Source organism: Solanum lycopersicum, chromosome 11 (assembly GCF_036512215.1).
Source record: "Solanum lycopersicum chromosome 11, SLM_r2.1".
NCBI lineage: Eukaryota > Viridiplantae > Streptophyta > Magnoliopsida > Solanales > Solanaceae > Solanum > Solanum lycopersicum.
In genome coordinates this window covers 39534950-39607038 of record NC_090810.1, presented here as the reverse complement: position 1 = coordinate 39607038, position 72089 = coordinate 39534950, and the positions used below count along the sequence as shown (strand labels likewise).

At 34.6% G+C, this 72089-nt stretch overlaps 1 protein-coding gene and 1 pseudogene across 1 annotated transcript; one reads left to right on the top strand and one right to left on the bottom strand.

Annotated features, from left to right (window-relative positions):
• Positions 1-15970: 15970 nt before the first annotated feature.
• LOC101268059 (SCY1-like protein 2 B) lies at positions 15971-47715 on the top strand. The gene is made up of 14 exons (XM_004250671.5): positions 15971-16722; positions 21272-21376; positions 26397-26504; positions 31520-31702; positions 32843-32969; positions 34658-34719; positions 34840-34926; positions 35074-35160; positions 36908-37021; positions 41018-41146; positions 43760-43822; positions 44659-44820; positions 44915-45033; positions 46396-47715. The coding sequence occupies exons 1-14, from the start codon at positions 16222-16224 to the stop codon at positions 47351-47353; spliced, it is 2805 nt and encodes a 934-aa protein (XP_004250719.2). The 5' UTR covers positions 15971-16221; the 3' UTR covers positions 47354-47715.
• A 6048-nt stretch (positions 47716-53763) lies between these two features.
• Positions 53764-56857, bottom strand: LOC101262279 (translocase of chloroplast 120, chloroplastic-like; annotated as a pseudogene).
• Positions 56858-72089: the final 15232 nt, after the last annotated feature.

The following is a 72089-nucleotide window of genomic DNA, read 5'->3' as shown; positions in this document are numbered from 1 at the left end:
AGGGGTTATTTAATAATTTAGGGGTTAAGCAAGGCCTAATTAAGTTAATTAACAACCTATATAAAGATCCTAACCTAATTAAACTAACCTAAGCCCTCATAATTCCCGAACCTAAATTCTCTTCCTTCTCTCTTCTTTCACTCTCCCAAGTTGAATAACACCATAGAAGGTCAAAATCAAAGGGGTTCTAGGGATTAAATCACCAAAGTTTATCCATCAATTTTCATCAAACATTAAGGTATGATATTCCTTTCACCTTTGGGACTTCTTTCCCCAAAGGGTTCCTTCAAATTGATTTCAAAAGATGAATTTTCATGAGGGTCTTTTCCAATCTCGAAATTGATCTTTCAATTTGATTTTTTTTATAATTTCCTTTGGATAATATGAATATATTAACATTTATTATAACTCAACTATATTATTTCTTGATGGATTGGTCTAATTTGTAGAAGATGACCTATTTCCATTAACCCTAGGTTGTGACCTTGATGTAAATTGTGTGGTGCTGGTTCAATTGACTTGGTTATGGGTTGAGTTACTATCCAATGATTATGTTGTGCCAATTTATTAATAGATTAAGATGAATTGTAGTACTATCATGCTAGTTCTTGAGTAATTGATCTATGTTGTGAAATAGATTATGAATTTGACCTAAGTCACCTCTCTTAAGCTACGAATTAGTGATGGATTGTGATGTAGTAATTCAATTGGCCTTGTTGTCATGTTGGTTATTGTTGTGTGATGATATTATACCCTTATTGGGTTGAGTTAAGGGTTGATGGTAAGACCTTGATGATGGATCATGAAGGAGACTTGGTAAGTCTTGTGATTTCAACTCTTTACTTCAATTATGGTTAATAATGATTAAGTGATGATGTTGTATTGCATTATACCTTGTATTAATATTGATAGAGTTGCTATGATGCTAGATTGAAATGTCTTGACTATGGTTTTGTGAGGTATGTTAAGATGTAAATGTTATAAGGATGGTGATAACTTACCAATGTGCCTTATCAAGATGAGATTATGTAAACGTGCTAACCTCACTTATTTGAATTGTAATGAAAGGACTATACTCATGAAATTCTTATTGAGCTGTGATAATGATGATTATACAAGGGATAGACCCTATGACCTACATTAAGTTATGGTGATTAATAAAGACATTAAAGACATTTCAAAAGAAACTCTAGCTTAACACAGAGTGAACTAGTGTGAGGAGTGCCCCTTCCCACATAGGGAAGGTAAGATCACTAATATACTCTTGAGATTGGAGTTTATAACGCGTGTAGTATAAAGAGGGTCCAAATTATATCTCCTAGTTCTTGAACTATGTCGCTCCCACAGGAATACTAGCTAGTGGATCTACGTAGTTACTATGTTCATGTTTTGGTACCACCTTGGCAAGTACTCCGCCTTCCTTCGGTGTAGGGTTCCATGACGCCGAATTCCACATTAGCTCGTTTGCTCTATGTCGGTTAAGACAAAATGTTCCCAAAAGGTAAAATGAACTAAAGAAATGAACTCTAACTAGGATGACCAAAGGGGTTTAACTTAGTCTAGGTAAGGGTATGTGACTCTACCTAAACGTTGCACTAGTTATCATTGAGGGAAGTCTTAAGAGGATGTTCTTATATATGTATACTCTTATAATGATATATGATATGTATATGATGACCTTTCATATTGATGATGCTACATGATGATTGGTTTCACTTATGAATATCCGTTTGGTCAAGTACGATGATATGTACTCTTGAGTGATATGCTATGTGAAGTTGCATATTGGCCATGGTCCTTGTTGTATTACTTGATTGAGTAAGGTTACGAGGCTTTGCTTGGTTATTGCACTAGTTTACCTAATGAGGGTTCATAGGTAATCTTTCTTAGGTTATGTTGTAAAGAACTCTTAATCATGCTTGTTGATGTTATAACTTGATAATAAGGTTGTTTAGATTATGTGCTCAAATTATGTGGATATGCATGTTGGCTTGACTAGACTTAGCATCGTTAGTCTTGTGATGTACATGCTTTTGACTTAATGAATATGACTTATTAATTGGTATGGTCTTCCTGAACGTGAATAAGACTTTTCAAAGTAAATTGCATGCTTTAATGAAATGTCCCTTTTTAGCATGATTTCATGATATGTGTGCATTTGGTCTCATAATTAGTACAAGTGGTGTACTGACCCTATTTTCTCCCTTTTCCCCAAACATTTTAGGTTCTGGTCGTTGAAGGGCTTTTGAGATGACTTTGAAGGAATACTTGGAACTCTCACTCATCCAAGTTGGGTAGGTCCTCACTTTCCGAGGGAAATGTCATTATCAAGCTTATGAAGTTGTTCTAGTTTTAAGACTTCTATGTTCTTTCCTTTTCATTTGAGTACTAAACATTGTACAACCTATTTGTGTCTTTATTACATTGATGTATGGACTAGGCCCAAATTATCATGCTCTTGTTAGATGGTTATGATATGAGACGAGACATCCAGTTGAGACTATGTTATATCTTATATATCTACGTGCAATAAAAGTAGAAGAATGTGTAATATTCTTATACGAAGGGTCTTGTATACTCGATATAAGTATTATGTGTATATAGAGGTCTATGTAAACCTCAAAGTAAAAGTAATGAAATGTTTTAAAAATTTTAGCATTTTTAACCTATGAATGTAATGATATAAGCTAAGAGACTAGTCTTAGTCCTCAAAGAGGACGAAGACGTCGGTTACATCTAGGGGGTGCTTCATGGATGTGACATGTTAATACACTTTAGAAAGGCATTAACTCACTGAATGACAAAAGCTGAGTGAAAAGGCCAATTCATGCACGTCATGCAAGGCTCCATTCGGGTGAACTGCAGGCGCACCGCCCCAGAACCTCTGGCGCAGATAGGGAGCACCGCGCCTAACTAGGTATACTTACAAAAATTTTCAATTCATTTTCTAATCCAAAATCGTTATAAATCAAATTTTTTCAATACATTCTTAGAGTCAGATACCCAAACAATGTACACTATAATCTTACCCATAACAAATCTTAATATCACTAGAACGCATCAACAAAACCCATCAATCATAGGTACATTCAAGAATGAAAAACAATTTGAAAGCATAACTCAAGAACTCAATGTCTAACTCCTCTAGGACAAAAATCGCGGAACTAAACATGATTGGCGCGTGGGTGAATGGACCTAACTCTATGTGATCTCACATACCTTTGTAGGGATCACCGCCGATGAAATCCATAAGATAATCTTGACGAATCTTGAACGTTCTTCTCATTTTCCTCTTCTTTTCTTTCTCTCAAAACCCTAACTCTTTTGGTAAAAATGTAAACTGATCTAATTCAACTTATACCCTTAATTAATTACCAAAAATGAATTAAAATAAAAGGGTAAGAAAAAGACCAAACTAACCTACTAAAATCTAGATTTCCACATTGTCTTATTTGAACAACCCAACTTCCAAAGGGCATAACTCACTCATATGAACTCGGAATCGCCAAACTCGGCTGCATTGGAATCTTTCCAACCATATCTGGAAATACACCTAACTCATCTTAAGCTAGGAGTTATGGCCGCTTGAAGTTGACCAAAAAACTCTTTTTTCCTGGCTCAAGCAAATTTCAAGATTTTTCATTATTTCAAAAATGACTATTTTCAGTTCTTAGCTATTTCAAATTGTGAGATGTTATAGTTCCCAATATATTCTGAGAAAGTGAATAAAGGAATGACTTGTAAACACTAATGAATTTGATGAGAGAAAGGAAAGGAAGTGTTATGGACACCACATCTTATGAGGGTCATAGTCACTAAGCCTAAATGATAATCCCTATACACTCAGCCCCATTACAAGCCTTAAAAAGACCTTTTTGATATTGAGAAAGCTGAAACAAATGTTGATAAGAAAATACGGGTAAACCTATGGGTGAAAACATGCATTGTGTTCCTCTTTTTGAGAGTGAGCATTGTATCTGATTCTCGAACCTTAAATGATTAACATCATGTGTGAGAATGAAATCATCAGTTGTGTGAGGGCATTCGAATGATTATTTTGAGCTTAAACTTTGCATTTGAAATAAGTATTGCGAACTTGATGATCTTTGTTAATAGTGTATTAGAACTTGAATTTTTGGATACACATTGATCCTTACATAATTTAATTACACCATTTAAACAATAAATTTTTGGGGAAATAACTTGTGTGTCTACTTTTTGAAAAAATAATTACCATAATTGTCAGCATTATTTTTTTAACGATAAATGTCAATTTAATTGAATATTCAACTTCATATTTTTCTCTAGCCCCAAATTTTTCCTATGCCCGCGATTCACTCCCATGAAATTTTCTCTCACGCGACTGAAATTTCCTTTTCGGTGACTACAATTTTCCCTCCGGCGACTTTGATTTTCTCTCATCATTGCAATTTAAAGGTTAGTGTTGAGTAAGCTCAGTTCGTTTAGGGTGCCGGTCTTCAATTTTCTCTCACCATTGCAATTTAAAGGTTAGTGTTGAGTAAGCTCTGTTCATTTAGGGTGCTGGACTTCACTTTGTGGTTTTTTTTGGTCTCCTTTGCACTTAACTGATCCTTTAATGTTCACTTGCAATTGTGGTCTTAAAAGTTTAATTTCTTCTTTTTGTGTGGAAGGCTTTTTGTTTGTTGATTTATGTTGAGATTTCATTTGATTCAAGTTCTTGTGAGTGTCTGGTATTCAGTTCTCTTCTCTAATCAGTATGATCTCTTGTAGCATCTGTGTAATACAACTTCAATTCGGTTTTAGTTCACTTGTTAGCATCTGTGTAATACAACTTCAATTCAGTTTGGATTCACTTGTTAGCATCTGTGTAATACAACTTCAATTCAGGTTTAATTCACTTGTTAGCATTTGTGTAATACATCGTTAATTCGGGTTTAATATACTTGTTAGCATTTATGTAATACAACTTCAATTCACTTTTAGTTCACTTGTTAGCATCTGTGTAATACAACTTTAATTCAGTTTTAATTCAGTTATTAGCATCTGTGTAATACAGCTTTATTTTAGGTTTAATTCACTTGTTAGCATTTGTGTAATACAACTTCAATTCAGTTTTAGTTCACTTGTTAGCATCTATGTAATACAACTTTAATTCAGGTTTAATTCACTTGTTAGCATCTATGTAATACAACTTTAATTCAGGTTTAATTCACTTATTAGCATCTGTGTAATTCAACTTCAATTCAGGTTTAGTTCACTTGTTAGCATCTGTGTAATATAGCTTTAATTCATTTGTTAGCATCTGTGTAATTCAACTTCAATTCAGTTTTAGTTCACTTGTTAGCATCTGTGTAATACAACTTTAATTCAGGTTTAATTCACTTGTTAGCATCTGTCTAATTCAACTTCAATTCAGTTTTAGTTCACTTGTTAGCATCTGTGTAATGCAACTTTAATTCAGGTCTAATTCACTTGTTTGCATCTGTCTAATTCATCTTCAATTTAGTTTTAGTTCACTTGTTAGCATCTGTGTAATACAACTTTAATTTAGGTTTAATTCACTTGTTTGCATCTGTCTAATTCAACTTCAATTTAGTTTTAATGCACTTGTTAGCATCTGTGTAATACAACTTCAATTCATGTTTAATTCACTTGTTAGCATTTGTGTAATTCAATTTCGGACTTATTTATATGCAAGCCATGATCACAATAAATACAGGTTTAATTCACATGTTAGTATTTGTTTAATATAACCTTATTTCAGGTTTTATTCAGGTTTAATTTAGTTGTTAGCAAAGTGGTGCTCTTCTAACAGATTAGTCTATGTGTCTCTCTCTAGTCTTTTAAATTTAGTAAATACACTTTTTAATGATGTGCAAAAAAAATATGACTAATCTAGCGGTGATGCTTTACTTCAATGGACGATGGGATCCGAGCAATAAATATATTAACTACTTGGCAGATGGTGTGTTGATAAACACAGAGTCAACATTTGCCACCCCCGTTTCTACAATTGCTACTCAATTGTCAGTAGACACATCAACAAGTAAGGTTGAAATCAAATATAAAATTGATGAAAGGTCTCCTCCAATTCAAATTCATAATGATATGGGGGTAAAGATATATATTAAAACAAAAAAGAAACATCGAGATATGGCAAGATACCCTTTATGTGTCACAACAACTAAACTAGTAAACTCGGAGACTAATCCTACACTCATTCCACTTTTGTGTTCAGACACTTCAGGAGATATGAGGGCTATACACAATTCATACTTCTCTAATACATTTAATGGTCTTGATGAAGTAATACGGTTAATTGGATTCGGATCATGTGAGGAAGTTTATGAGCTAGAAGAATTAGTACCAAGCATCATTGTTAATCCCAATAACTCTTTATTTGAGAAAGATAAGGTGTATAAGAATAAATATGTCCTCACCAGTGCACTAAAAAGGCATTCCATTCTTAACCATTTTCAATTCAAGACAACAAGATTAAGCGTAATCAGGTAAGACCTAAAGTCAAGTCACGTTAAATTATTAATTGTGTGTTAATATTTTTTCTACAGCCATTCGATACAGTGCCTAGGAGAAAGCTACAGTTGGATTTTACGAGCTTCAAGCTTGAACAAATCTGAAATGTTCAAGATTACAGAATTTGAAAGTGAAGACATATGTTTGTTGCTACATAATTCATTATCGAAAAGACTAGCAACTAAGAGTGTTTTGGGAGTATTATTGTGGGTAAATGTGCTGAACCAGATGTTATTTACACACCAAAAGACATACAACGTGACATGTTAGCTGAATATGGTGCGCGAGTCACATATATGCAAGCTTGGAAAGCTAAAGAAGCAGCTCTTGAATTAATCCGGGGTGATCCAATTCAATCATATGCAAAGTTGTCAAGCTACTTTCACATACTAGAGGCAACTTACCCTGGTTCTCATATAAGATTGCACAAATCATAGGATGACCTTTTTTATATCTGTTTGTAGCTTTGTTCACCTCGATAAAAGGATGGAAATATTGTAAACCAATTGTAGTTGTTAATGGAACTTTCTTAAAAGAAGCATACAAAGGGACACTGCTAACCACTAATACCTTATATGCAGCAAGTCAGACTTTCGAATATTATACTAGTGTTTTCTATATTGAATTTTTAAATTATGTATTAAAAGTGAATTATAACTGTAGTAAAAATGTATTAAAATTGTATTAAACAAAGTGTACATGGTGCAGGGAGTATATTGCCTCTTGCTTATGCTATTGTCAATTCAGAGAATGATTCATCTTAAGGTGATTTTTTAAGCAATTAAGAGATGCATCCAGTCAAAGACCAAAGATGTGCATCATTTTCGATAGGCATGCAAGCATTATTAAGGCGGTTTCAATAGCTTATGATGAAGTACCTTATTTTGCGTGTATGTGACACTTACTGCAAACATAATGAAAAATTTCAGAAGAAGTCAACAAAGGGTCACTGAGTTGTTCTACTCTGTGGCAAAAACATACACTATGACAAAATTTAATCAATGTATGACAATGGTTGAGAAGATAGATAAGAGGATCAAAAATTACTTGTTGAACATTGGATACAACAAATGGTCGCGTGTGCATGCTGAAGTAAACAGATATTGGATGATGACATCAAATATAGCAGAATCAGTCAATTCACGAACAAGACATGCCAAAGTTCTTACAGTCTTGCAACTCTTGGAATTCATCAGACAACTTGTACAAAAATGGAATAACAATAACAGATCAAAGGCGACAGTTTCAGGTTTTCACCTTGGAGAAATATATTGCGGCGCAATAAAACTGCATCAGAGAAATTAAAGGTATGCCTAATCTTTTTCTAGTATTTTTACTTCGGATTCATATCTAACATCTCTCTTGAATATATCTTTTTCCTTTTCATAGGTTGTAGAGACAAATAAATATGTGTATACCGTACTTGATGGTATTACACAATTCACAGTATGTCTTCACCAACGTACATGCACATGTGGGAGATTTCAATTGGATGAGTTACCATGTCCACATGCTTTGGCCGTTTTAACAATAAAACACACTGGTTATGAGTATTGTTCGACTTACTATACAAGAAAAAATTATTATTGACATATAAATTTCAAATGGATCCCCTGCCAAATGAAAGTACATGGAACACACCAACACACGTTCTTGAAGATGTTGTACTTCCACCTCATCAAAAGAGACCTCCAGGAAGGCCAAAAAATAAAACACATACTCAACTAAGAGAAGATGAATTCGAGAAGGCGAAAATTACATGCAGCAATTGTGGACAACATGATCACAATATGAAGACTTGCAAAATTGTCAGGCCTTAGCAATTTGTTTTAGAAAGATTTGGATCATGTTCGGTTATATGATTTATATTTTTAGTTCTGCAATCTCGTGTTATTCAGTTTAATAGAATGCTTTCTTAGTTGTGCAATTTCATGTTATTCAGTTTACTGGAATATTTCTATGTGTATAGTTACATTTGATATGATATATAGATGAAATGTGAAATCTTATTTTTTTATTTTTTAATTGCTTTTTGCCGTAAGATTTAATTTGAATGACCCAGTTAAGCTTGAGGCTTGGAAATGTCTTGCTGAGTATGTTTGTCAGGTTGGGGAATTTGGGTGATGCTTGGTATGTTTTTGGGAAAATGGAGGAAGGGATGTGTTTTTGGTATGTTTTTAGGAAATGGAGGAAATGGATGTTTTTTTGATATGTTTTTGTGAAAATAAGTATTTTAATGAGGCTTTGGATTTGTATCAAAGAATGTTGTGGGTTGGAATTAAGCCTGATGTCTATGCTTTTCCTTGTGTCTTGAGGACTTGTGGGGGTTAGCCTGATTAGAGAATGGGTAGGGAGATACATGCTCATGTAATACGTTTCATCTATGATTCGGAAATCGATGTCGTTAATGCATTGATTTCGATGTATGTTAAGTGTGGTGATGTTTGCAGTGCAAGAGTATTGTTTGATGGAATGTCTAAGAGAGATAGAATTTCTTGGAATGCAATGATTTCGGCTACGTGTCAAGAATAAACTTTAATTCAAGTTTAATTAACTTGTTAGTATTTGTGTAATACAACTTTAGTTTAGGTTTAATTCACTTGTTAGCATTTGTGTAATACAACTTTAATTCAGGTTTAGTTCACTTGTTAGTATTTGTGTAATATAGCTTTAATTCAAAGTTTAATTCACTTGTTAGTATTTGTGTAATACAACTTGAGCTTAGGTTTAATTCCCTTGTTAGCATTTGTGTAAATACAACTTTGATTTAGGTTTAATTCATATGTTAGCATTTGTGTAATATAGTTTTAATTCAGGTTTAATTCACTTGTGGAAATTTTAAAGGTTAGTGTTGAGTATGCTCTGTTCACTTGAAAATCCTGAAACAATTATCATGACAACATCAATAAGGACATAAAGAAGGAACAATCAAATAGAAGACTTACATATAACCAACACTGTTAGGTATATAATACCAAGACTAACAAAATAGACCAATATAGTTTTTCATAGCCATAGTAACTACAAATTGTTTTTACATTATATAATTTTCATAGTCATACTAACTAATATAACTATATTCATTTATCTAGCTAGTCTTTCGTCTTCACTTTGAAGGTCACTCGCTTGCTTTCTCCTTGTATATTCCCATAATATAGCACCAAATCTCTTTCGGAGAATGTCTGCCTTTACTTGTTGATTTAGAATATGTTGGCCATTACTTACAAACTCCGCAAATGCAGCAACGAAAACTCCATAATCACTACAAAATTCAATATAAAATTGTTATCAAAATATCGATTTAATACAAAAAAATACCTATTTGATAATACTTACAGTGAATCCTCTTGTTGTCTGGGAACACCTTTAGTTATGAAATGAAACTCAATTTTCTCGAACTCATTTATCTCACTGTATTTTGGTGTTGCCTTCAATTCAGGACGCTTATCATAGAACTTGATCACACATAAATAATATGGTAAAACAACTAAAAGCATCTCAACAATATTTTTTACCTCTAAATTCACCCCACCCCTAGCCGGAAATGAATCATACACCTCCAAAGACCTTTACCTAATATCAAACACCACAAAAATCCAGTAATGTTTAGTGGGATAAGAATAAAATCCACTTTATCCCACGAGGTGCTTTCCAACGAATGACGTCCACATATATTCCGGGCAATATCATCAAAATCTTTTACTTTAAAGTTCTTCTTATCCTCATGAGCATCACAAAGTTTAAAAAAAGCATTAGTAATTTTTTTCTTGAAAATACAATCAGACGTCGTAAATCGAACATTACTGTCGGTTTCATATTTTCCTTTCTTTCTTAGGTAATAGAAAATGACATCAATATGCTGCAAAAAAATAAATTGAAATGTAAGAAAAAACAGTCTCAACAAACAAATATTCAATTAACCAGGAAAGAATACGTTGAGTACACAAATCATGTTGATAAACGAGGAAAAATTCTTTTTGGCTAACTATCAGAAGGTCTTGGGCTAAAACTACATAATGTGCCAAAGAACAAGGGATGCCATAGCTAAATCATTAATGCTATGAAAAGTTCAGTCAACAGAGGCGTACACTATTGCAGTTAAATGGTTCTGCAGCAACTATTTGTCTTCAAAGTCGAAAGATCAGTATTGTACTTGATCCAAATTTATGATAATCACTAATCAGTCCTTCTATATGCAATCTATCCTAAAAAAACTCCAGTCTTGATAAATCAAATCTGTCAAATTTATGTTCTAACTGAGAATCAACAGTAAAGAAAAAAGGATAGATAAACCAAAGAATATAAAACAACAACAAAAAGAGGATATTTAGCTCCAAGAATCAAATATATGAAGAAATCAACATATTCCATCAAGTTGGGTTTTGTAATCTTGGTATACACATCTTTTTCCAAAGTAAAAAAAGTAGGAGAAGAAATAACCAGCTACCATCAATTTATAGATCTATACAATACAACAGTTCCCCAAACAAAAGAAAGTTGCAAGAAATGAGGCCAAAAAGAGGAAAATGAAAACTGCATACCACTAGATTACTACGAACATTAACTAGGCTTCATCAAGATAAGTTAGTTATATGCATGAGAAAAAAGCATTTAATAGTCAAAACAAGAAAATCAAACATCTCACATCTTCGAAGAAGAAAATTAGACAGATGAATCTTTGATAATATAAAATAAACTTAAAAGTATCAAAAGACACCTTTTTTTTCCTCCAAAAAATCACAGAATATCCTTGAAGTACTCTTATGAAGAGACAAAAGCAAACTCAAGATTGAGAAATGAAAAAAATCAAAGAAATATTAACGTCCAATTAAAATTTATATAACAAACCTCATCACACCATTGTTGTACAGAATGTGCCTATTTGAAAAACAGAGTCTTTCATCTACCGTACAAATACCCAATTCAAAATGTTGGATGGATAACATTAAGAGCATCTGTATAAGATTTCTTTCCCTTATCAAAACAGAACAAAAATTAAAAAATACTCAAAATTGAGACAGCAACAACTAAAAAAGAGGCAAATACGAAACTAAAGAAGAGGTAGCGTTCCACAAGTTGAATTAAGCTTGTATATATTATGAATAGGAAAATTATCCAAAAAACTTCAAAATGAATTACCTTTTTTTTTACCCGTATAAAGCCACTTAGTTAATGAATCGATCAAATCGGATTCATTATCTCCTCCGGTTATATATGAAAAAGGATGTTTTGTCTCAAAAACCTGACGTGTAACACATAAAGTTCCTCTAGATTCGAAATGTTGTGTGAAGGAAGATGTTATTAACTTTCCTGGATTTTTCTTTCTGTCACGTTTCATTGGTGACACTTTGTTTTTGTTTTGATCAGCATGGGCTCTTTTTTTTAGATAAGATTCTTCAGTCATATTGATCTGAGAAAGATCTTTATCAAGTAGAATAAAGTCATCAAGAGTATGCAAAGGTTTTTGACAGTCCTTTGTTGCATCTGCATATAATAGATATATTGATTAATTTACAATCAACAGATGCAACACTTATTTATGTTGGTTTCTTTTACAACATTACCATCATATTTTGCCCCAATTGTATTTACATCAGCAGCCTCTTGTACTGTAAGCAAAATAAATATTTTAATAATGGTATCAAAACAAAACGAAAGAAGTTTAGTTGAAGTTAAGAAAATTAATACCATTTATATCAGCAACAATCTCCAATAGAACTTTTTCAATAGCAATTCCTGCAACATCTTCATCTGTACATAACAAGAACATTTAAAATAACAGAATTGAATTAAAGTATTTAAATATGTAATATATTTGTATAAAATCCTTCATTACCTATTTTACTTGATACTCTTTCAAAATTTTCAACATCAACAAATTCAACTAAAGCTTTTAGCACTTGAGATTCTTCATTTTGATTTGATCCCATAACATGAGCATCGTTCCCTCTCGATTCACTTACAGATGCATTAACACGGGGAGAAAATGTTATATATGAAATTAACATATTATAAAAAAATAAAAAATATATCAAAACTAATTGGAAAATGAAATATTGAATTCGTGTCACTTATAGATTAACTGGAAGAAGTTACTAGACTATATATTAAAATTATATTATGAATATAACAGAAAATGTACTGAAAATACAAACGAACCTCCATTAAAATCTAATCCACCCAAAAATGTCTCGCCAGCCTATTTCTTAGATGGTTCCCTGACTTCTCGAATAACAGAGCTGCTACCACCACTCTTAGGAAACAACAAAGAAATATCCTCTAATAATTGTTTGTTTGAGTTCACCAAAAATTCTTTGATTTGATTGAATCCTAAATCAATCTTCTCTTCAAGCGCTTTGTTATTTTCATTCACCTAATAGATATTAAACCATAACGCAAATATTAAAAAAAATAACAGTTTTAAAATAAAAAACCTAAAGTCGAATTTGTGTATACTTTTACAAGCTCTTTTCTCAATTTTATGACTTCATTGGTCAAAATGTCTAGATCATAACTTGATCCTGTAGGCTCCAATTTTAAAATTTCAGCATGGTAATCACGAGGTTCAGAAAGCCTGAATTTGGATACTTCATCTTCACTAGCCACTATGTTCTCAAACTGAACACCAAATACACAAAATAAAATTAGATATAGTAACTTGAGTTGAAATAAATAATATAATAAAATGTATTAACTTTGTCTAAATACCTTTTTCTTGTAGGCATGAAGAGACATTTCTCAATATATTTTAGCTATGGACTTTCGGCAATTGTCTTCCGATTCAAGATTCTTGGAATAGAGTCAGCATCCCGAATAGCTATATCTTCATCAACCTTTGAACAACAATCAAATATTCAAATTTGAGGAGCAAGAAATAAGCCACCAATTCTATAGTACTTATGTGTGGACTTAAGCTCATGTCTCACGGAATCAGACAACTTTTTGTAGACATCTAAATCCCACGAATATGAATTGTATTTTCCACTTTCCATAAGGTAAAAATCTCTATTGCTAATTTGGTATTCGTTGTCCTCAAATTAAAAAATTATTAATAAAGTATAGAACAACCAATGAAACAACTGAGTCATCATCTATGAATTTTTTAGCTAAAAATAGTGCACGTAGATGACTCTTTGGAACTGTCATTTTTTCCAGGAAATAACTACCCATCAAACTATATCTAGATTGGGATCATTGATAGAAATGTCATCACTAACACAGTTTAAGCCCGTAACTATCCCAAATTCTCTAAGACCAAAAAATAACTTTTTGTTATTTATTTCAACAGCAAACACATCATTCGGTGTGTGTTTTAACTCTCTATTTATAAGACAATGAATAAGTTGTAGTTGTGTGCTCGATTTTGGAAAATTAAGAAAGTACCCATGACATCTATTCCTAAACAACTCAAGTTGTTTATCAGATAAAGATAGTTTGATTTGTTCAATGACACTATAACTAGTGTAAGATGACCACCTACTCGGAATATACACAACATTTGAATGTTTCCAGAATTTACGATCTTGCATATGCATTAAACATGAATTAAAAATGTGTTACTACATACTAAAGATGAATTAAAGATTAACTTCACATACTATGTGTCAAAGAAAGGTAGTAATTAGTTGAATAAAAGATGAATTAAAGTTGAATTACAACAATGACCATTCTGGTTCCAAATTCAGAAACAAATTATCAACTTCAACACAAGCAACCTAAACAATGCATGATATTGTTAAAGGTTTCAACTCATATCTGTTCATGTCCCTTGAAAAGTTTATAGGGGAAACTAAGGCAGTGAGAGGAAGCATGTTTGATCTTGAGTTTGTTATCCTAAAAGAACTGCAACATCAATACATCATACATTCACAAGCCTACTCTCCTCTCTAAGAGCTATTCACAAAGTTGATTAGAAAGATTACAGAAATGCAGTTTATAAGACAAATCAATTTGCCACCAGAAAGAAAAACTAAAATAAACAAGTTAATGGTCAAATCTAATTATTAATTTAGAATCATATTGAGAAGGAATGATAAGTAAAAAAACACTAGTAAGACAATAACAAACTAACATGACAATAGTTCTGTAACCTGGAATTAGACAGATCTCTAGAGATACTTTTCATAACTTGATTTGTTTCTTTCCTTTTTTTTTATTTTGGGGGAGGTTTGGGATAAAGACATATGCTACAAAATACAATGTCAGAAAGTAGAAATTTTAAGTTGGGGAGGACATAAGATCTAGTAAGCATCTTATTGTTATTTTGTATTTACAGGTACACTATGTTGTTGAATTTGTGCTGATATAAAGGTCACCCAATCAACTATCATCTCATTGTGCACCATTGAGGAACTTTAGTAGTTAACCAACTATGAGCCTGATATATAACCTCTTAATATATTCTTCCTATATTCAATATACTAAGACACTCAAATTCAAACCCAGATAAGGTCAGCACTTAGAATCTTACCTGCTCTATTCACTTGTTGGTTATACTAAAGTTGAATTAAAGATAAATTCCACATGCTACATCTAAAAAACAAGCAGTAATCAACATATAACCATTGGTAAACAACAAATAACTAAGAAAAACACATAAACATAGATTCAAATACTGCTAACACATACCAGATATCTACTCTCTGTAGAATGACACTTTCGGGTAAACGATTTCGTGTTTTTACATCATTCACCGACTTTTTCTTCTCCATTCATCTTTATTTTTCAATTTTTTTGACTGAAATTGAGGAGGTAAATCCTCAAAATCATCATCACTGTCCACGAGTTTCTTCGACGTAGATGCCAAATTAACACAATTTTTTTCGATTTCTTCAGTATTTTATCCTCTTTAACTCATTTTTTTTACCTTTCTTTTGCTTCTTGTTCTGCTACTCATTGTTCTTCTCCTCATCGTTCTTCTCACCCGATATTTGTGAGATTTTCAAACTAAAACTTGGATCGTCATTAACTTCATCCATAGAAGTAGAAGACGAAACTTGACGCTTCTTTCGACTTTCTTCTATAAACTTTCGGATTCGAAGTATCAATATCCCTCACTAGCCGCAGATTTCTTCTAAGAGATTTTCCATTACCTTCTTCCATTAAAATCTGTGCCAAAAAATGAAAAAGAAAGAACAAAAAATCCTAATTTTTTGGACAGACGAGGAAAAGGAGAAAGAAAAGAGCAAGAGAGGATATGACTTATGAGCGAATACGTTTTTACTTGGTTTAAAAATTATATAAAAAAAGGAATAAATGTGTTCTAAAATTGTTTGTAGTTAATATAGCTAAAAATTGACAAAAATAATACTTAAAATTGATAATTATAAAATAAAAGATTTTTGTTTATGTAATTTTCACTAAATTTTTCCATAACTATTGGCCCGTGACCTCAAGATTGTTCATAACTAGTTTGATTAATAAGGAGTAATTCAATTTTAATTAATTTTATTTTAATTTAATTTAATTAGTAATTTTGATTTTTGATGTATAACAATAAAAATAAAAGAGAAAAACGAGTTCTAGAGAGGGAGAGTGAGTGAGAAAACAAAAGGCTGTTGTTGGGATCCCATCTTCCTTAACTTCCAATCCCAGCTTCCTTTTCTTCCTCCACCCCACCAGCACCACTATCACCACCAATACCGCCACACACCGCCGTTGACGATCCAAATTCCCACCGTAGACTTTTACAAAAATATATCAATTATGTCGATCAACATGAAAACTCTAACCCAAGCCTTCGCCAAAGCCTCAGCTAAAGCCTCAGCGGTGATCGAGAAAACGGTTCAAACCACCGTACAAGAAGTTTCTGGTTTACCCAGAGCTTTACAAGACTACGATCTCTTAGATCAGATCGGGTCAGCCGGACCGGGCCTAGCTTGGAAGTTGTACTCGGCCAAGGCCCGAGATGGCCACGCCGTGTACCCAAACGTTTGTGTTTGGCTTCTTGATAAGCGAGCTCTTTCCGAGGCACGACAACGGGCAGGGCTATCCAAGACTGCTGAAGACTCGTTTTTTGACATCATTCGGGCTGATGCCTCCCGGCTGGTGAGGTTGAGGCATCCTGGGGTTGTTCATGTAGTGCAGGCACTTGATGAGAGTAAAAATGGTATGGCTATGGTTACAGAACCCTTGTTTGCTTCGGCTGCTAATGCTTTGGGGGATTTGGAGAATATTGAGAAAGTTCCCAAAGAGCTTAAAGGAATGGTAATCATGTTATTCTGACTGTCTTTTGGATAATTGTGTAATTCACTGCATATTTCTTTGATTTTCTCATGGCAAGTTTGGATTTTAATAGTGATTATGATGATTTGAGGTGTTTTAAGTGTGTCATTTTATTTTGAGTTAATTGTGGTTTTATCACCGGGAAAGAAGAGTAAAAAACTGAAGAGAGAAAATAGATTGTAATTAGTATGTTATCATGCTATGACGGTGTGGCCTAATTAAAGTTTTGTGTCATTTCCTAAGTAGATAGTTCACTTTTACTTATTTAGTTAGTTTACTTTGGGTTTATGGGTGCCATTTACTAACTTATGTAGTAGATGTAAGGTTGACTCCGACAACTACCGCCTACTAAGGATGGTTTGTATTAGACTATCATGTATAGTTAGATGTAAAATTCACTGCCAAGGCTATTAGGGACTCATTGTACTAGACCAAAAGTTTTTTCTTGCTCTTTGAAGGTCCATAATATTTAGTTTTGGCTATCTATCTTTCTTGGCAAGTTTGAAGTGTTTTTGAGTTTTGTTGGTCATTACATGGGTTTTTGAGTTACATTGTGGTTTTATCACAGAAAGAAAGAAAAAAGTGAAAAAGAACAAGTGGGTTACTAGTATAGATTTTCGGGTTGCAATAATGTGATGATAACAACTATCTCTCAACCACACCCAAGGGTGTGACCTAGTGGTCAATGAAGTGGTGAGGTCTCAGGTCTAAATCCTGCTGCGTACAAAAATACTAGGCAATTTCTTCCTATTTGTCCTAGCTTTGATAGGCAGAGTTACTCGATATTTGTTGCTTGTGAGAGGTAGCAGGTATCCTATGGAATTAGTCGAGGTGCGCATAAGCGGATCCGGACAACTCTTGTAAAAAAATGAAGAAGCTCTCTCAAGTACTTTGGGATTGATGTTTAGCTAATTGAGTAAGTAAACATGATGGTAACGTTGTTTCATTTCCTTAGTAACTGATTAAAAAAGCTAGATTGTTTGAGTGCGTAGACTGATACACCAAACAAGACCAAAAAAAGCTACTCCCTCTGTTTCAATTTATATGATACACTTTCCTTTTTAGTCAGTCCCATCAAGAATGACAGATTTGCTGATTTCGCAAATATTTAATGACGATCTGTTGGGTCCCAGTTATTTAACAAAAAGTCCAAATTGTACTTTTCTATGTAAAATTCTTTATTTACGGGTCGATTTGGAACATGCAAGTTCTTCCCCCAGTCAAACTACTTCACATAAATTGAGATGGAGGGAGTAGCAAAAATCACAAGGGAAGCAAATTTCACACAAAGTTAGGAAATAGTTTGCCCTGTTCAACAGGTTCTTACTATCCTACTACACGGCCCAAACATACTAAAAGGAAGAGTTTGATCCTAGCTCAGAAGGAACTCTAGCTATGTGTCATTTTTATAGTAGATATTATACATTATTTTAGGTTTATGTGTGCAATATACAAACTTTACATTAGATATAGACCGACTCCAGCCATGCAGGACTATTATCATTGGACAAAATGTTTAGATTTACTAACTCAAGATGTCAGATTGACTCTGAAAGCTAGAGATGGTTTGTATTAGACCAAAAGTGATGCTTAAGTAGTTGATTGTAAAGTCTGCTTTCAAATATGCTAGAAAAAAAGTTTCTGAGGGATGGGTTGTATCAGCAAAAGATTTTCCTTGCTCGTCTGATGTCATTAAAATTTTGATTTTTGCTTTTGTGGCACATATGTTCTGTCTAGCTGGGCAACAACGTTTGTATCATGACTCTCTTTTAAAAGAATTTCACTATATAGAGCTTGAATGTGGTCATAGGTTGTAATTGCTTGGAGAGATTTAGTGGAGAGAAGGTTTGAATTTAGCTTTAAGAAATTTATCTTAGTCTAAGTTGCTCGAACTCTCCGCGTCGGATCCTTTAAAAATACACTATTTTTGTCCGACATGCACCCGTCGACATTTTTGAATAGTCTGAGCAACATAGATCTTAGTGGTGCTTGTAAGAGTGTCCTTGTCTGTATCTATATAGAACACATTGGCACGAGCACATGATATATGTCTTCAACCTGTGCATATGGTTATCATAATTATATGTGATGATTCCAGATGTTGGAGTCAAGATTGGTGTGGAGATTCCTCTTCACCTATCACCACAAGTCATTGTCATCCTCTACGGACAAAAAAGTTCTTGTTGGTGGCAAAGTGGGAAAGACACAATTTGGATGAACAAGTTCTTGTTGGTTGCAAATTTGAGTTTTGTGGGAGACTTACGTCTCACTATAGGTATAAGCATGTAATTTTTAGAACACCTAATTTTGCCTTAAAAGACAAATTATTAGTTGTGGAATGATTTGGCCTGAATAGAGCATAATAATATAGAAGGATTCATAGATTTTGTGGTTCTATATTTTAAGAAAAGGTAGTGAACTCAAGCTAATATTTATTAACCAAAACTAAAAAACACACAAATTACCAATATTTAATGTACACGTTAAACAAATGATGAACTATTTAAACACTATATAGTATATAACGCTATCCTTACAAAATTGAATGAATATCGATCATATAAACTTTTGCTGAAGATCTTGATAATCACCAAAATTACAAATTGCACTTCAAATTGTATGTTTCACTGTGATTATCTTATAATTCGTTATGACTTTTCTAGGTTCAATCTTTTTTTTTTCAAGTCACAAAATTATCACTTGTCAGCAAATTATCACAATGATGATGAAATCACAACTCACAAAATGAGTCGTAAAGCTTGTTGAAAGAAAAGCACAAAGGAAGCTTCTCAAGCACCTAATTTGCATAATGTGCATTATGCATACTAAATAAATTGATAGAAACATAATGGAGGAGTGGAGTCTTCTCATATAAACATATGCAATTGTAAATATTGGAGTTACTTCTTGCTCTAGTCCAATTAATTATTTTTACCCTCAACACTAACACATTAAACAAAAAGGATAATACTTGTAGAACCAAGAATATGTCAGTAGTGTAACTTCTTTAATTGTACATAATCTTAAAGTAATTTATTTACAAAATATATCCTTAAGATTGTATATGGTATAGTACATATTTAAAGGTAAGCAATTAGAAAATTGTCAGGGATTTTGGCAATAAAATTTAGGAACCAAAACAGGAAAAGTTGACTATAAATGATCAAAATATGAGACATTTGTAGAATCAAAGATTAGAAATAAACTTTTCATTAAATTACTATACATTATAATAGGCAAATAAATTTAAAAAATAATAAGAGGAAGAGAGGAGAAACGAAAATATGTATAGGAAAAAATTGAGGTAGGTGAGGTTTGATCGCATAGTTCACAAAAATTGAGGACTTTGATTGCCTGTCAATTACCACCGAACCAATACTTCCGTTTGTGTGTGGTTTGTAGTTTGCACCTAAACAACTATGCATATTTACTGATTTTTCTAGTACAAATACCACGTCTGAGCAAAAGCTACTGGGTTTGTTCGAAACCCCACCTAAAACTTTAGCTCGACCCCTGGCTATAGTTGATCTTTTTTCATGTAAAAGAGGTATTATTGACATAGGGCAACCAGTGGGAAAGTCAGCTCCGTAGAAACAAAAAAGTGCATCGCTTTGGAGTCAGCTATGCCTGGAATGTAGAACATCTCTTGTGGAGCTGAAAATGCGGAGCTGGACTGGCTACGGAGCATAGAGCATGAAAATGTCTCCAGTTGTCATGTGAACCTGATAGAAGGAAAGGAACTTTAGAGCTTTTGAAGGCCCATAAATTTCAAAAGAACAAGAAAAAATAATGTTTGACCCCCCCCCCCCCCCCCCCGCCCTTTTTTTTTCTTCCTTATTTGTGAAGTACACATATCAATCCTGTGTATATTGATGAGGATAGGGTTTCTCAAGAATTATAAATTTGTAAAACTTTCCTTGCCAATCTTTCGTTCTGGGATCACCTTTTGCTAATAAAATTTCATTTGATTATCAAAAGAGAGAGTAGTAAGGGATTGTCAACTCTCAAAGATATGAAAAAAATAGTTGTTAGAAGTTCTCTAACATACTGGTGGTATACAAAATAATAAACCATGTTTTTGGTTCTCACAACAACATATCTAGTGTAATCTCACAAAATGGATCTGGAGCCTGCATTTTTAGGCTCTCACCCCATCAATTTTTTTTTGCGACTCCCAATAACTCTGCTATATGTAAAACCAAATATTTCTGAACTATCTGGAAAGGGTGATAAAACAAGTAATTGGTGATTGAGTAGATGGAGTCTTGTAGCAACTCCTTATGTTTAGAAGCCAAAGCTTCCGATAGGTGACTGTATTAATCATTTCATCTCCTTCCTAAATTCACGCCATCTGTGAGGATTGTGTGAGTGTACATACTTGAGTTTTACTTGCAAATTTAGATTTTAAGGAACATCGAATTCAGTACGTTTGTGTGATAAAAGATACAAATTATCACCTTGTGTCTTGTAAATTGTGATTTAGCACTTGGTCATAATGGGCCCTTTCCTGATGCCATCTTGCTTCATGCAGGAAATGGGGTTGCTTGAGGTTAAACATGGTTTGCTCCAAATTGCAGAAACGTTGGATTTCCTCCATAGCAATGCTCGTCTAGTTCATCGGTCTATATCACCTGAGGTATTTTTGTTGTCTCATTTTCTAACTATTTATGTCATTACCTCGGTGTGGGTTATGCATTGCTATCATGCTTATTATTGATATGAAACCTTCTATTTCTCAACTGAATATACATTTAAACTACAAATATAGAGATGACCGAGGTCGTGAGATATGTTGCCAAATATATCCTATATCGGTAGTGAAGTGTTCCCTTTGTTGTTCGGTGCACTAGAAGAGGAGGAAAGAAGCTCTTTCTAGAACGTGTATTCACAACTCATTTCGTATTGTCCCTACAGTGGAGTGTTAATTGTTCTCCTCTTTGTCCCTTTTCTTCTTAACACTATGTTATCATATCTAATTGTTAAGGTATTATTTTCAATCATGTTTCTAGTGATTAAGTGTGGCTTCTTTGTTTGGAAAAGAAGTACGGCAAGGTTATATTATGTTAGTAAAATGCTATGGTAGGTCATGTAGCTAAAGATTACCTGGAAGCAGTGTTGTGAAAGCAGTAAGCGAGGCGAGGTGAGGCTTAGCAGGTAGCGCTTCTGGGTGTGAGACGACATGACTTCAATGAAGCGGTCGCTTCTTGGACAGATGCGTGAAGCAGATGAAGTGATTGCTTCATATGTGTTTTTAAAAAAGTCGTTTCTTAGGAGAAAAAAGTAAGTAGGGGCATATTTTTTCTCTCTTAAGAAAAGGAACTTTTTGATTAGTTTGCTGCGGAAGGAGATTTCATCTGCTTCCATAATCACTGGTAGGAGAAATTTGTTTTCTTTCTCCTTCGTCCTTCTCTTTTCTGCTGGCACCTATATTTCTGGCTCCTCCTTCTCGCTGTTCAATTTGTTCGCCCTAGCTTCTAGGGTTTCTTGTTCCCGTCGCTCTTTGTTCCAAAACTATTTTTGTTTTGTTAAATTCTCTGTTTTTCTTTTTTCAATTCTGTTAGTTTTATTTTATTTGAAGTCAGCTTATAATCTGAAAGACTTGCTTATATACATATATCAACAGACATATATTTGACTTCCTACTTTTAAGTTTTTAAATTGAAAGATTTACTTATATATATTTATTTCTGTTGAGTTCTTGTTTATTTGGTTATTCTATTTATTTGTGCTAGATTTACGTTCATGTATTTTAAAAATTGCTTCATTTCGATGAAATGAGTGCTACAAAGCTTCTCATTTCTCACTTAAAGCGGTAGGGGCCCTTGTCACCTTTTTCCACTTCCCGTTTTTAAAAAGAGAGTCAGACAGGATCTGGCGGGGGAAGTGGGGGATTTGGAAGAATTAATTGGAGAAATATAAGTTTTTGTCTAAAAAAAAAGATATTCCTGTACTCGTCTGTAAAATTCTCAGCTCAGTATTTTTTTGGTTCTGAGCTTTATCATCTATAAAATGTTACCTTGATTAAAAGAACAGCCAGACAGAGCTTGTGTTGCACCAAGGTATGTCCTTAGTGGTCAATGAGTTGGGTATAAATTTTGGAGACGAGGTTCAAATTCTAGTAGACACAAAAAACACTGATATTTTTCCATTTGCTAGCGTTGGTAGGCAGTGACCCGATGTTTGTGCTAGTGGGAGATAGTAGGTGCCTGATGGAATAGCCAAGGATGCCAGCTAGCCCAAACACCACTGTTATAACAAATAGAAAATAAAGAGAGGTTGCGTTGTGCATTCAAAGAAGGGAAATTTATGTTTCAAGAAGTAAATTGTTTTACTAGCACAAGGGTTAAGGGTAATGGTAGATTTTGTTTTGCTTTTTTGAGAAATAAACAATGGTGCTGATGACTGTGAGGTTGGCCATTTAAGATATTTTAGAGGCTAATGGAGTCGTATTGGGATTTCTTGCAGAGTTATGTGGAGGATTAGCTTAAATGTTATGCTAGTACCATTCTTCTATTCCGCCAGTTTCATTTTATGTGATACACTTTCTTTTTTTGGTCTGCTCCAAAAGTGACCTTTTTATATCTAGAAAATAATTGAAACTTTAAACTTTTCTTTTTACCCTTAATGAGATAATTTGTGTTACACAAATGTTTATGACTTGTTTTAGACCACAAATCCTTATTTCTTTTTTAAACTTTCTATGCAGTCAAACACTGTAACACAATGAGATGAAGGGTCTTCTAGAGCAGTATAATAATCTAATCCGTTATTTAATCGTCCTTGGGGGAAGAATGGGTTCTTGCATATATAACTGCAAGTTTGTCAAATGAGATGACTCTTTTTCTTGTTGTTGTGAGAAGTCTTGCTTTTTGAAACTGGTAACTATTGTATAATAATAGATATATATAGCAAAACAATACATTAATTGTACTGAAACCATATTATGCATGTACTCAGGGCACTAAACTTATCTACCTTTATATTGAATCTAGGACATCAATAATAGTATCATTTGAATACATCTGTTTACATCAAAAATACAAGAGCATGAGACAATTCAATTTGCTTATTTACAGACAATTCTCTGTACCCTCAAAGCATCTTGAATTTCTTTTCTTCGTTCCAAATTGTCCATCAGATGCAAGCAGGGACCATTCCCCTTCTATTCCTGTTCTTTGCCAGTGTTACTGCTGCCTCCCAACTCTGTAGAGCTTCTGTGATCTTCCCAGGCGTAATGAAAGTTCTCCATATTTGTTCTGTCACCCTGCAATGTAGGAATAGATGGTTAACTGTCTCTGCTTTAACTCCAGACAGAAAGCATCTGGAGCACATTGTGTTCTTTCTTCTCATTAAATTGTCCTGAGTGAAGACAATTTCCTTTGCCAAAATCCACACAAAATGAGCTACTTTGTGTGGGATATTAGTTCTCCTAATATGCTTCCAAGGCCAATTATCGATCTGCTGATTAGACTGGTTCATCTGCGTTCACTTTGAAAAGACCACTGTTGCTACCTTGCCACCTCAATAAATCTTCCCCTGCCTGGAACTCATTGAATTGTTCAGGAATGCTGTAAAATTTTGTTACCCCATCCATTTGTCTCTCATTGAGTTGTCTTCTAAATATAAGATCCCATCCTTGAGGTGTCCACATTTCTGCTAGTGTCCTCGGTGAATAACTAGATTGAGAATCTCTGGATATTGCTTTTTCTGATTTCTATTTTATGCCAGTTGTCCTCCCATAAGCTAGTTTTGTTGCCGTCACGGACTTTAATCTTTGTATTGCTCTTTAGTTCACTCCAAATACCCTAATAGACCTCCATAAGCTAACCCCATATGGTGTGGTAACTTCTTTAGTCATCCATTTGTTTTCCTCATATTTTGCATTTATGACTTTACCCGACAAAAGTTTAACTTTCATTTGAAAGCCTCTAGAGCCATTTCATTTTCAGTACTTTATTGTGAATGTTCAGATTCCTGTATCCTAGCCCCCTATATTTCTTTCCAGAAGTAAGAGCTTTCCATGTGACTAAATGGTACCCTCCCTTTTCTTTGTTACCTTGCCACAAAAATTTCTCCTGATACTGTACAACTTTTTGATGACCCCTAATGCAATCGAGAACAAAGACATCATGTATGTAGGAAGAGCATCTAAACCTAAGTTAATTTGTGTCAATCTACTGATCAGAGATAACTAGTGTGTCTTCCACCAGGCCAATTTCTTCTCACATTTTTCAATGGAACTATCCCAAATTCCCTTGGAAGTAGATTTAGCTCCCAATGCAATCATAGATATATAGTTGGTTAAACACCAACTTTTCCACCTAAATTCCCCCAAGTGTTCCATCTTTTGGACTTTGTTAATAGGAAATAGAAGTCTTTTCTTCTAATTAAGGCGTAGACTAGATATTTCTTCAAAGTTCAAACACTAGTAGAATCACCCGTAAGTACCTCAATTGGTCTTCTTTTGCATCACAAAAATAAGGGTGTCATCAACATACTGAAGTTGTCACTCTCGTACTACCCCTACAACTTCTAGCCATTACTAAACCTTGAATCAACCCAGTTTGATAGGAAGTGTCCTTATGCCTCATTTGTTTTCCTTAAGATTAAGACATTTGAATGTGAATGAATATCAAAGTGATCAAGATGTTGTCTCTAGATATGAACACCTAATGGTTAAGATTGTTTGTTTTTCAACATTTGAATGCGCATAATTTATTATTTGTAAACATAATAAAATTGGACAACAAAAGTAGTTAAATATTAAAAAATATAAATTTTAACAAAAAAATATCATTATTTGATTTTAAAAAAATGAAACATTTATGTTTGCTAGTAATGGTGGATATGTTTTGTGGTGGTAGTGGTGGTTGGTGATGTAGTGACTGGTATGATGGTGACGGTTGGTAGTGGTGGTGGTGCCTATGATGGTGAAGTTGGTTATTGTTAGTGGTTGGTGGCTTAAGTATATGTGGTGGTTGACAATGTGTTGGCAGTGGTGCTGGTTAATGGTGGAGGTGATTATAGTAGGAATCGGTTGAAGTGTTGGTAGTCATGGTGGAGGTGATGGTGGTGGCGAAGGTGAAGACGGTGGTGGCGATTGTGGATATAATTATAATAATGGAGGTGGAAGAATGCAGGTGGTAGTGACTGAAGTTGGTGGTTGACAGTGGTGGTGATTGTGAAGACAGAGTTGCTTGATGATTGACGTCGATAATGGTGGTGGTGATTGTGATGATAAAAGTGGTTAGTGGTGGCGCCTGGTAATTGTGGACACAGTGGTGGTGAAACTTATCCACTCAAAAATATCTCTTAATGATATTAAGATTTTGTTTAAGATTTTAATGATCAAGACCTATTCAGACCAAATAAGTTCTTAAATCTTAATGTAAACAAATTCAGATCTTCTTTAAGTGCAAACAAATGAGGCCTTGATATGCTTTGTAATCTTCCAATAGCAAGGGCAGGAAGTTTCTTGGCACAAATTTTAGATTGGTATTGTTTGGATGTCACGGTCATACACCTGGAAAATGATAGCTCATTGCTCCTTGTGTTATAATTTTTTTTTTCTTTTTAAGGAGAACAGGTTGGAATTTATACCTTGTGTTGGGATGTGAAACTGAAAATTGATTTTCCATAGCTAATTACTTTTGCAGACTATTCTCATCACTTCAAATGGAGCTTGGAAACTTGGTGGTTTTGGTTTTACCATATCAGTGGATCAAGCAGCTGATTTATCCAACATTCAGGCTTTCCATTATTCTGTGAGTAAATACTTGCTTGGAGCTTTAAATGTTGCCATTCTCAAAAAGTGATTCTAGGATTTGGGAGTTCATGTTTTATTTGACTTGAACTTACTATGCTTCATCAAGTCAAATAAGACGTAATTATTGACATGGCTTGTATTTTTCCATGGGTTCATCATTTCCGTTATTTCCTTTTTAATACTGCTCTGAAATGTTATTTACCTTGAGCGAGGGTCTATCAAAAGCAGCCTCTCTACCTCCAAGGCAGAGGTAAGGTCTACATGCACTCTACCCTCTCCATACCCCACTTGGTGGGGGTTGCGTTGGGTATGTTGTTGAACTTACTTTTGGAGAACCCGCTTTTCTTAGTTCACATTTTAAAATTCCTCTGTATTGCAAAACTTACCATCAGTGCAGCTGTGAACACGGTGATGATACTATCTATACTGTTAACTGCTCGTAAGAGATTGTTTATGGAATTCTCTATGAACTGACTATGATGCTCGTGGTGTTCAGAAAATAATGCTGGGGATTTTGAAGTTAAATGTGAATGTGGGGTGGGGGGTGGGGTGGGGTGGGTTAGTATGTAGTTCATTTTCTTTCCAGTTCTGATATGTTTGTCAAGTGCTGATTTGTTCTTTTCTAAGTACATTGTAAAGCCTAGACCTCAAATATGACTGGAAGATGTTCAAACATCATGGCATGTTATCTGTCTCTCATCATAGTACGTATGGGCCACTATATTGTTGTGCTTTGATCAAGGTGATATGGAAATTTCTATTTTTACCTTGTTATAAAGGAAACAAATATGGTTTGAAATGCAGCAACTTAAAGCTTAGTAGGCGTTTGACCATAGGATTTGGGACCCCAATTTCATGTTATGATTTGAATTTGAAATTAGTGTTTGTTGATGAATTTTGCACAAAAATTCAACTTCAAATTTTAAATTAGATTCTTCAAGAAGTAGGATTTCAAATTGTTATTTCAATTTTTAAAAAATGTAAAACTTACCCATAAATTCATATTTTGTATAAAAAAGCGCATTATTTTAATTTTTTTTTTAAAAGAATAGACTTATGCTTGACGTGAAGATTGTTTGTACCATGTGAATAATTATATTAAAGAATAACTAGTTACTACTATTGTTGACTAGTGGATTGTTGTAAAATTATGTGTATTTGAACGTTTGTATAACATGTACTCAGAAGTATTTAATTATAAAAGTAACATGGAGATATGCAATTTATGAGTGCAGCGTTTTAGGATATTAATTATTATGATACCTTGTTTATGAACTATGGTTTGCTCATTTGGCAAAATCGTATATGAGTTGGGTAAGTTTTATTAATTTTCACAAATTGTGGGGCTTTTGTGTTTATGAGAAATATAACTCAATAAATCCAAATTGCATGTCCAAACAAAATTGCAACTTCAAATCAACATGATTTGAAATCACTGAGTTGAATCATGTCCAAACAGGCCCGTAATGCTGGTGTAGGACTGTACTAGAAGCTCCATGTTTTTATATTTTTTGATAATAATGTTGTTTCTTAATCTTTTACTGAAGCTGCAATTTGGTCCCTATTGTTTGCATTTCATGCTTGAGATATAAAAGTAGTGCTTTAATGGGTCTCGGTGTTGGTGGTAATCAAATCCATCATATTTGGAGGACATTATCTCATATGCTCTAATTTGGTGATGGTCATAGTCATGTGTAAACACTACTTCTTCCAAATATGAAGAAAGTGTTGCTTCAACTGATCAGGCCAGCCCCATTGCATGCGTGCTTTACAGAAAAGCTCCTTATATGCAGCAGCGTGCTGAATTTATAGCAGACTCAACTCGTTCTACTGAGAAGGAAAGAGGTTACCTTGTTGTATGCTGCCACCTCGTCATGAAAAGCTCCTTATTTGTAGCAGGTGATGGATTCTATAGCAGATTTCAGCTTGTTCTATTGAAAAGGGAGTAGGTTTTGATTAGATCTAGGGTCTAGGGAAGGGCCATACTTTGATTGAGAGGGAGGCAGAGGTGTTGATAGTTGGAAAGGGAAAAGGGGGAAGTGTTTGAAAACTAGGCTGTCTAGGAGTAATCAGTTGGTCGAGGAAGTCAGGCAGTGTAACAATGATAGTTGAGGTAGAAGGGGGAAGGGTTTACAATAGGCTGGCTTGGGAACAAAGGTCGGGGGGGGGGGGGACTTATTTCGAAGGTTAGGAAGGAAGAAGTTTTTACAACTTGTGGCTATTGATGAAGAATGTTGCTAGGAGGAGGGGTTGGAAACAAGGCCGTTGTGTTGCGAGAGGTGTGGTAATAGTCCTGGAAATAAGAGATGCGTGTGGTGGGTGGGACGGAGTAGGTCTGACCTTAGGTGTGTTCACAGTTTGATGAAAACCAAACCAAATCAATTAAAAAAACCCGTCATTTAGTTTGTTTAGTTTGGTCTTAAATTTAAAAATCTGATAATAATTGGTTTGATTTTGGTTCTAGTAAAAAAATCGAGAAAATAACCAAACCAAAACCGATAACTATATACATAAATTTTATAATTATTTGAATATATGATATTAGTTTTTAAAAAATAATTATTTATATTTTATACATTTCAGTCATTAATTTGGTTTTAGTCTACTTATTTCACATGCAGTGATCACTTTAAAATTCCATTTACAACAATCTACGTCAATTGTATATATGTGGTCTGGTATATTGCCAGATATGCCAGTTTTTAATTTTCTTCGTGAAGATATCTCTTCAATAAGTCGCCCTCTTTGATTTCTGTTGTTGATAATTTTGTTTTAAAGTTTTATATTATTTTTGTGGATGTTAGGCATGTGAAGTGGAGGAACCTTTACAATTATGCAACTTAAACATTTTAAACCTTTGATATATTGTTGTAAAATAATTGAAAGATTCTGAATTGTTCATTTGAAATAATTGTCTCATGTCTCTGTTATTTTACTATTGTCAATTTTTCATTAGCTAGTTATAAACTGGAAAACCGAACCGAATTGCCAAGAACCAATCCAATGATGTTTATTTTATTTTATTTTATTGACTAAATTGGTTTCATTTTGGTTATAATCAAAGAAAGATCCAAACTGAATCATGAATACTCCTATCTGACCCTTGCAAGTACTGCCTCACTTTTCGTGCATAGCTTTTATTTTAAAATTCTCTTTGCACTCTTTTCTATTTTTAATTGTAAATTACATGATACATCTCCTTTTAAGTCCTTTCTTTCGTTGCTTTCTCTCTGACTTTTTCATTTCTATTATTTTACTTTTGTTGTTAATACGGTCTTCTTCCCATTGAGTAAAAGGTTTTTTGCCAAAAACTTCTTCACCTATTTTCGTTCCAAACACATCCTAAATACTTTACTGGCTTAGCATGTTTTCTGTATTAAGCTTCTGTATATCAGCGGTCTTTGTGCTGCTTTATAGAAATAAATATATCTTAAACACAAAAAAGAAGTTTGATTGGGCCACTGAAATCTGAGAACCATTTAATAAGGTCTGCGTACATCTTACCCTCCCCAGACTACACTGAGTATGTTGTTGAGGACGAAAGTGGCTCAAACAGAAACAGTGGGTATGAAATTGCATATCGGTCAAATGTACTGGACCCATAAAGAAAATTCTTGCTATTATTTATGTAGTATGAAAATACTGAAATGGCCAGTTAAGTTAAAAGTTCCAAGTCATTATGGCTTCACTCGTTAAGTGTGTATGAGACAGAGGGATGCCTCTGACGTGGCATCCTGTTATTTGGTGTTTTCCTAAGTAGGACAAGTTTTTTTGGACTCTGCAAATACATGAATGGGGTTTAATACAATATGAAATGATTTTTTTCACATATTCTGGAGTTCTGCAACTGCGGTCTCTCTCTGTCTTTTCTGATGTCAATTGTTTTCACTTCGCACACTGATGTTCTTTGTTCCCTTTTAACGTCATTGTTTATAAACAGAACATATATTGTTTTGATAAGTCAAGACATTTCATTGAGTTTACACCATAATGGTGTCAAAGCTATTTATTAAATGATTGAGTGTCTCAACTACCATATTCTATCAAAATATTCCCATCACGAGTGCACACTGGTATTTCTTATTCGCACCAAAAGAATATTAAAAAACATAATTTTTCTGATACATAATGTGCATGACATAAGCTTCTTATGTTCCAAATAATCCAAAGAATACATAACGGCATGATGTTCCATACTGCCTCTCTTCTTTTTATACTCCAACAGGTGATTGTCTTTGCTGCTTTCCTCGTCTTAACCCAGGAGAATACAAATCTTTACTTTCTATCTTTCAATGAGATACCAATTACTTGGATGCGTTGGAAGGCCTCTATAGCTAAGTTGTAGAATAAAATATCTATTACAACTGGAAGGAACTCAAGATGTTCTGAAGACAAGCAAAGCTCCATAAAAAAGATCCAATAAATTGTATTTTTAACCTATAAAAGAGGATCAAAATGAAATGTTTCGTGTTGTTTTCATTTTTTGTGTAGAAGTCTAGAAGAATATGTTAACGACGATGGAAGTATGATTTATATTTTATAGACTCCTTATGGTTGTACATACTTACATACCTACATACTACTAAGTGCTACTTTAATATAAACAATACCTTCTGAAAAAAAAGCTATTATAAATGTGTTGTGAATCTGCAATGTAATGAGATATGATCAATAACCTTCTGTCACCTCCCTTAACGCAAGCAACACCGACTCCACCAACTTTCCCTTCTTTCTCAAATCATCTTCTGTTAGTAGTGTCTGGTACCACACACCATGAAATGAAAGCAACCTTTTTAGGTGCTCTTAGTATGCCAGAATTTTCGTCACGCTTCCCTCCTTTCCTAACTTAAGTCTTAGTTTAATGTGATTAAAGAATATGCTTATCAAGCTGGCGATGCCTTGTATTATTCATTACATGTAAAATTTCTGCATTTAAACAAGTTTATCTATCAGATATTTTGGTCTGGAGGTGATAGTTACTAAAAATAGCTTTATTATCTGATGGATTGTCAGGAATATGATGTTGAAGACTCTATTATACCACTTCAGCCATCACTAGACTACACTGCACCAGAGCTGGTTCGAAGTAAGACATCTTCTGTGGGGTGCTCCTCTGATATTTTCAGTTTTGGATGCCTTGCCTACCACTTGATTGCTCGGAAGCCTCTGTTGGACTGCCACAACAATGTGAAAATGGTACTTGCAAATGTAGTTGTTTTTAACTTAATTACTGGCAATTGTGTGTAGCATCCTGTTAGCATTGCTATTCATACTAGATTTTGAGGGTGTTTGGATTGACTCGTTTTAAGTGTTTTTAAGCTCTTTTTTAATTTTTGTGGTTTTTGGGAAAGATAAAAAGTGCTTTAAGCACTTACTTTTTGGCTAAAAAAGTACAAAATAAGGTTAAAGTTGGGTGTGACTACCTCATGGCTTAAAGCCACCAACAAGTTGGGCACCTACTCATTATCTCTCTCTTTATTGAACTGTCTGCATGTGCAAGTTTTGAAGGTCTTGATTTAATCCATGCTATGTATCTGCCCTAAGGTTATGTTGCTCATATATGGGTGTGAGGACCCACATGGGTGCAGATCTAGACCTCGGATTTGTTATCACCAGTACGATTAAATTCTTTGTAAGCATTTAATATTGTATAGTAGAAAATGTTCTAGTATCTTGTACAATAGAAAATATTCTAGTATGTGAATATATATACTACCATATGTGTAGTCAAACTGTCAAAGCACCCAAGTTTGGTTTGACCAAATCTAGTGTAGAACTGTGGATTCCCACTCCTAAACCCAAATGGGAATCACTCAAAAGTTCAAATATTACTCTTTTCTCATTCTAAAACTTTATGTGTAGCTACTAGGTACATCTCTAAAATTATCCTGCAATTTTCTTTCTCAAAATATGTGATAGTTGAGGATAAATTGACTTAGTGATCTAGGCCAAAGGGAGTTGGGGTATTCCTTTATGTATGTCTTAAGCTGCAAATGAACTTATATGTTCTTGTAGGGGAGAAAAAGCGGTGTGCTCTTTGGTGTTGAGTTACTCATGAACCTTAGTTTCTGTGATCAAATGGAATCGTCTCAACCAAAACTAGCAAACTTTTAACTCAACCAAGATAATTTTTCCTGAGTGAGACATCTTTTCCTCTAAAATTGAAGATATTTGAGAGTTATGAAAGTTAAATATAGTAGTACCTTGTTGCATTGCTGATGTATTCTCTTTGAGATGTGTTAGATGAATATTGATGAAATATTACTTTGGAATTATTGTTGCTCTTGTTTAAGGGTTTCTTTTGATAATAGTGGTCCTTGTACAACTTTCTTGCAGTATATGAATAATTTGAATTACTTATCCAGCGAGGCTTTCTCTTCGATTCCACAAGAACTAGTTCCGGACTTGCACAATATGCTTTCTGCAAATGAGGCTTTGAGACCAACTGCCTTGGGTTTTACAAGTAAGTGTTGCCATTGCCTTAATGTCTCGTGAGGTTTATGCATTTATATCAACCAATCTTCTTTATCTTTCTGGTAGTTTATTCTATTTTCAAGGAAGAAGAAGAAAGAGTGAAAAATATATTTCAGGAACCCCACAGCACAGAGCCTTGATAATTTAGAAAATAGTTTTATTTGTTACATTAGTATCGTTGTTTTCTATTATGTTCTGCTTTACTGCAGACAACATTTGGAAGCATGTCATGAAGTGCAATATCATCATGATTAGTCTTCATCCATTTCACATCTACATTTTACTCATCATCAATACCAACAACATATCCGCTATAATCCCACCAGGTGGGATGATACCGTAAAATATTGGAATATTGTAAAAAAGCTTGCATCATCAAGGGGGCTGTTTATCTCTAAACTTTTAATGATCAATCTGAATCGTGTGACAATACATAAATACCACGGATTAGAGGGGGTCCTAAACTAAGTTGATTGGACTCAGGCGCGGTTATCCGACGCGGATGCGAATCCAAGGGTCAGTTTTGGCAAAATCTAAGTTTTAAGATTTGGGAGTACGATCCCGATATGGATATGGGTTCTGGGATTCTGCTAAAAAATTAAAAATTATAAAAATCGAGCTATAAAGATATTCTCATTTTTGAAAGAACTTCTAGGTAGTCTTTCCCAAGACCCCCACTTCTTTCAAACTTTCTTGTTCCCTCAAAAAAGATAAAGAAAGTTATTCAAGGCCTTCCACCAACTCTCCTTACAAATCATTGCTACCATATACCAAAAGTCAGAACACAACCGCTTGAATTCTTAGTTTCTCTCCGTTTGGCATGAAACACGAAGCAACAAATATTGACCAAGAGGAAAAGCTAAAAAAAGAGTTAAGGTATGCCATTCCTCATGTCTTAAATCTATTTTATCTTTTATCAAAATCTCAATTTCCCCCAAAATTTGTCCATCGACTCTCCTCAAAGTATCTGATGTGGGTTTGACCAAATTCCAAACCTGCACCCGCACTGGTTTCATGTCGACACAGGTGCGGCAACAAAAATGATGAGTCTACACAAGTTAGGTCCTAAGTCGTTAAATTTTATAGTGGCATATTCCTTGGTTCATCATAATTATTTATTATTCCTACCAAGTGAAATTCAATCTCTCTCTTTGCCCATGTTGCCAAGGCCTTAAACCAGAATATCTCAGTTTCAATAATCTGATCATATAATTGAGAAAGTGGCGTTGGTATAGATTGAAGATATGGCATTTCCAAATTACCAAGAAAAACAGAAAGAAAAGAATAATAAAGTGTTGGAACAATAACAAAGAACAATTACGTGTTAGGACATGACCTGCAAGTGAGAATGTGAAATATACTGATCATTATTTTTGGAAATAAGCTTAATTTTTAGCCATTGTTGGGCAATGTGTTTAGTGGAGGTGAATACGGTGGAACTTTGTACTTTCTTGTTTAACCGAGAGTGTATTCTGCTTCGTCTAATCATAATGATAAGAATAATTGATTATTCTTTTTTTTAATGAATGGCAAGAATAATTGATCTCAGGTGGAAAATGTGATTGAGAAGTGCAGTTTACATATCCCGTTCTTATAGATATTAATTCAACTTATTTGAAATCAAGCTTATGCATCAAGAATTTAAATTTCACCGAAAATTGTTTCTTTTCCTTACAGGTTCATCTTTTTTCCGTGACGACACTAGGTTGCGTGCTCTTCGCTTCCTGGATCACATGCTTGTATGGTTCCATATTTTAGCTTGAGCATGCTTGCCGAAATATATTCTTTATGTTTGGCAAGGGTACAGTGTTGCAAATTGTCTAAAGCTTGGAGTATTGAGGACATTTTTCATTTTGTAGGAAAGAGATAACATGCAGAAATCTGAGTTTTTAAAGGCATTATCTGACATGTGGAAAGATTTTGACTCCCGTGTACTTCGTTATAAGGTTGGAAGGTTATCCCCGTTTATAAGTCATCTTTGATTTGCTAAGTCAATATTCTGTAATGAGGTCTTCTGTTGCTCAAATACTGCTGTTAGTTGCTTTTGCAATTCTGAATGAGCGGAGAATTATTACTTTTGTATTATGATGCAGGTTCTTCCTCCACTTTGTGCAGAGCTCCGGAACGTGGTAATGCAACCCATGATTCTTCCCATGGTTCTGACCATTGCAGAATCTCAGGTATTTTCTGGTCAGCATGTTAATCTGATGTTTGTATAACTGTTACTCTTGACTAGTTTTTAATCCAAAGCAGAACTCCACCAATTGTTGTTACATTTTGAGTGTATGTTTGAATATGTTGCTGCATAGTATCATTCGTTCAATCATGTTATTCGCCAGCTGAATGAGATTTAGAGTCATTTAATAGGGTGGGGTAGTCTCACTCTTGAAGTAAACATTACTATGGATTCTCACTAGTTAATTACTGGACCTATTTAGTGACTTAGAATGACTATTTAGGCCGTGAAGCAGAAAATTGTAACTATAAACTGTTTTGGAAAGAAGCATGTTATGTATGTTATCAATGACTAGAACAATTTATCATGGAGTGTTTGTTAAGGAACATTGTGTATAATTTTAAACAATTGAAGAACACCCAATTATCTAAATGTAGATTAATCCGAGAGGATATCTTGAGAAAATCAAAACTGACTTTTTCTTGAAAGGCAACAATATAATATATAAACTTAAGCACAAAATTCAAACCAACTTTTCCTGCCTAAATTCTGGAAAATGAAAGAATGCATGAACTGAGCTAACTGACTGATTGAATTAATTATACAAAATAATTTTAACTCACCCACCCACTGAGCTAATCCTTTTTTGATGACACTAATTCCACGGGATACCTGCCACTTCTCACCAGCAACAGGTATCGACCAGGCTATGTCAGATGGGAATCACCTAGTGTTTTTGTTTCCGCTGCGCTAGGATCGAACTCTCCATGAGTTCCATAGGTGCATTACTTATAGCTTCCTTGTTTGTGTCAATTGGTACACGCAAGAGATAGGCTAGTTTAGCAGCCTTTTATTCAATTTCTCGTGAAGTCAAATTATTATCAGTGCAGGGATTCAAGCCTGAGACCTCACGACTCTCAACCACTTCATTGGCCATTAGGTCACACCCTTGGGTGCCCCACTGAGCTAATCTAATCTACCTGACTGCCATTCACAGAGCATTGCAGGTCTTAGATATTTTCTGTACACGTTAGCTTTACTAATTTACGTCGCTCTGTCAAGTAATAACTCACATCTTTGTTTATATGTCTGTATAGCTCAATCTTGTTCTATACATCTGAATCTAATATCCTGATGTGTTTTAGCTTGCACTGTGTTTTGTCCCTGTAATAATTTTGTACTCCAGAAGATGTTTCACATTATACATGTTCCATTGCATAATCATGTGGCATAGCTCAATCTTATGTTTACGACAACAACAACAACATACCAAGTGTAATCCCACAAGTGGGGTTTGGGAAGGGTGGTGTGTTCACAGACTTGCCCCTACATTGCAAAGGTAGAGAGGCTGTTTCAATAGACTCTCGGCTCAAGTGAAGCATAATAAAATCAAGTATGATCTATGAAAAGGGAGACACAACAGTGAAGCAGTCATGCTGGGCACAATGTTTGGTTTAGCTTGCATTGTGTTTTCTCCTTGTAATAATGTTGTACTCAGAAAAATGTTCCACATTATAAATGTACTCTTGCATATTCACGTCATTTTGTTTGTCTTGTATTCTTCACCTTTCTGTTACTGAATTTTCAAAATTAATTTGTATATTAGTACAAAGATTAATCCTAATTTTTCTGATTGAATTACAATGACTCATCTTTATAGGCTGTGCCCTTATGATTAACTGATTCACTTCTTCTGCACATCTATTATCTATTAATTTTGTGCAGTATGACTAATAGAGTGGCCACTGCAGGATAAAAGTGATTTTGGGATATCGACCCTGCCAGCTCTTGTTCCTGTTTTAAACAGCGCAGCAGGTGAAACATTATTGTTACTTGTTAAGCATGCAGAGCTTATTATCAACAAGGTAAGATAAAGTTGCTGCTGCCTTTTGGTTGTTCTCTAAACTTTTTTACCTGGTCATTTTTTTTTTTTTTAAACTGTAACATTTGTATTTCACGGTAGTACTGAAAACCATATTTACCTGGTCATTTTTAACAATTGCAGCACATATATTCAACAATCCAGGTCATCTATAATGATCGCAGTACATATATATTCAAACTTGTGATAGCAATTCCTCCTAAAAACCTTACAAGAGGGAGGGAAAAAATGTAGAAATAGCAAGGAAAAGAAAACCAAGCTTATCTATGAAGACTGCGAAATACTATAGGTTTTCACTGCTGACAGTGCCAATAGCTTTACTTAGGTCTCATTTGTTTGCACTTAATGGAGGTCTGAATCGTAATCATTCAGATTCAACCCATTAAGTGCATTTGATGCTAGGCAGCAGAAGGCATTTTTAGTTTCTATTCCTACTAGTGTGTTTCTTGAATCCTTACCTCCTTGGTGCTTGTAGGGAATTTTTTGGTTTCCATATCATCTTCCAAGGCCAATCTCTTTCCTTCACCACTTCTACATTTAGCTCCCTATATGCAGATTTGATTGAAAAAATTCCCTTACTGTTTCTGTTGCATTCTAGTCTGTCCACTTAGTCAGTCAGATTGTTATAACGTGCTACTGTGTTATAGAATTCTGTTATCCTCCCAATCTCCCAATCATTCAGATATGTCCTTAGATATAGATTCCATCCTTGTCCAGTCCACATCACGGCAACTGTGGCTTCTTGTTGCTGGCTTAGAGTGTATAGCTCCGGATGTTGTTAATTCATTGTTAAAAGCCCTGCCCACTTGTCATGCCAAAAAGAGGTTTACTGTCCATTTCCTATCCTCACCTTAGTTCTGACCTGCATCTTTGGCCAAAGATTCCTAATAGCTCTCCAGACTGAACATCAGTAGGGTGTTATGACATTCTTAGTCATCCAATTATCTTCCATACCATACTTAGCAAGATTCTTTCCAGAACATTCCTTCTTCAGTAGCAAATTTCCACAACCATTTCATCGTCAGGCTTTGATTCTGCTTTTTTATATTCTTGATACTTAGACAACCTCTGGCCATACTTGTTACTGACAACTTCCTTCCAAAGTGCTTGATCCTCTCTTCTGAACCTCCACAACCATTTTGCTAATACACTTGTTTTGTAGACCCAAGTTTCTGATCCCTAACCCCCCTGAGCTTCTACTCAGCAAAGCAGTTTGCCATTTGACAAGATGTATTCTTTTACCTTCCTTGATTCCCGACCAAAGAAAATCCCTCCTTAATTTATCAAGTCTTTCTTCCACTTTGGCCGGCATTAGGGAATAGGGACATCACATAGGTAGGTAAAGAGTCTAGTACAGAGTTTTTCAGAATGATTCTTCCACCGAAGGATAGATATTGAGATTTCCAGTTTGCCAGCTTCTTCTCAGTTTTTTCAATTATACCATCCCATATCACTAGCTCTTTATGGTTGTTTCCAAGTGGCATACCTAGGAAAACAGTTGGAAGTTTTTCAATTCTGCACCCTAAAATGTTTGCTAAGGCCTGGATCTGTGTAACCTCTTTGATGGGATATATACAACTCTTCCTCCAGTTGACTGCCAAGCCTGAGACCGCCTCAAAGACTACCAATATCATTCTGACAATTCTAATTTGTTCCTCCTTAGCTTCACAAAATATGACAGTGTCGTCAGCATAAAGCAAATGACAAATTAGCATATCCACCCCTGAGAGATTGCCTACTTTGAATCCTTGCAACAGTGAGTTTTGAGTAGCCACCCTTATCATACTATTGAATCCTTCCATGGCTATGATGAAAAGGAAAGGGGACAAAGGGTCTCCCTGTCTAAGACCTCTTTCTGAGGGAAAAAAACCAGTAGGTTCTCCATTTATCAGAATGGAGAACCTAACAGTTTTTATACAGACCTCAATCCATCTCAACCATCTCTCACCAAACCCCATTTCTTTTAACATATTGAGCAAAAACTCCCAGTTAACATGATCATATGCCTTCTCAATGTCTAGCTTGCACATAACTCCAGAGTCAGCCCCTTTGAGTCTAGTATCTACACATTCGCGAGCAATAAGGACAGCATCCATGATCTGTCTGCCTTTTGTGAATGCCATTTGATGTTTGTTTACCAGTTTGCTGATTACTTTCTTCAACCTCTCAGCTAGCTGCTTCGCTATAATTTTGTATACCCCGCCTATCAAACTTATGGGTCTGAAGTCCCGAAGCTCAATTGCCTGTCTTCTTTGGGATAAGATCCACAAAGGTGGCATTCAAGCTCTTCTCAAAGACCTGCTGATCATGAAATTGTCTGACAGTATTCATGATATCTACCTTGAGCATCTCCCAAAAGTTTTAATAGAAGCTCATGGGAAACCCGTCCGGGCCAGGGGCTTTGTCGCTTGCACACAATTTGATTCCTTCTACCACTTCTTCTTCCTCGAACTGTCTTTGTAACCAGTCCTTCTCCTCCAAACTGAGTCTTTCAATGCCTTGTAAGTTAAGACCAGGCCTCCAATTCTCAGTTTCTCTGTATTCTGATAGAAATTGGTAATCTCTGTTTTTATCTCATCAGTATCAGTCAACTCTCTGCCATTTACTTCCAACTTTTCAATTAAGTTTATTCTTTTGTGTGCTGTGGCCATCCTATGGAAGTACTTGGTGTTCTTGTCTCCATGTTTGAGCCATTACATTCTTGACCTGTCTCCAAGCTATCTCCTCATTCCTGGAAGCTTCATCAAATTCCTTAAATAGATGAATTTTTGAAGGAGTTCATCATCAGTCAATATTCTCTGCTCTTGTATCTTTTCCAGACAAGCAATTTGATTGAGTATCTCTTCCTTCTGTTGTTTCCAGTTGACTTTGTTCTCATAACCCCATTGTTTCAACTTCCCTTTCAATAACTTCAATTTGGAAGCTAAGATAAAAGAAGGGGTCCCATTTACTGAGAAGGAACACCACCAATCGTTTACCTTCTCCCTGAAACCTTCTACTTGCATCCACCATTGTTCAAACTTGAAATAAGATTTCTTCAATTTTAGCTCCCGCAAGTTAGCATCACTGGATTGTGATCAGACTCTAGTCTCGGTAGAAGACTTTGTCTAATTTGTGAGAAAGAGCCATCCCAATGATGAGAGTGAAGAAATCTATTTAATCTAGAAGCAGTCGAATGATTTTCACCTCTTCTCCACGTGTACAATCCTCCAAATAAAGGGGGGTTAATTAGCTCCATTTCATTTATCCAATCTGTGAAGTCAGACATAGCCCCTGTTAATCTCTGGCCGGTTGATCTCTCCGTGGGATATCTGGTCACATTGAAATCCCCACAAAACAGCCAAGGACCTGTGCATGTGTTCTTTAGATTGATTAGATCCCTCCACAACTCCCTTCTGTTGACTTTGTTACAATCAGCATAAATTGAACTAAGGAGCCAACTTAAGTTCGTATGAATGCCTTCAAATCTACATGTGATTACTTGCCCAGAAGCCTCCACCAATTCACCTTTCCACATTCTCCTGTCCCATAAAACTACTATACCCCCACTTCTCCCCACAGCCTCTAAGTGTAGTTCTCCCAGCCATTGGTTGAACCACAATTGTTTGATCAATTGTGTATCTGCTCCTGTCAATTTTGTTTCCACTAACACATATATATCTGCACCCCACTGTTGAAGTAGACTCGAATTAATCTTCTTTTTTTCTCATATAATTCTCTATAACATAGTATAGTAACTGACCACCCTTCGGTGTATCTGGCTCTTCCACTGCAACACAGTATTCGCTAAAGTCAATCATCCCCAATAGATAAGTACTGCATTTTTAAAGGCACCAATTTCTTCTTGCATGTCTCTCCTAACTCCTGCCCCCAATTGTAGACCCATATATACCGTAGGAAGTTTCTCCACCTTGTTGACATATATTTGGTGCTTGTTTTTATCATTGCTTTGTCACTCATCTCATCTTCTCATTTGTAGGCTAGTCAGGACCACTTAATCTCACATGTTCTGCCCATGCTTGTCCGAGCTTATGATGATACTGATCCACGTTTGCAAGAGGAAGTCCTGAAAAAGACTGTAGCACTTGCTAAGCAACTTGATCTTCAGGTAATTGAAGCCCTTTATTATATTTTTTTGAGGCAAGAAATGGCAAAAGTCCTTTATTATTTCAAAGTGTCACATCAGTTGGTTGCCTGAATTGAGATTCATATACATTTGTATCGAATTCACTGGTTCTACCCGGAAAAGGAAAGGAAAAAAGGCGTATAATCTGTTCCTCTAATGGTAGTTTCTTAATGAAGTTTCATCACTGATGAAGATCTTCAGGCACTTCTAAATTGATTAAGAATGAGTGCCAAAATGAAGTGAAAATAGGGTATAGGGCTGCAGGGTGGTTAGAAACATTTTTACTTAGTTTGCTTTATAGGGGTGAGAAATTTGTGAAAGGCATTGTACTTGCATAAAGTACCTGCTATCTTCTATAATTTGGGTATCGTTATAGTCGACTTACCTGGTACTTGTTGCTTGTGGGAGGTGACAAGTATCCTTTGGAGTTGGTAGAGGTGCATGGAAGCTGTACTGGACCACTGTTATAATAATAAAAAAAAGCTGTCATTTTCATGGAAATGGTAGAAATAAAGAGATATTGGATCATGAGCCATGGAATTGGAGCCAGACTGTAACCTACATGTTCTTTATAATAATGATGGGCTAGAATGTGATGCAGATACAATTCATTCAGATTGAACCATATTTCTTCGCAAATTCGAAATGTTTAGCATAGTCTTAACTGTTTTTGTCTGAAGTATAAATTATAATATTGAAGTTATTTAGCATAGTCTAAGGGGTCGTTTGGTAGATTATATAAGAATAATGCTAAATCGTTAGAATTGCATAACGAAACCGTCTTTCTGAACTATTGACGTCAACCGTCCAAGTTTCAGATGCTCCAAAATATGGGAACTTGCACAAAACCCAAACAAATGACCCGGCACGAAACCCAAACGAATGACCCGGCGATCGAAGCTACAGGAAAGCTCTAAACGCTAAAAGGATCGGAAAATGAAGAAAATGATCTGGAGGGTCATTACACATCTCTTGTATTTGGGGTAACTAATAATACTAAAATAAGCAACAAAAGTGAATCTATTTATATTTGTAAATCATTCAAATTTCTACTTCACCAAACTAATATGATAATGTCTCTTCATGAATCTTTCAAGACCATCAAATCTTCTTTTTCATCTTGATGAACTTGTACCAAACTAATATGAGCATCTCTCTTTGATGAATCTTACACCGCCTTCAAAATTCGTTCTTAATCTTGATGAACTTATGTTTGGTATGTCACAAGAAGAAATTATGAAAAATATATTTATGATCTTCATCAAACGCTATTATGCCACAAGAAGAAATTATGAAGAATATCACATCATCTTTTTTATGTCCTCTCTTTTGATGATTAAACGCGTGGTCTACGAAAAAACTGAAGGAAAAAAAAAATACAAAAAAGGAGAAAAATATTTATAAAAAAAAATAAAGAAATGAAAAAACGGAAATAAACAAGCAGCAACTCCATACATCGTTATTTATAGATTAATTAAGCCATAAAAATAAGTTAGAAGGGAGTTGAGGAAACTTGCTATTTTAGTAGAGAATGTAATAGATGGAGGTATTTTTGTTACTCATAACATATAATTAGATGTAGTAAATACGGTAGACTTTCTTTTAATTACATCAAACAAATTTATTATGGAAAAGAATGAAAGAAAAAATTCAAAAAAAGAAAATAAAAGATAAATAATTTTCTCGGTCATAGAGAGGTGATACATCACCTTGGCTATATCTAGCTTTATTACATATGTAAATTTTGCTAAAGCTGATCAAATAATTTAACTCGCAAGTGCTGGATTAGCAGTAAATTATCATTTTAACAGAAAAGTTCAAAATGTCTTAATGAGTTTGAAGGCAATCAAGAGGAAAAAAAGTTATCATTGCCAAATAAGTGAATAGAATTCAAGATATTCAGAGAATGGGTACCGAGGAGAATTGAAAAATATAATCCTTATGAAAATTATCAGAACTTCAAGTTTGTGGGGAGTTCAAATCATCTTTCTGGTGGAGAAAGTTCTTTTCCGGTTAGAGTTATTTCTCAGAATATGAATTACAAGTTGAATGACTTTATTGATATAAATATAAGATAAATGACTTCACTAGTTAATTTCACTTGGTTAGTGACCATTTGGGAAGTTACTCCATAAAGGTTCAAAAAAATGGTTTAATCCGAGTATTCAAGATTTAAGACAAACATCGACACATTATTTGACAAGTCTTAGCCTTTTATTGGATGTTTCAAGTGGAGTTACTGAACTTTACTTTGAATTTGAAGTTTGTTTACAGTTGGTTTTTATGCATATGGTAAGCTATTATTAGTTGACCGCTTGACATTAGTTTTTTGCAACAGGATTAGACAATGAGAATAATTTCTCTTTCGTTAAACATTGATATAACCTGGATATGTGGCAGGGGAGATATTAATTCTTGGATGTAAATGTAAAACCTTGATGTGTTACCACATATGTCCTAGGGGATAGATTAATGTGGATGCGAGTAAATATGAATTTAAGTTCTGGAGAACTAGTATCACTGCTATTAACTTGGAAGTAGTTTCATATTTATGTTTGTAAATGCTTGTTTATTTATGTACTTATCTATTTGCAGTTAGTAAAACAGGCAATCATGCCTCGCGTTCATGGGTTGGCATTGAAAACGACTGTTGCTGCGGTACGTAGTCTAACATTTTGTGCAGGAATGTTATTGCATGAGTTACTCTAGAGCATTGTGACTGAAAATGAAAACACCAGAAAATCCTGAATGTTGGGAATTGAAATTCTTAGCGATTTGTCATCTTCCAGGGAAATATACTGCTTGCGTTGATAGGATGAGTGCTTTGGTATATCAATTTCCTGACTTTTGGGTCACGTTAGTTTTTTTACCATGTGAACATACATAAAAATATTGTAGGTCACATTAGCTTTTTCCCTTGTGAACAAACATAAATCTTTCTTTTCTTTTTTTTTAAACAAGGGCAAGGACATGCTGGCAGCCTCCAAAAGATTTACATAAATTATCAATCTACGACAAAACAACTACTAGATTACATATTTCCTATAAAATCTATAATTTGTGCATTCTGATTTATTCCTTCTTCTTTACACCAAAAATGAAAGGTTGTCATTCACAACCATTTAACCTTCTCAGAAGTATTAGCCTTGTTTTCGAAGTGCGTACTGTTTCTCTCCTTCCATATGGACCACCATATGTATGATGGAATCATGCTCCACCATTTTTCTGAGTTTTACTCCCCCTTTCCTTCTGATTCAGCAACTGAGTAAATCTGCTGTGCGTTCTGGCATGGTCCACTCTGTTCGTGTTAGGCCCAAACATAAATCTCTCTCTCCTGACCCATGAGTTCCTTTTCTAGTGTCACTGATTGTAGAGCTAGGCCGTTCTTTTGGTTGGTGACCAAGTTGAAGTCACTGGTTGTTGATAAGCCACCCTTCTTTGGGTTTGTTGATCAAGTTGAAGATTGATAGAGGAACAATTTTTTTTCTTGTCAGGTGAGGGTCAATGCACTATTATGTTTGGGAGACATGGTCCACACACTGGACAAGCCTGCTGTTCTAGAGATCTTACAGACAATACAATGTTGTACTGCGGTTGATCGTTCTGCACCAACTCTTATGTGTACCCTTGGGGTAGCCAACTCCATCTTGAAGAAGGTATATTTTATCTTGGTCTACCTTATTACTCGTGTTTGAAATGATAGTATCTGATCACTTGCCTAGCTTTTACTTAAAATTTACTTTTCCTCAGAATGGGATAGAATTTGTGGCAGAACATGTCCTTCCACTTCTCCTGCCCCTTCTCATTGCTCAACAATTAAACGTTCAGCAATTTGCAAAATACATGGCTTTTGTAAAGGAGATTCTCAGGTATATTACCATTTACATCCATCCACCAATACTCATTTTCTCTCATCATATGTCATACATAGGGGTGCTAGGAATTTCAGATGATAAAATAACATATATGAACTGACTGGTAACTGGTATTTTCTTGTTCTGTGATTATTTCCATCATGAATAATTGGATTGGATACCAACTGCAAAACTTGTTCGCTTCATTCTTTGCTTTTGCTCAGTGTTGTTAAAGGCACGTTTAAGCCCTGAAACAAGGCTCAAGCATGTTGAGCGCTTCAGTTCGCGTAATGTGCGCTTCAATATTGTCATCAAGGTTCTAAGGCATATTTTTCCTTGCTAGTGATCCTCTTCTGAAGAGGCAACACTAAACAATTGATATTTTTACTTATTTTAACTTCTTTCAATTTCTTTGTCATATATTTGTCATTCATGCTTATAATTATTAGTTTTGAACTAAACATATATAAAAAAAAAATTCTATCTTTGCACCATTTTTCATTGAAGCCAACTCGTTGGGCTTTATTTGCGCTTAAAGCCCCAACCGACCTAAGAGCATTTTTGCTTTGGATAACACTGATTTTTGCTTAATGGAGACAACCAACCCCCATCCCACACACACACGAAAAAGAAGGTTGAAGAGGAAACCAAGGAAAAACAGTTTTACATGTACAGGAATGTAAGCCCCAAATTGGAGATAGGAAAGAGTATTAATGGGAGGAATTGAGTTATGCAAGTCTATTTGAATGGCCTTGGGCCATTTGTGGAGATTTCAGTGTCACAAGGTTCCCATCTGAAAAAATAAATTGCAGAGAACCACAAAAATGTAGGATTTCTCTGATTTCTTTGAAGATATAGAGCTGATGGTGGACTTTCAGCTGGTGGTGGTGGTGGGGATTATACTCGGATTAAAGGAGATAGGTCTAATGCTGCATCCAGAATTGAGAGAATTCTTGTATCCAAAGAGTGGGATGACAGTTTCAGGAAAATCAAATAGGTTAGGCGGCAGAGATTTGTTTCTTATCACCATCCAGTGGCGTTACAATGTGGTGAATGGGAATAAATCAAATCATATTTCAAATTTGACAACTGTTGGCTGAACACAAATGGTTTTGTGGATAGAGTTTAGAGGTTGGTAGGAATCTTTTTGATTTTACTGGAAAGGCTGATAATATCCTAGCATGCAAACTGAAAGCTTTAATAGGACAAGCTAGAAGAATGGAGCATGCCCGCCCTAGGTGCAATCTAATGTATTTTCTTAGATTACAGGATTCTGCCCTTCTGTATGCCTAAGGACTTCTAGTAGAGAGAACTTGCAAAATTTATTGGGTTCTTCATTTATATCATTTCCATCTTTTTGTCATGCACATTTTACAGGAAGATTGAAGAGAAGCGAGGAGTAACACTGAGCGACTCAGGAAATCCAGCAGTAAACATAAAATCATCTCTTACTGTTGATGCTCAGATACCTGGACATGTGAACAAAACAAGTGTGAGTTCTCAGTCTACCACAAAACGCAGCCCGTCATGGGATGAAGACTGGATTCCACCAAGGGGATCTTCAACCACCGTGCAGTCTTCTATGGCATTGCCTTCCCAGTCTACTTCTGCAGGACAGTCTATCCAAGTTACTTCTGGGCCTTCACAGTCATACATGACATCTACTGTATCTGGTCAGCAACTATCATCTTCATGTCCTGCAGTTGATGTGGAGTGGCCTCCTAAACCTTCGTCATTTGGTACTACCATTCTAAGTGATTCTGAGAAACAATTAGAAAACAAGGGGGCATTGGGTTCAAGTCTTGATGATATTGATCCTTTTGCTAACTGGCCTCCCCGATCTAGTGGTTCCTCAGCTGCTTCTCACTCTTTGAACAATGGAACAACGGCCCCGTTCGCAAACAGACCCGTGTCTAACAATAGTGCTACTCTTCTTAATGGTTTAAACTCTCAAACAAATGGCCTTGATCCATGGGCTTTCAGCACCCCAATTTCTTCACAGCCCTTGAAACAGAATCAAGGGATTACATCACGCCCTGATAGTATCAGTAGTGGGGGTCTTGACTCACAGAGTTCATTTGGATTCATGAAACATAGTCAAGGGTCATCATCAGCTTTGGGTGCTTCTAGTGGTCGAGCAACCAATATTGGATCAATATTTTCTTCGAACAAGGGTGAGCCGACTGCTCCAAGGTTGGCTCCTCCTCCATTAACTGCTGTCGGTAGAGGAAGGGGAAGAGGTAGGGGAAATCAAGGGCAACTCAGGTCCTCAACATTAGGGTCTGGTAATGCAAAGTCTCATCCAGAGCAACCCCCTCTACTTGATTTGCTCTAATTGCCAATATGCAGATCCCTTGCGATGCGAGTCCAGTGATCTGATTAAAGATCAATCTGGAGAGCTGTTGATACCACGTGATTAAAGATTTTTGCTAGCAATGCCATGGAGAAACCTGTTCATACTCTTACTGCATGGCAGTGTTTGCCTGGGTAGGCAAAGATTGTTGTAGAGTGACTCTTTTTGTAGAATAGTGTGGCTGAGTTTTGGTTTTCCTTGTTTATCATTTTTATTCTTCATTTAATTTGTTGAACAAGGGTTGCTTTGTAATAATTGTATTTTTAAAAGTAATTAGCTCTCAACGATGTTTAAGAAATAATGAAAGAGATGGGTGATGGGACATTTCAATCTTTTCTCTAGAATACGGGGCTTATGAAATTCAATTTCCTCTTTTATGAAGTGTTCTTCAAATCATGAACATTGAAAATAGATTTGGTAATGCAGTAGTGTGAGTATTACAGGGGTGGCATTGTAACCCTGTTACTGTGATAGTTGATAACTCTAGCATATATAGTTCAGTTCAATGCAGTTGAAACAACATTAGATTCAGTTGATAGAATTGTTCTGCAGTTATGAGAAGAACTGACCATGCATGAGGTCCAAGAATGTTGTGGGCGGTACGTTTTCATGTGTTATCTATATGATTTAGGAAAATTAGTAAACTAGTCAAAATTCCTAGCATAATTATCAAAATTCATTTACTTTCCTTTTATTTTCAAGTTTGGTTCACGTTTGACTTCACTATTGTGAAAAAAAGAAAAAAAAAGACTCCATTTCCTTTTTTTTCTCTCAATTTTTTACCCACATTCTTTCCTTCCTTTCTCTATTGAGATTTTATCCATATTCCCTCTCTCCTCAATTAACTTAAACTTTTCCTTGTTTAAATTTGAAAATTTTCCATTTTTCTAAGAAATCTCAGTAGTCATGCAAAACATTTTTAACTTTTGATATAGGTAAATACATCATGATAAAGTATCATTTTTTTGTATACTATTGTTCTATGTTTTTGTTTGAAACTGTGTAAATTTTTGTTTTCTTGTATTGTCAATCTCTTCATTTTCAGTTAGAGTTTTAGATAAGGAGAAAACATAAAAATTTCACTATAATCTTTTATTCAAAGAGGGCTATAAGAGGGTATCCCATATAATCAACTTTTTGGGGATTTTTCCTCTTTTGATTTATCCATTTCTTAGGATTATTAAAAATATATATATATATTGTGGCTAAAATGGCTCAAGAAAGGAGATATAAGTTTTTTCATGATTCTATCCGCATTCAAGTTCAAGATAGAGGGCAGTGACACTATTAATTAAAAAAAAATGGGTGAATAAGATTTTGAAAAACTTGCTGAAGACCAATTTCCTATTAGTTTGTTTTGTATTATATATTTTTTTCAGAATGTTGTATCCTTTCTCAATTTTTATTAAAATCAGTATGTATGCTATTATATTTGTATTTATTAAAAATTTCATGTTTCATGATTTTATGAATCTTGTATTTGTTCCTAATTTGTATTCATCCCAAAAGTATTTCAATTAGTTATTTATTTATTTATAGGAAGAACAACTTTCTATTAGTTTTTTTTTATAGTTTTTTTATAGAAAGGGGAAAAAAATTATAAAGAAAAAAAAAATACACAATGAAAAGCTACATAAATACAAATATGTTTTTTTAATAACTACACAGATTCATTTGACATACTTCTTAGAATGAACACAAACTAATCAAGAAATACAAGTTCATTATACAAAATACAAGATAAAAAATAAATACAAATAGTATACATATTGAAATTAATAAGATTTAAAAAATGATACAAAATTCTAGAAATAAATAAATACAATGTGAGAAATGTATGTCAAATAACAAATAAAACTATAGGAGTTCAAATTTGTTAATTAAAAAAATTCAAATTTAACAGATAAAACTATAAGGTATTATCATTGAGCTTCATAACAATAATTAGTTTTGAAAGAGAAGACCAAATAATGACGCAGGAGAGACATTTCTACTAAAAATAAAACAATCATAATTTGGAAAGAAAAAATAGTTTGGAGTCAAATTTGAAATTTTAGGAAGAAGGAAAATAGCCCATTTTTTTTGGGTCTCATATTCTTTTGTAATGAAAGTAATGAGGATATTCAATAGCTTTACCTAATTTGAAATATTCTCTCCCTTGATTTTCTCTAACTTTACCTTATTTAAAATATTTATTCTTACGTGTTTATTTCTTTCATTGTCTACATCTTTTGCTCCTCATTTACATTTTCTAAGTGATAATTTCGAGAGAGTTAATATTTCATATTTATAATTTTATTTTTAATTATTTATATTTTCAAAAATAATTTGAGAATAACTAAAAAGGCAATACCGAAAAGTGATATTCAATCTAAGTCATAATCTTTTTTCTCTATAAATATACATTGTTTTACAAATTCACTTAATATGGAATAAAAGTAATATGTTACTATTAATTATTTTCGAAAAACTTACAAATGTATAAGGATATATATAAAAAAGAATGTTTTATAAGTAGAAAAGCTTATAGGGAGGAAAATATATTGTAATTGACTTGCATGTTCACTAATAATGTAAAAATTAGCTATTGTTCAATAATCAAAACATTTGAAAAAGCTACAGTAAAACCTATATAAATTAATATAGATGGGACCATAAAATTTTATTAGTGTATAGAAATATTATTTAATCGATAATTTAATATTTATTAATTTAAAAATGGTTTGAGATTTAAAGAAGGTTAATTTTGATTATACTAAAATCATTGTATCTTACTAATTTATGTATCATAGTTATTGATTTCGCATAAAAAATAATAATACATAAAGTACAACGAATACATCAAAATCATTGTATCTTACTAATTTCAACCTTGTACTGTTGTGATAATAGAAAGCTTTCAAGATGTATTATCGAACATATTTTATCGTGGGATATAGAAGGCCATGAAGTGGGACAAATTGATCCAGCAAAGACCAATGTTTTGGACACCATTGGAAAAAGCAATGTGGAAAATGATACTATATCTTTGACACCAATAATGTATAAGGAAACATTTATTGCATTTAGAACTCATCATAATTTTATGGTACAATTAGAAAAGACAATACCACAGCTCTTGGATGCAATAATAAAATTTAGAGATAAACTTCAATTAGATTTAAATTTTAAGAAAAAATCAGAATAGAATAAAATAATACTTTATTAAATTATCGTACTTTAAAAGAATTACTAATTTATGTTATTAATGGGACCATATATTTATATAGGGGTCTGCTGAAAATATATTATCTGTTATCTTATCGAAATTGGCGATTTCTTTCACTACCTAAGTCGTGACCAACGAAAAATATAATTTTAGAGAGATTATTAATTTACAAAGTATTAATTATAAAATTTTTATTATATTATTCATCACTTATCATGAAGATTTTTTCCTTTAAATCCGTTTTTACTGATTATACTATAGTTTTAATACTATCTAACCATTTTTAAAAGTATGCATTAATAAACACACGTGTAACACACATTTCAATTAATATCTTTGGTATAGAAGCAACAAAGATTTATTCTTCCTAAGTCATTTTGTTCAATTGTAACAATATCTTTGGTATAGAAGCAACAAAGATTTCTTCTTCCTAAGTCATTTTGTTCAAGTAATTTGTTCCATATTTGTCCATTATTGAGTATTGACTTTACACACTTTTTTAAAAAATTGAAATAATAGAGTAGTTTTACTATATCTCTTTGAAAATAACAAATATAATGTCTTGAAAAATATAATAGAGAAATGTCTATCATCAACGATAAGGGCTTAGAAATTAAGTATAAAATTATTAATTCATTGATTTTATAAAGTAAACAAGTATTACTGGACATTCCAAAATAATATAGTGGACAAGTATTATTGAATACCTACATATGAATTTTCACAAAGTTCATGAACAAAGAGTGACATATGCAAAAGGTAAACTATATATGAACATAAGAGGTTTTGAAAAAAAAGAGGAGAATTATAGATGTCAACTTTGTGGGAAAACAGATGAGACAAAATTATATTTTCTTGCATTGTAAATTCACTGCTCAGTTATGAAATTAATTTTTTGCTCTTACAAACACAAAATGGACCATGCCTTACCACACTACAGATCTTTTGAGCTGCTGAATTAGAAGCGGTCGAAGCAAAAACCAGAAGACATGGTAGAAAATCACTCCACAATGCATCTGGTGGACTGCATATACAAAAACAGTAAATGTTTTGAAAAGATAAGTCTAATTCCATTCACAAAGTTACATGGAATTATATTATATCGTTCTTTTTTGGAAAGATACATAGATTTCCACTTGAACTTGTCCCAAAAAGTCAGTTTCACTCTTAACCTATCCTAACGATCTATCACAAACCTTTACTACTTAAAACTTATTCTATTTACTCCTAAAACTGATGTGGCAAAAAAAAAAAAACAGTAAATAAAAAATTGGTGCATCAGAAAAATTAAAGTTAAATTTTTTTTTTTAGAAAAATCAAAATCTTCCTTCCCCTCCGATTACCCTTAAGAAAAAGAATTAAAAAAATTAAAATCTTCCTTCCCCTCCGATTATCTTTAATTTTTCATCACAACCTCAAGTATTCAGAATGATGTGAGTGTAGTAGTGTTGTTGTTGATTGTTTACGTTATTTGTTGGTTATTGAAATCTGAAAGTGTGGAGCTCTTTGAAAATTCATGGAGCCATGGTTGACGCTTTGAGCTTGGTGACACACCTGTAAAACAATCTAAAGAATAAAATCGCATAGGGATAGGGTAAGGGGGTCTGATTTGGTGTTTGTTGGTGATTGATTTGAATTTTGAGTGGCTATTTTGTGGTGATTGTTGTGTGGTTGATGGTTCGTCGAAAAAGAAGAACAAATAGCATTGTGGAGGTGGACTTATGGTGGGAATGGGTTGGGGTTGGTTGTTCTTCGCCAGAGAAGACAAAGAAAATTCTTGTATAAATTCAAATGAATGATGTCTCTGATGAGATTAGAGATAAAGTGAGTGAGAATTTAGTGATAAAGAAGATATAACTAATAGAGAATTTTAATAATTAATTAGAGATTAATTAGTGAAAAATAGAGTTAACAAAAAAGTTATTTAATAAAGAAAAGAAAACAAAAAAAAAAAGTAAGAAATTATAAAATTTTATGTGGCGCTGACATGACATCGAGTGTAATTAATACACAACATGATTTGAGAATGTTGTTACACGTCTCAGGGTGTATTAAATTCATTTTTAAATAGTAAAGGTGTGTAATAGGTCGGCACCATAGTTTAAACTAGCGTTTGACCATAATATTTCAATTATTCTTGGCAAATGTTATTTGGTGAAAATTTGAATGAAATTTCACCATGTGTTTGGTCATAGTACTTAGAAAACATATTTCATTCTATTAGAAAATATAATTTATACCAATTTACCTATCAGAACGATCCATAAGTTTGTATTACAGGCCAATTGGATTTTCATTGCAACAAATAACAAGTAGTGTCTATGATACTAGATCAATGTGGTAGTTTGGAGTGAGTGCAACAAACATCATCTCATACATAGTGAAGTAGACAAAGCACATGATTTTGTTACCCTGAGTTGTTCACCATTTTCATCAACAATCATATCATCACTTTCATATTCACTGAATATTTCATCAATATTTGGTGTTAACATAAAAAATGATGCAATACAATGCAAACAACTACTATAATGGATGTATTTGTATAAGATAAAAGTTTGATGTAAAATTTCAATTTTTAAAAGATCCCAAATACTGTAGTTTGACTCAAATACTTGAAAAAACTAGTATTTGAGAATTTGGGATATTTGCCAAAAATATTTGACAAATAATGATAAACTCTATCGACAAACAGTATTTACCAAATTTTCCCCCAAAATATTTTTTGGGAAATCTATGGCCAAACGGGTCCTAAACATGTTACTGACTTTTTAGGACAAATTTAGAAGACAATTTATGCCTTTTTCCTTCTTTTTTTTTGGTGTAAAAAACAGATATAGAGAAATTAGAGCTTTTGTAGTAAGTAGTTTCACCCTTATTCTCTTCTTTTGTTCGTCTTTTGAAGGTTTCCAACATATCTTTAATGTTGAGGAATATAACATTACCAATTTCAAAAAAATATGTTTAATGCAAGTAGAAAGTCTAAATGTCCAATCTATCCATGTCAGGTGTAAACATTTACAGCATATTCTAGGCTGACTACATAAAGATAAAGCCACTAAAAGGAAAAAGAACTTATATGTCAAGGAAAGCAAATATTTTTGTGAACAATCAAACAAGAACAACTTTTTCTTATCAAAAAGCTCCAAAATATCTTAAAACAAAACCACAACTAAGTAAAAAGCCAAAGAAAAACAATAGAATATACTCACGCCTAGCAATGCTGATGAAATGATTGTCACTATATGAATAATTTTTCAATTGCTGTATGGATTGCTATCACGTATGGCCTCACTTTCATGATTATCCAAATTGGACTGGTTGAGTGTAGCTAATCAGCTTTCTGACCATAGGAAGCAAGCTAATCAAAGCAATCTGAAGTTGTTCTGAGCTGTTCATGCGAATACTACGAACTTGCCCAGACCCTTTTTTGTCACGTCCAATCAAGTTTGTGTATCGTCCAACAGTTATTTGGGTTTGTGAATTGCATCCAATAGCAAGATCTCCATGCCAGTCCATGACCGAGAGCCCCAACGTTAGATAGTAAATGACCAAGAGGATGATCTGTCTCTAAATGTTGCTACCCCCATAAGCAACATCCCAACTACCAAACATAGCACCCCCAGATATGACCAGCAATACTCATTTGTTAACGATCAATTTGTCCTCAACTTTCACCCCACTTGTCATAACATCACCTAAGAGAGTTACTGAGAGACCAGCTGTTGCCTTATTTTTCCTGTAATTGCTAAATCTAGTCTCACTGCCTATAGTGTAAGCAAGGTCTTTACCAACCGACTGCATATCAAAACCTAAAGAAGTTGCTTTCCCATCCCATGCTTCACCGAACTTGCTATTTCCATTTGAAGATTGCCGTCCTTTTTGTCCGTAGAAAGCTGACTGGAGAAAGACAAAGGTATCTTGTCTTTGATAACGAACAACCTTTCTACATTCATGCCCTCATAACCAACATTATCGTCCCAACCATTAGGCTCTAGAACAGGCCTCACAAGACACTGATTTGAAGAATCAAGATAACGGTATCTATGAGTTGGGTTATCAGAATCAAAAGAAGCAGGTAAGGCAAAATCTAGCATTGGTACTCGAACAGACGCTGCACTGCCAGTCTCCTCTTCTACTGTTTCGTTGGTATCCATAGGCAAATCCTTAGTTGCAGCATGCATTTTCTTCATCATTCTCCGTCTCTTTCTCTCCTCCTTCAATTGCTTTTTCATAAAAAGCTTTTCCCTGTATTCTAATTCATCATTGTATGTCTTCTTTTGCTCTTGGCTCAACTTTGCTAGCTGGACTTTAGTCAAAGGTTTGAAAGCTGGCAGTTGATCATATTCTGATTCATCTTCAGAATCTCAAGACTCATCCAGATCATCATATAAAGTCTCATTGTCATCACTAAATTGGTCTGCTGATAGCTTAACCTGTGGTCTTGACTGGAGAAGGGATGAAAGCTGGAAAGGTAAAGGAGGTGATCTTGATCAAGTGGCATAAGTCTGACCTGGTGGACTGTCTCGTAACTCCAGCAATGTGCTTGTCTCAGCCAAAATTTTGGATGCAAATGACAGAAGCAACAAGTGAGGCTTCCAAACTTTACCATTAGGTAAAACTCTCTGCTCAACCCTGTTTGTTCTGCATTTTGAGTGATTCTCGACCAGAAAAACAGGATTCATAAGGCACACATCTCCTGCTGCCTGCCATATTGCTTACTGAACAACATGAGACGGCTGAGTTACAAACATGTCATAACTTGTTGTAGTACCATTGGGGATTTCAGGAGGAGTAGATGCAGCTTGTGTAAGAACAACTATTGTATTGAACCATATTGATGAGCCAAGAACTTCAGTAATTGTCCGCAACAATGTCAAGTCACCATAATCTCTACTTTGCATATCCAACCTGTCGAGATACAGTACAATATCTGATGATGTTTCCTTAATAAATCTTTAACAGAATGAAGGACTTTCTCATTCCGTAGCTGGTCTTCCCAGGAAGGCAGAAGCCCAGGAGTGTCAATTACCCGAACCTTAATTCCCTGCACAGTCCCAACAACATCTTGAACCTTCTTTTTCCCTATCTGAAATGCATCACTACCAAACTTAGCTTCACCAAATATAGAATTTATGGTCGCACTTTTACCAACACCTGTTTTTCCAAGAACCATAATTGTGCAGGAGAAATCCAAGGCTTCTTGTCCATCTGCCTCAAGTTGCTCGGCCATGGCACTTGGACGATCAAAGCTAAAAGCAGCAACACGACTTCCATTTCTCCCCCTCATCTGTTCATCCAATCCTAATCTATAAAGGACCTGGGCAACAACTACATTATGTGGATTCTGCCCAACCTTATGAGCAAGACGCAAAAACTTAACTCTTATCATCTGGAGTTTCTCGCGTATCTCATCATATTCCTCAGATTCTCCATTTGTGGGTTCTTCAACAAGTTGGTTTTGTACTGAAGACGCGGCTTCATGCACCCAAGCCTGCTGAACCACTTGGGGAGAAGGTTCCAATAGTGGGGCAGCACGACCAAGGCCAACCGGTTGAGCAGGTGGTGGTATACGAGTCACGGATGAACCAGAGGATGATACGAGATTTCTTGCAGATCCAGCTTCTGTTTCTCTCACCCCAGTAAACATTTTGCTTTGGTTCTTTTATAGAAGGCTTTTCTGACTCCTGGGCTACAACATTTTTGACTCCAATAATTGCATCAACTAGTGGAGGTTGAGAAACCTTGGAACTTACTGAAACAAACTCAGCTGTGTTTACACCAACCTTTCCATTGTTCTTGGATACTGAACCTTCCGATGATTTCCAATTCTCATCCTCTGCAGTCACAGTCTCTCTTGATAAATTTACAGTGCGGTTTTCAGAAGCTGAAGTGCAAAATACTGAAGCATCTTTCTGATCATCAACCTTGTCATTTGAAATCGCTAACCCCACAGCAGGTGACTCTTTATCATTGAGGATTTGATCATCAGTAGCATCACAAGTCAGATCATCCTTTTGCTGCTCCATGAATAGCTGAACCTCATCAATCAAATTCCCTAGTCTTACAGCAGGTAAGTCTTTTCTCGTTAATACTTGATGATCAATAGTATCCTTCTGCTCCTCCGCATAGTCCTGGACCTTGTCATTTGACTTCAGTAAAGCCACATCAGGTGACTCTTCTTTCAAATATTGAAGATCAGTAGCATCACAGTTCAGAACATCCTTCCGCTCCTCGGTGTACTCCTGAACCTTGTACTTCAAATTTACAAGCTCCATAGCAGGTGACTCTGTTTCAATTTACTTTGATGGGTCGTAACTGTTAGATATTTATTTTGCAGTATTTGTTTGATTTAGTCAAATAAAAGTAGTTACACAGAGTCAATATGTATCCTGGTCTTTAGCTAGAAGTTGCAGCTTTTAGTGGTCTGTTAACATGATATTTGTTAGCATATTTTTAGCTATTTCAGTTTGTGTACAGCTCTATAAGAGCTCCATTATGTTGATCAATAAACAGAGAAAAATTTCAATTCCCTTTCTTGCTTTCTTTGATATACACAATTACTTTCATCAGTGGTATCAGAGCTTAGATTACATACAATAGCAGCAACTAACATTCAATGACTTCCTCAGACAACTTCGTACAACCAGCTATTTCGCGCTTCGATGGTCACTATGATCATTGGAGCATGCTCATGGAGAACTTCTTGAGGTACAAGGAGTATTGGAATGTTGTTGAATCTGGAGTAGTAGAACCAGCAACAGGAGCTACGGAAGCTCAGAAAACAGAATTTGAAGTCTTAAAATTGAAAGATCTTAAGGCTAAAAATTATCTGTTTCAACCTATTGATCGTTCCATTTTGGAAACTATTCTTTGCAAAGAAACCTCCAAGAAAATTTGGGACTCTATGAAGAAGAAGTATCAAGGCAATGTGAAGGCAAAAAGGGTACAACTCCAAGGACTCCGAACTGAATTTGAGACTTTGAGTATGAAATCAGGAGAGGCAGTTGTAGATTTCTTTTCAAGAACTATGGCAATTGCAACCAAGATGAGAATCCATGGAGAGCGAATGCAGGATGTCACCATTGTTGAGAAAATTCTTCGATCAATGACACCGAAATTTAATTTTGTTGTCTGCTCTATCGAAGAATCGAAGGGTATTGATGAACTCTCCATTGATGAATTGCAAAGTTCTTTGTTAGTTCATGGGCAAAAAATCATCAAGCAGGACAAAGAAGAGCACGCGTTGAAAGCAAGGTCGAGGCAGAGGCCGAGGTCGGAGTAGGGGGAGAGGAAGCTATAGTCGAGGTAATCAACAGTACCATCAGCAGAATGTTAATCAGTTTCAAGGCAGAGGAAGGGGACGTGGAGGACATGACTCAACAACTTAGAAACCAAAGTCAGTAGACAAAAAAAATGTTGAGTGCTATCGCTGCCATAGGTATGGTCATTACCAATCAGAATGTCGAACAAATTTAAATAGACAAAGTGCAGAAGTATCTAACGTTGCAGAGAAGGAAGAAGAATTTTCTCTCTTGATGGTGTGTTGTGCAAGTGAAGAAACTCGACAAAATCTGTGGTATTTGGACACTGGGTGTAGCAACCACATGTGCGGAGACAAGAAGGCATTTTCTGAATTGGATGAAAGATTCCGCAATACCGTCAAGTTCGGTGATAACTTTGTTGTATCTGTCATGGGAAAAGGCAATGTCACTTTACATGACAAATACAACTCTTTTCACACAATTTCTAATGCGTTTTATGTTCCAGATCTAAATACCAGTTTACTCAGTATTGGTCAACTACAAGAAAAGGGTAATGAGATATCCATTAAAAATGGATTATGTCAAATTGAAGATTCAAGGCTGGGTTGGATTGCTCAAGTTAGCATGACATCAAATCATATGTTTCCACTTCCGTTGCAGAGTTCGAGATCGTCCTGCTTCTCGGCCAACATAACAGATACATCGTGGTTATGGCATTTTCGTTATGGCCACTTGAGCTTTGGTGGCTTGAGAACTTTGTAACGGAAGAATATGGTCAGTGTCCTCCCTCAAATTGCAACTCCTTCTCAAGTATGTGAATAATGTGCAGTTGGCAAGCAGCAACGTAATCAATTTCCTAAGGGAAAATCATGGAGAGCCAAAAATGTGTTGGAGCTGGTGCATTCTGATATTTGCGGCCCAATTAATCCATCTTCAAATGGAGGTAAAAGATACATAATTATCTTCATTGGTGATTTTAGTCGGAAGACATGGGTCTATTTTTTGCAGGCCAAATCTGATGCTTTTGAAGCTTTCAAAAGCTTTAAAATTATGGTGGAGAAAGAAGCAGGAAGCCAAATCAAAGTACTTCGCACAGATCGAGGTGAGTAATTCAATTCACAAGAATTTGCAATTTTTTGTGAAAGCAATGGCATTAAAAGGAAACTGACAGCAGAATATACGCCCCAACAAAACGGTGTCTGTGAGCGCAAAAATCGTACTATAATGAATATGGTGCGCAGTCTCTTGACAAGAAGCAGTGTTCCAAAAGCTTTCTGGCCTGAAGCTGCTAACTGGAGCATTCATATTTTGAATCGAAGTCCTACATTATCTGTTCAAAATATGACACCGGAGGAAGCTTGGAACGGTCAAAAGCCTAATGTTGATTATTTCAGAATTTTTGGGTGTATTTGTTATGCTCGTATTCCAGATCAAACAAGAAAGAAGCTTGGTGACAAAGGTGAGAAATGCATTTTCCTTGGTGTTAGTAATTGTTCCAAAGCTTACAAACTATATAATCCTATCACCAAGAAAATTGTCATTAATCGAGACGTAATATTCGACGAAGAAAATTTCTGGACATGGAGTGAATCTGGTTCTCAACGACAAATTCCAGTAGACTTTGATGGGCAAGATGAAGCTGAAAATCAACATAATACTGTGGTAGTGCAGCAACCAATCACTGCTCAAGATGAACAAGTAGCGACTCAAGTCTCACCGGAAGTTGCAAGAGAACCAAGAAGCAGAAAGAGACCAATATGGATGGATGATTATGAAGTAACAAGAATTGGTCAATCTGAGGATCCAATTGTTCATTTTGCTCTTTTTGCAGATTGTGATCCTGTAACCTTTGAACAAGCTGTAAAGCAATCAAAATGGAGAAAATCTATGGTTGAAGAGCTTGCAGATATTGAAAGAAATAACACATGGAAGCTGACTGAGCTTCCATAAGGTCAGAAAACAATCGATGTGAAGTGGATTTTTAAGACCAAGTTGAAAGAAAATGGTGAGGTGGACAAGTATAAAGCTCGCTTGGTGGCAAAAGGTTACGAGCAAGAATTCGGTGTAGATTATGAAGAAGTGTTCACTCCAGTAGCAAGACATGATACAATCAGATTATTTATTGCATTGGCAGCACAAAATTCGTGGCCTATTTTCCAGTTGGATGTCAAGTCGGCTTTCTTGCACGGAGACTTGAAAGAACAGGTATTTGTCGAACAACCTCCTGGTTATAATAAAGTTGGAGATGAATTCAAAGTGTATTAGCTAAGAAAGTCTTTATATGGACTTAAACAAGCCCCACGAGCTTGGTATAGTCGCATTGAAGTCTATTTTTTGAAGGAAGGTTTTTCTAAATGACCATATGAGCATACTCTGTTTGTTAAAGTTGAAGGAGGAAAGATGCTTGTTGTGTCCTTATATGTAGACGACTTGATTTATACTGGAAATGATGCTGCTATGTTTGAAAAATTGAAGCAATCCATGATGCTTGAATTTGATATGTCTGATCCTGGAATGATGCACTATTTTCTTGGCATTGAAGTTGTGCAATCTGTTGCTGGTATTTTTATTACTCAAAGAAGGTATGCTCGAGAAATCCTTGACAGGTTTGGAATGAAGAATTGTAATCTTGCCGAAACTCCAACTGGAGCTGGTCTTCAACCTGTGAAATATCCAGAAGATGGGAGGAAAGTGGACAGAAGAGTGTTCAAACAAATCGTGGAAAGTTTGATGTATTTGACTACTACTAGACCTGACATAATGTATTCTGTCAGCCTTGTTAGTAGGTATATGAGATTCCCTCAGGAGATTCATCTTGCAGCTGCCAAACGAATTCTCCGTTACGTGTAGGGAACAATTGATTGCAGAGTGTTTTACAAGAGAGGAAACAAATTAGGTTTTTTGGGTTTTACTGATAGTGATTATGCTCGAGACAAAGATGATAGAAAAAGTACTTCGAGATATGTGTTCATGTTGGGTTTTGGAGCTGTTGCTTGATCTTCTAAAAAGCAATCTATTGTCACTTTATCAACCACTGAGGTAGAATTTGTAGCTGCTATAGCTTGTGCCTGTCAAGCTATATGGTTCAGAAGGACACTTGAGGAGCTGCAGTTCAAGCAAAGAGGACCAACTGCAATTTATTGTGACCACACATCAATGATCAAACTCTCCAAAAATCCCGTGTTTCATGGCAGGAGCAAACACATAGATGTTAGGTTTCATTTCTTAAGGGATCTCACAAAAGATGAAGTCATTGAAGTTCTCTACTGTAACAGTGAGAATCAAATTGCTGATATAATGACAAAGCCTTTGAAATTATGCACATTGCAGAAACTCACGAAGTTACTTGGCGTTTGTAACCATTTTAATTAAACTGAAAGCATTCAGTTTAAGGGAGTGGTTGAGAGATATTTACTTTACAGTATTTGTTTGATTTAGTCAAATAAAAGTAGTTACACAGAGTCAATATGTATCCTGGTCTTTAGCTAGAAGTTGCAGCTTTTAGTGGTATGTTAACATGATATTTGTTAGCCTATTTTTAGCTATTTCAGTTTGTGTACAACTCTATAAGAGCTCCTTCATGTTGATCAATAAACAGAGAAAAATTTCAATTCCCTTTCTTGCTTTCTTTTATGTATACACAATTACTTTCATCAGTAACATCATCGCTCTCAATGTCCTGCTGGTCCAGGCACTCCTGACTTATCAGCACTGAACTATTCCATTCTTCTCCTTTCAGTTCAACATTTGTGCAAGGCCTTCCTGTTTAGGCAATAGATGTGAAAAATGAATAATAGTGTAATGGTATCTATTATTTATTGTTTTAGAAAGAAAATTAACAAACCCAAAAAGCCACAATTCGAGAAAATGTATATGTAATGTTAACATTCAGTGAAAATTCATTTTTTGTTGTTCTTTTTATGACCATTTTGTTCATATGATTTAAGAAATATAGTTTTGTTAAGTTGTCCATAAATATTTGAAGTGTAGGAGATTGAAAAAATCTATTTCTTAATCACTATGTATAATTAGTGAAAGAAAAAATAATGAATATTGCTCTGTATCACATTCAAACCCAAAAGGCAAGGAGAACAAGAAGGAGAAGGAGAAGGACCTAGTGATGGGGAAGGAGAAATTGAAAAAGAAAGCGAAAGAGAAAGAGAAAAAAGTTGAAGTCGTCAATTGTGATGCGAAGCAACAAAATCCACCATTGATTAGATTGATGGTTATGTATACCATTGTGAATTACTTTTTTTTTTTGTTGATAAAGTGTATAAAACAAGTGGAGAATTGTTTATTTTTGCTGATAATATTAATGATTCTTTTGTTGAAACAAATGTCAATTATGATGGGGAAGAAGAAATGTGGTGTATGTGACAACATATATAACCTATGTTGTAATTACCACCACATAATTATTTACATGTGCCCCAATAGAAAAAGGATATATGTGGCAACATATGTCACAGAAAGAAGATGTGTGGTAACATATGTCACAGAAAGAAGATATGTGGCAACATATGTCACAGAAAGAAGATATGTGGCAACATATGTTACAGAAAGAAGATATGTGACAACATATGTCACAGAAAGGGTATATGTGGCATATGTCACAGAAAGGAGATACGTGTCAACATTTCATTGTTATCAATGTGGTGTCTGTGATAACATATATAACCTTTGTTGTAAAAAAAACTATAAAACTATTTGCATGTACCTCAACAGAAAGCATATATGTGGCAACAGATGTCACACTATGAATTATAAAAAAAAATTAAAAAATTAAAATAAAAATGTCTAAAACAATCGTCCCTTCATTTTCACTCTCTCCTCTCCTCTATAAAAGATCGTTTTGTTTCATATTTCAAATTTAATTTATTTTTACTAATTTTTATTTTCTTTTCTCTCTTTCCTTACTCTCGTTCCATTATTTATTTTGCAGTTCAAATTGTTGCTATGTTTTCTACAAAATCAGTGGTAATATGTTGCAATTTTCTGCTACAACAAAGCATTCTTGCCCTCATCATTTCTAGTTTATTGTTGATATCTTCTAAGATAGTATATAATAGTTATTTGTATTAAATCAGGACTTATTTAGTGGTTTTTATCACTTATTTGTTTGTAGGATGGTTGGGTCGTTATGTCTTTTGAAATATTATTTGAAAAAAAATATATTTTAAGATGTACATGTTGCCACATATGACATGTCTGTTGCAATTTTTCCAACAAAACGTGCATATGTTGTCACATATGTCACTTTAAGATTAACTTAATCTATAATTGAGCAATTTAGGAATGGAAAAATGTCAAATTGAATCAAATTTTAGTACTTTGGACAATAATTAAACAATATAAATATGTTATAACACTTGAAACAACAATTAACATGGGTGTTATAATAACCATCATATGAAGTTACTTGGTTATTGTATGATGAACTAGTGATATGATAGTCTTTGTAAAAATAATTGATAAAATTGATGAAAGTTATTGTATTAGACCACATTTTTATGCTTAGACATGTTGTATGACTATATATTAGTGTTACATGTTGAATTAGGTGACAATTTAATTGAATTAACCCCAAAAAGACCATCTATGATATACATATATTACCACATATGACATGTCTGTTGCAATTTTTTCAATAGGATGTGCATATGTTGCCATATATGTCACTTCAAGAATGAGTTAATCGATAAATTGAATGATTGAAGAATGGAAAAATGTCATATTGGATTAAACTTTAGTACTTTGGACCATAGTTAAGCAATAAAAATATGCTATAACACTTGGAACAACGATTTACAAGGGTGTTATATAACTATCATATGAAGTTACTTGCTCATTGTATGATGAACTAGTGATATGATAATCTTTGTAAAAATAATTGATAGAATTGAGGAACGTTGTTATACTATACTATAATTTTGTACTTAGACATATTGTAGGTGTCATGACCCGAAAGTACCCCCTAGAATTTAGGGAAAACCCTCGGTTCATGGCAAGGCGTACTTGACCCCTTTGGGGTCTTGTACAAGCCTTTTAACTATCGTTCATTTTATAAGATATGAAGAGTAGTGCGGAATTAAAACTTTTCAAGACATTTAATAAAAACTAGTCTTTCATAAATATTTAGAGAATCTTATCATCACAAGCCAACTTAAAGACATGACATAATATCTTAGAGACACGACCCTTTACATTAAAAGGAAATACATAATAAGTCTTAATAATAAAACTAGAAAAAATAGACTATGTCCTCAAATATATGAGGACATAACCAATCTTGAGAGAGTAGATTTCCCGAGATTCACCTTTAGATCTTCCAAAAGACTTCAACCTATAGTTATAGAGTATGGAAAGGTATAGGGTTAGTACAAAACAATGTACTAAGTATGGCATATGCAAAAATATGCAAAAAGGGATATTTTAATAAAAGAACATTTCATGCCACATAAGTAAAATATTTATGATTTAAGAAGTAAAACAACATAAGAAAAATCATTTAACACTGAATAGAAGAATCTCATAATTTAGAATTTATACAACACATTACAGTAACATTAAGGACTTTTTAGTGAACACATTACCGTGAAAGGCATACTGCAAGTCATGTGAACCATTTTCCCCTTTATGTTTCCCTAACCTAAATTATCCTAAGATTCCCTAAGGTAAGTTAAGAAGGGACCGCCCATACACCCCCTTCAAGTCACAGCAAAAGGATCCTTAAGACCACCAACCATATGCTTACCTTGTATAGGAATCAAATCTATACTCCTAGCTAAACAAGTGCCGGACATACATCCATACAAACTTCATGTAGGTGACCTTATCCAATAGTACTTATAGGTCACACTAAGTGCCATGTAAGAGTGAATCCCATACTACTACTCCCACTTAGTGCTCCTAATGGCTTCCCTTGAATTTGAGCACTTTACATGACTTCACCAAACTTACAGTAAAGTATACCAAACATTACAGTGAACTAAAGAGACTCCAAAGATAGTGAACTTCCTAGGTATTTCCAATGAGGAAGTGAGCTCACTTCCGTAGAAGTTTCCCCAGCGAGGTTATCCTAATACTTTCCAAGATAAGACATGAAGGAAATGTCTAACCACCTCCCTAAATGCACACTAAGGAGATACTTAAGACTACCCACCAAAAGCTTACTCCACTCGGGAGAACAAATCACCACTCAAAACAGAATACATTAGAAGAACACTCAACGAACCACCAAAGACTTCCCTTTCGGAATGCCTACTTAGTGCAATGAATAGATAGCATCCCATACCACCACCTACCCTAAGAAGTATACTATTTTAGAAGGTTTGGCACAAAGTCTTCCCTTTCGGAGGGTCCTACTTAGTGCAATGGATAGATAACTTCCCTGTCACGACCCGGATCTGGAATCCAGATCACAACCAGCGTCGTTGCCCTCTCAGAGGTCGCAGACAAGCCTCATCTTGCATTCATCACATTCATCTAGTTAAATTTGCGGAAAATTTAAAACTTTTTATATGTATGAAGTATACATAGACTTCATATAATTATTAACTAGATACGTCATATACTAAGCTCAACATAAGAGAACAACCATCTAACATAAAGAATCAATTCAAAACTGAAGATAAATATATTGTAAATAGTTTACAAAACATGGCCTTACTACAAAGCTTCGAAACGAAGGTGCGAAAGAAACACTGAAGTCCAAACCACTGCAAGTGTCGTAAACCTGTCCTATGACCTGCACCTATAAAAATAGTAAATAGTAGGGGGTAAGTACACCACTTGTAATAAGTATTGGTGTATGTACACATACACATAAAGCTATGCATGATCAGTAAAAGCTCTTCCTAAACGACATGCTATTTAGTCACTAGACTTTCTTAATTCATTGGTTGTGAATTGTGGTATGAATATGATGTATTTTAATGCATTCAAAGAACACAACTCATTTTATACATTATTACAATAGAATAGTATCATCATTATAATTTTGGAACAACTCGGGCGAATATTTGAGATTTTGATCCTCTTAGGTCGAGAGCTCCTCTTTGGACACTAAGATTATTTTTCAGTCTTTTTCTTCTTGTTGTTGTGTAGTTAAATAATTCTTTTGGTCCTATATTTTACTTACAAGTGCAATGATTCATTGTAGTCCCATACCCACAAAGAATTGATGTAAGTAATCCAAGGACTAAGGAATGATTTCCCTACCTTATAGTGAGTCATTCTTTACACTATATATTCATTACCTTTCATAAGCAGTTCTCTATTGATTATGCCATTGATTTCACTATTTTCATGTTTTATATATGATACATTTCATATATATGAGACTTTGGAATCGTTGATCTAGCATAAGACATCTCAAGTGAGGGCCCAACATATGGGACCTCAACCCGAGGGCCTTCTTTAGCAAATATAGACTCTCCTTCATTCGTTCATTCGTACTTCACATTATTCATTTCATTCATTCGTAGGCTGATGTAAACACCAGCTATACCTAGGATGAAGTTTGAGACTCTCATCGGGATCATGAAGTGCAATGACCAAGAATGACCGAATGTCATTACTTGAATCTGATATTACCTCTTGATTGTCTTGCACAAACACCTTCGGTATCGTTAATTTCATTATCTTTCATACTTTGAGGATGGCTTCATTCTTTATTTTGGAACTTTAACCTTAACCGACAAAGATGATGTGAGCATCATGAAATCCAATGTCTGCCCCACACCGAAAAGAAGTGGAATCACCGGCCAAAGTGACCCAAACATGCTAGCGTGTATAAAGAGTCGAATCCTGCTAGATCCCCATATTGGCAGTATAGGTTCAAAGACTAGGAGATATAAGGAGACCCATACCCGGCATGCCGGATAGTCTCATCTCATGAGAGTTACGTGAACCTCCGCCCTTCCCGAAAGAAGGCATCACCGCTCATAGCTAGTCTATCGGTGCTCAGTATAATGTTCTATTTCATTCAACTCATACGCCATGGAATATGACTTCTATTATGAGGACATCATAAATCAATAGATGATTTCTCATCTCATCATTAGTATTAAGTATACATCAGTCTCAATACTTTCATTAGAGTGTGCATAGAGACTGGTATCTTCATTAGCTTTACACTCTCATAGGTGAGTAAATTTTGGTAACATTTACTTACACTATTGATGACTTGTCATACTTTTCTTTACATTGATGAAATGTGAATTTTCCTTAGATAACATCTTTGGTATTAATGAGACTCGTCTCACACATTCTAACACCTCCATTCGTGAGTATTTTTAACATAGTAGCTTAGGTGTAAGTGAGGCTTGTCTCACTTCTTTTAACACCTCATTCTGGTCACTTTCTTAACTTGGACATCTTTATTTATGTTATTACTCACGTTACTTGCTTACTTTTATTTTATAGCTTCATATCATCGTTTATGGTTGATGAGAACTTCAATAATGAATTACATATGTTCATAGTTCATTTGGTTAGGGCATGTTGGGAATTGTCCCAATTATTGTCATGCCTTTGTATATGGATTCATTGAATTACCTTAGATTTTATAGTATTGTCATTTCAATACTTTGACTATATATGATTCGCACAAAATTAGTATTGGCCTAGAAAATTTGAAAATGACTCATGGCCAATTTATTGGCACAAGCCAAAGTTACACTCATTTATGTTTACTTTGGTATACCTTAACCATTAGATAATCTTTTAATTATTTAAAGATAACATTATAGCAAATTTCATTCATCACTCTTAGACGATGTATTATTAGCCATTTTAATGGCATAAGGCAGACAATTCATTCAAGTATAATTTCATGGAATCATTAGCCAATTCTATTACATATTTTCAAAATAATATTGTAGACAAATTTATTGGCATAAGCCAAACTTTCACTACACTTGAACTTTTAATCTTTGATTAACTTACAATAACAATTAAATGCTTGGTTAGGCCAAGCTATGAAGTTATTTTGGCATTATAGATTCATGAACTAGATTTGATTCTTTATGAAAGTTATAACTACTTATTCAATGCTATTACGTTCACAAGTTCGTGTGGATAGGGTATGTTGGGACTTGCACCATTGATTGGCATACCCTATGTTATGAGTTCATTGATGTAGAGATTGGTATCACTTTGTTAGTATAACTTCACACATTTTTGGAGATAATATTTTGGACATAGTTTTGCTAGCCAATTTGTTGGCATAAACCAAACTTTCACATATGGTGGTCATTTAAACTTCATTTGTTGTAAGCCAACCTTTATACATTCAATTAACTTATTATTATCATTAAATGAACAGCCTATAACAGTAGACTCAACTTCATAAAAAACTCATAAAAAATTCATCTTTCTCGAACACAAAACTAAGCATTATGTCATTCCTTAATCTGTGTAACTAATCACTCAATCATCCGAATCCAATCTATAGACCTCATTAATCATTAATAAATCAAGAACTTATAAAATCAGTTAGAACCACATACCAACAACATGTTCAAGATTACATATATATACTTAGAGAATAAAAAACAAGAATAACTAGGGAGATGGACGTTCAACAATATCATTGGGAAATAACCCTAGTTTCAAAATTCATGAGTTTGAAACGTTTGAAAAGTGTCTTGGAGAAATAATTCCATGAGAGAAACCCATACCTTAAGTATAACTTAATATACGAAGACCACCTTGGAAAAACCTTGAAGAAACCTTGAAAATCATCTATGAAATTTTCTGTTTTTTTTTTTTTTTGCGTTTTGTTCACTGTTTTTCTAACGCTTGTTTTCTGGTTTTAGTTGTGTATTTGTTTCAGTTTGAACGTGGTTTTTAGGTTTAGGAACTGGCCTTGAATTATTAAACTTAGGGTTTAATAAGTTAAATAAATAAATTAATTAATAATCACTAAAAACCCCCTCCTAAGTTGACTAACATAACACTTAGTCAAATCTGGAAATTGGTGTTGACTATGGTTTTGGTCAACATTTTGACTTTATATTAATCAATGAAATCCTTAATTTAATTAATTTAGGTACCTAGGGTAAGTACTAAAGTACTAGGATGTTTCTTCAGTTGTACTTGGTTAGTGTAAGAATTTCAGTTGACCCCTTTAATTTAATTGATTAAATAGATAATTTAATTAATTAAGTGACCAAGGATAATTACTAAAGTACCCTTAATTCGTTATAACCATAACTAATCCTTTGAACCATCCTAGGTGAGGTACTAGGTTGTCTTTTTCTTGTTTTAACCGAAATCTAGAAATTGTTTTGTAATTTTGACTGTGCCCCTTTAAATTAATTAATTAAGTTGCCTAGGGTAATTACTAAATTACCCTTAAGTCGTTAGGATCTTAACTAACTCTTTGGACCATTCTAGGTTAGGTACTAGGTTGTCTCTTCAACTAGTACTAGGTTAGTGTCAACCCGATTTTTGTCCTAGGTTGTCGGGTGCACTAATGGGTCCAATTCGGTTAGTCCTAGGTTAGTTAGATATTTGAAGCAGTAGGTTAGAGTCTAAATTTTTTTAGGAAGTTAGGCCCCACATGGAGTGGTCCCTTATGCACGTTTCTGTCCCCTTAACTACCCTGACCAAATTCGGTTAGGTTGGTCCCCTCCTTTGGTGCTTCTTCACATGTCTTGCACATTTGCTTGCACATGGGTTGGTTGTACTTTCCTAACTAACTATTAATTTATGGTTCCTTTGGGAATGTTTACTTATTGTCCCAAATACCCTCACTATTTTCTTGGGCACTGCTTAATTTACATGATCATTTTAAATGTTCTTGTGGAATGGTACTAGGCTTGACACTTGGATGCCTAGTACTTTGTGTGAAACTTTTTATAACGTATTTTCTTTTAGATTAGTGTCTTCATTGTAGGTACATTTATTTTTCATCAATCTTAGATTGAGGTATGATAACCCAAAAAGTATATTTCTTATTCGTATATAGAAAATTGGCTAATATCTTTTAGCCAATTTTTCTATACTATGCCCAATATTTCTCAATATTGAGCATTGGGGTGCCTATGTACCCCTAATAGGCTATCTTAAGGGCATACTGGCTTTTCATTAGACATATAATTTTCTAGAATGTTATAGTCCCAGACCACCACATACCCTAAGTAGCTCGTTGATTTAGAAGACTTAGTTCATTCAATTCTTTTGTGAGGGATAGCTTAACCAACATAGACCATGAGAGCTAGACATGGAATCCCGATATTAACCCCTATTGGATGAGGGATCCTCACTTGCCTAGAGTAAGGACGTTCTTTTAGCTTTTACATGACTTTCCCAATAGCTACACCTATGAGGGCGCATAGATAAGGAATAAGGATATTGCTAGTAAGTTACTCATTCTCTAATAACGAGGAGACTCATCTCAAGAGGTACATTGGAATTCAACATCTCAACTCACGAAGTGTAACCACCTCTTCTCCATATCCTGTCGGTGCTAGACATAACCCCCACAAATTCTAAATATTATATACTATAGGTTAAGGATAACTAGTGAACACTACATATCAACTCACGAAGGGCATTCATTCTACGACCTATCTTAGAAAGCTCTTAGGATGTAGTGAGGTTGCTACTAAACACTTCATCTCAACTCACAAAGAGTGTCCACCTTAAGACTCCTCTATTTGCTCAACATAGCTTCATACATTCATTTAAGTGTGTGTGTGTACTAGTGAGCACATCTTGCATATAAGAATCATTTCATTTACATTAACTTATATGCATTCTTTAGACCTACATTCATCAATTCACACACTTTACATGCTTCACATAATCATATCCTTCATTTAGGCACAATCTAACACAAACATACAATTCAAGCTTCACAAAACACAATACAAGACCCATCTTCAATATCACTTCATTTCACAAATTAGGCCTTAAAAGTCACACTCATAACGCATATTAAATAATATCAAGTTCTTCGAATAAACACCGTCACCAAGAAGGTGGACCATACCACCCAATAACAATTTATAATAAGAATCATACAATATAAGCAACTCATCATATAACCAAGCCATCGCCACCTATAACCAATTTCTCAATATTTCATCATAATAAGGCCCTTAGGGAAGTAGATAAATCATAATAACAACACAAGATAATCAAAGTTCATACCTTACTCAAACATGCTCATTTTAACCCCTTTCTTAAGCTAAAAGTTTGAAATATGCATAAACATGAGTTCATTAGGGTTTGGACATTAAAATCATCGGTTCATACTAGAAGAAACACATTTGAATCATTAAAAAACTTTTACAACAAGACCCATACTTAAAATCAAAGATAGAAGAAAATAGAGTTTGAAAAACCTTTTTGAAATCTTTTGGAAATAAATCCTTGAATGGAAGAGGGTTCAAGGATGGATACCATAACTTAGATAAGATAAATCCCAAAGATTTTGATGAATAAATTATCCACCACCAACCCTCCTAGCTCTTCTTGACTTCTAACTTCCAAAGAGACTTGAGAGAGAGTTATAAGAGAGAGGGGTTTTGGGTTTTTGGAAATGGAGTCTAAAATTAAGTCTTAGGGTTTGAAAAACATTAATATATTTAAATAACCCTAAAACCAACGTCCTAGGGTCATAAAATCCAAATACCCCAAGCCAAAGCTGGAAATTACAGCTTTTACAGGCCCATCGACGACCTACCAACGACGAACCGTTGGTCAACCAATGCACCATTATTGAGGGTCCGTTGGTGGAGTATGCAACCTTCGAAGCTTGCACACCTGAAGGTTAAATCTATGGGCCGTCGATTGGTCAACTGGTCCCGTTGGTGGACGCTGCCAGGAAGCTTTGGACTCAAGCATTAGGCCCTTTTCTAGGGCCCCTTGTGGGTCCTAGATGGGGTCATACCTAGACGCTAAACCTATAGACATAGTATTCTAGGTCTTAGGAACATCGCACATCAATTTCGATCAAAACGAACACATAAAACTCACTCAAACACCTAAAGACACAAAAACACTATCTAAGGCACACCTTCCGAACATCATGGATGTTCTTGGTCGTTTGACCTCAAAACCTAACCAAACTTCACACACTGCCTAAAAACACTAATGTAACTCATTTTATAACAAAATTAACTCAATAAACACTCATGAGGCTCGAGTTCACCTTAGTTCGTTTTGGGGCGTTATAGTAGGACTATATATTAGTGTTACATGTTGAATTAGGTGATAATTTAATTTAATTAAC

What these genes read in the sequence shown, in the direction of transcription:
- LOC101268059 (XM_004250671.5), top strand. Translation starts at nt 16,222, where the DNA reads ATGTCGATCAACATGAAAACTCTAACCCAAGCCTTCGCCAAAGCCTCA. An exon ending in TGAAAACGACTGTTGCTGCG is followed by an intron (nt 43,823 to 44,658) that starts GTACGTAGTCTA and finishes TTTTCTTGTCAG; the next exon opens with GTGAGGGTCAATGCACTATT. An exon ending in TTTGTAAAGGAGATTCTCAG is followed by an intron (nt 45,034 to 46,395) that starts GTATATTACCAT and finishes CACATTTTACAG; the next exon opens with GAAGATTGAAGAGAAGCGAG.